General features: G+C 39.2%; 4 protein-coding genes and 1 pseudogene across 4 annotated transcripts; 1 reads left to right on the top strand and 4 right to left on the bottom strand.

Annotated features, from left to right (window-relative positions):
* Positions 1 to 3190: 3190 nt before the first annotated feature.
* On the bottom strand, positions 3191 to 4135 carry LOC128565289 (olfactory receptor 51I2-like). Its single transcript, XM_053561644.1, has one exon. It carries the CDS (start codon positions 4133 to 4135, stop codon positions 3191 to 3193), a length of 945 nt encoding a protein of 314 aa, XP_053417619.1.
* A 7434-nt stretch (positions 4136 to 11569) lies between these two features.
* Positions 11570 to 12511, bottom strand: LOC128564447 (olfactory receptor 51I2-like). The gene has a single exon (XM_053559923.1). It carries the CDS (start codon positions 12509 to 12511, stop codon positions 11570 to 11572), a length of 942 nt encoding a protein of 313 aa, XP_053415898.1.
* Positions 12512 to 40523: 28012 nt separating this feature from the next.
* Positions 40524 to 41507, bottom strand: LOC128565288 (olfactory receptor 51I1). Its single transcript, XM_053561643.1, has one exon. It carries the CDS (start codon positions 41466 to 41468, stop codon positions 40524 to 40526), a length of 945 nt encoding a protein of 314 aa, XP_053417618.1. The 5' UTR covers positions 41469 to 41507.
* A 14094-nt stretch (positions 41508 to 55601) lies between these two features.
* Positions 55602 to 56552, top strand: LOC128565290 (olfactory receptor 51I2-like; annotated as a pseudogene).
* A 3610-nt stretch (positions 56553 to 60162) lies between these two features.
* Positions 60163 to 61107, bottom strand: LOC128565845 (olfactory receptor 51I2-like). The gene has a single exon (XM_053562577.1). The coding sequence runs from the start codon at positions 61105 to 61107 to the stop codon at positions 60163 to 60165; it is 945 nt and encodes a 314-aa protein (XP_053418552.1).
* Positions 61108 to 72089: the final 10982 nt, after the last annotated feature.

The following is a 72089-nucleotide window of genomic DNA, read 5'->3' as shown; positions in this document are numbered from 1 at the left end:
ACTTGGAGATTATGGGATTTAGTCATTAGGGTTTGTGAGCAAAAACTACCTGATGAGATATGGCTATGTCAGACCTCCTGGGATTTGTTTAGTAACTACATATTCCTTTTAAATTCCTGCTTACAAAGTTTCACCATGCTTCTAGAGGTAGCATGATGAGGGAAGGGTGTTAGTGGTGGACATGTAATAAATGGCGATATGAACTGTAAGAGGACAGCATAAAGGTTGAGAAGCACAGAGCTTTGTATTTAAGGCAAACATCTCATGATGATAGGCTAGAAGAAATCAGCATTCTGGGAAACAATTTATATTTTTACAATGAAAAACAAGCAATAAACAACCATGGTTGAGAGTCAACATTCTTTTTTTATTAAACCATAGCTCTGTACATTAATGTAATCATGGGGTACCATGCACTGGTTTTATATACAATTTGAAATATTTTCATCACACAGGTTAACATAGTCTTTCTGGATTTTTCTCAGTTATTGTGTTAAAACATTTATATTCTACATTTAGTAAGTTTCACATGTACCCTTGTAAGATGCACCATAGGTGTGGTCCCACCAATTACCTTCCCTCCACCCATCATCCCCCTCCCGTCATTTCCCTTTCCCCATATTCTTAGGCTATAGTTGGGTTATAATTTTCATAAAGCTGTAAGTTTCATAGTATGACTGTGTACTTTGGATACTTTTTCTTCCATTCTTGAGATACTTTGCTAAGAAGAATATAATATCCAAATTCAGTGTCTCCAAGTGAGACAGACTTTTCTGTAAATGTTGAACCAGCTAAAAATTGATAGAGTTACAAGTGGCCTTTTCTGTATTTGAAATAATATTGTGAAAATAAAATCCACTGTGTGATTTTAACACAAATATTAGAGTCATAAACTTAATAAACATTTTTTTACTAGATGTGCAAGTGGCAAGAAAATTAAATCTGAAACTCAAAGAAATTCCTACTGAACAAATTCAAAACTTTACATACTGCATTATAGGCATTAGTTGAACATCTTCCTTATTGTCAATTATTCAGCAAGGTATGTTTGCATTCAACAAGAAGTGTGATTCAACATTTAGAATTTAAGTACCTGTAAGAATATTTTTACAAATAATGTAGAAATAAAAATTTGTGATTATGAAAAGAAAAAGATTTCTTAGACATTATTCATGTAAACTGGACAATTTGGTTCTATTTTTAAACAGATCTATATTTTTTTTCAAAATAACTTTTTTTTTTTTTTTTGAGACAGACTGTCAAGCTGTCGCCCTGGGTAGAATGCCCTAGAGTCATACATAACTCACAGCAATCTCCAACTCTTGGGCTCAAGTGATTCTCTTGTCTCAGTTTTTCTATTTTTAGTAGAGATGGAGGTCTTGTTTTTGCTCAGACTGGTCTTGAACTCATGAGCTTAAACTATCCACCCACCTCAGCCTCCCAAAATGCTAGAGTTACAGACATGAGCCACTGCACCCAGCAAAAAATAATTTCTTAATTAAACATTTCAGCCTTAATTCCATACACAAATATTATAAACAGGTGTATAACTTATCATTTACTTAAATGACAATACACTATGTAAAATATTTATTTTACCAGATTAAACAAATATATTTCATTTCACAAATAAAAAATTCATTTTGCACGTTTGATAATTATAGAATTCATTAATATTTATTAGGCAGTAATAAAACAGACCATAAATATGTATTTGATGACATCCATATATATTTATAAATTTAAAAATATTTTCTGTACTAGAGAAGTACTCATTTTTCCTAGGCATATGCAATATTAATATTTATAGTTGAGATTAAGATCCTTTTATTAAGAACCTATCAAATACTGAAGTCCATAGTGTAGTTTCTAATATTCATAGATAGATACTGAAATATTAGTATATAAAAGAGAGATGACCCCTATGTCAACATGACTCTAAGGACTATAGCTTAATCTTTGTTTTCAATGTTTTTCTTTCATTTCTGTTCATAACTGTGCAGTGTGGGCTCATACGCTTTTGTGTCCATGTATTAAAAAATATGGTTTTCAGCATGGCAGGAAGATCCACTGGAAACAGAAGTGATGACAGAGTAGCTTCTCTAGCTTCATGAAAGTTGATAGCTGTACCTTCTCTTTCATGATTTGTATGCCCTTCATTTCTTTCTTTTGTCTGATTGTTCTGATGAGGGCATTCAGTACTATGTTGAATAGCAGTAATGAGAGTGGGCATCCTAGTCTTGATCCCGTTCTTAAGGGTAATGTTTTCAACCTTTCTCCGTTCACTACTGTGTACAATGTTGGCTGTGGGCTTGTCATGTATGGCTTTTATAATTCTGAACTATGTATGAGGGCTTGTGGCAGGATAGTAGGCCCTAGGATTCTTTGTTTAAACCATCCCATGTGGATGGGTCTCCCACAGGTACCTTCCAGTCTTAGCAAATGGAACTCCCCATCCCATCTCCTTTACTTTGAGTGCCTCTTTTCGGTTCCCTGAAGATTTACAGTGCTCTCTCCAAAAGGGTCCATCTGAAGAAGGCTTCTACTTGGCAGTTTTTGATTCTCTTCTACAATGTGACATGAGCAGACTGCTTGTAGTATGCTTTCTTCCTATATTTTTAAAGTTTAAGGATACTCAAAATGATTTTTTTAAGTTAAAATTTATTCAAAGTGACTATTCCTTTAAAATTTCACAGATAACACTGTTTTCATCTCTTAGATCATAGATATTTATTGGCACAAAAATGGAGACATAGACATATGGAACTGATTCAGTTCCATATGTCTATGTCTCCATTTTTGTGCCAATAATTATCTATGATCTCAAGTAACATAATCCCCAATTATAACATAACATAACCAGTTTATACATTAATTTTTGTCTGTTTCTGAAATTTACTTCAATGCATAGATGTTATTAGTATATTGGGGGGGGAAGGATTAAATTTAAGACCTTCTTCTTGATAGAACCTGAGAGAACTCATTTGTGGCAACTTGTTACATGATTAGTTATAATTTAGCAGAGTATTATATGCTGGGTTAGAGGTTGTAGCCAGCCAATTCCACAATGGCGATATCCAATGGTAGATTCTCATCTGAAAAGAGATTGAAAGGCTCCAATGCATAGCCCAACATATGCAATACCAAAAATCTCCTAAGGCACTTGGATTTCTAGGAGGTTATTCCCTAATCAGAGCTTAGGTATCACTAACATCTTGTGTAGCCTCCTGCAAATCTCCTTCGTCTTGATAGAATAGATAATTGGGTTGAGCATTGGAGGCACTAAGAGATAGACCAGGGATATAAACTTGTGCACATACTCAGGGGCATGCTTTCCAAATCGATGGACCATCGATACACTAACCATGGGCACGTAGAAGATAAGCACAGCACAGATATGTGACACACATGTGTTGAGTGTCTTAAGCCTCTCTTTCTGGGAGGCGATGGCCAGCACAGAGTGCAGAATCAGCACATAGGAGAGGAAGATGAGCACTAAATCTATACCAAAGGTAGAGATGCCAACACACAAACCATACATGCTGTTGATGGTTGTGTCTCCACAGGGCAGACGGATCAGGTCAGGGTGCAGGCAATACGAATGGGTCAAGACATTGCCCTTGCAGAAAGGCAGCCTCTTCAGGAGGACAGGAAATGGGAAGACCATGCAGAAGCTGCGGATGATGATGGATGTGCCAATATAGGCCACACGAGTGTCAGTGAGCACTGTGGAATAGCGCAAGGGGTTGCAGATGGCCACATAGCGGTCAAAACTCATGGCCAGCAGGATCCCAGACTCTGTCCAAGAGAAAAAGTGGTTGAAGAACATCTGGGCCAGGCAGGCATCAAGAGCAATTGCTGGGGCATGAAAACACACAGCAGCCAGTATGGTAGGCAATGTACAAAAGGAAACACCCAGGTCATTAACAGACAGAATAGACAGGAAATAGTACATTGGTTGGTGCAAGCTCTGCTCTTCCTTTATGATGAAGAGGATGAGGGTGTTGCCAAGGATGGAGATAGCATAAAGCAGCAGGAGGAGGGCAGCCAGCCAGTGCTCCAGGCCCTTCATCTCTGGAAACCCTGTTAATGTGAAGCTGGTGGCACTTGAGATGTTGGTCCCAAAGCTCCCCATCAGGGTTTCTGGGTGATCTTTGGGAAAATGCAACCAGAGTGAATGGAGGTCAGACAGTGAAAGAAAGGAAGACCATGGGTTTATGGTGTTTCAGGATAGGAGAGACATGATGCTTAGATTCCAATGCAAAGATCATTACAGTAAAAAATAAGCAGCTCACATTTCAGAACCTTTACAACATGGCAGTAGATCTGTCATGGGCTCCAGATCCTTCCCCTTTGAAATCTCTTGACACATTTATGGACATTATCCCCTGTTCTTTTTGTGTTTACATTTTATATAGATTCAAATATTTCACTCATGATGAAAAATCTTTTTCCCTTTTTCCTTTCTCTCTACCCGTTTTTAGCCATGAAATTATTCAATAAGTGAGGAATGATATGTCCTCTGTGAAGTTTTACTTAATTTTCTGCCTACTGATGTATACCCTGTCGTGTAAGTGATGAAACATTTGTTCATGTTCTATGCTGCCTCTCCTTTCTTGCCTACACTTGAGCATCACTCCAGTTCCTCATCTTCTCTTTGTTGCTTGGGCCCTTCCTTTGGGCACTGGGCATCCACAATCTCACTTTCCCCCACAGAGAATTGTTTTTGCTTCTTTCCTAAATGTTCACATGTTTTAGTCTTGGTTTAAACTGAGCACTCTCAATTGCTTTGTGTTAAACTCCCTGGAAGAGCTTTTAAAAACATCTTTGCTGAGACCAAACTCATACCAATTAAATAGAAATTTCTGCAGGCGAAACTCAGGAATCTGCATTTGTTTTAATTCCCAGGCATTTGTAATAGATAGGCAAGTTTGAGAATCAGGGATATAGATCAGTTCTAGCAGCATTCAAATATGTTCCTTCCCTACCACATCCTCCTCTCTGAGGATCAATTTCAGGAGTTACTATCAGAGTAAACAAAAGAACAACAGCAGCAAATGTCTATATTGCCCCCTAATGTCCTTGTAGTAATTACCCACTTCTTTGCTCCTTTTTGTACCTAATATTCTCAAATAAACTTTCTACTCATAATGTCCTACTTGTCTCCCACCCCGCTTCACATTAATGATCCCAAATTTATGTCTGCTGGCTGAAGGGGCACGGTTTTCAGCACCCCAGAATGGTGGCTTTGTCTCATATGTGCTTCTTGAGGTACGAGGCCCTGAGAAGGGAAAATTCCATTCTCAGCTAGGAGCAAGACTCTGGGGTTAATTCCTCCGTGCTTGCTAAAACAGCAGAGACTCAGGGGTTAACTCCTCCCTGCTTGCTGAAACAGCCTTGAGAAAGAATCCCTGAGGTCCCTGCCAAGTCGTAGCTGGAAATTTAGCACCTGTCTGGAGCTGAAATGTTGCTCTTTATTCCCTCACTTGGAGTTACACACAAGTTTCATGTAACCTTTTAGGGAGGTGGGTGAACAGAACAGACAGCCTGGTGTCCTTGTGATTTATCTTTAAGTTAAATGCTCCAGACTTAGAAATGACGTGTATGTGCTTTGTAACATTTATGCTGAGGAGAAATTTTTTATGACAGTTTCAACTAGTGCTTTTATTCTTTATTCTTGGTTATTCTTATCTGATGAATTTAGATATATAATACAATGAATAAAGATGGGCAATCACTGTGGGCCTGAGCAAGCCCCAGTATTCCCTTAATAAATAAATCATTCCATCTGCAGTGCTACCTCTGTGTCGTTAATTGGGCTAGCGGACAGCAACAGCTGCCCAGGCTTCTCCTCTTGCTATAGATTCATGCAATGAATTCCTGGCATTTCAAGTGTAATGTATGCAAGGTTGAACTCTTTGTCAATTACCAGGTTTGGTCATCATCTCGTTATCTATCTGGGTGTTCATGCCAGAAAAATAAGGGAGACACTCTTGCCATCACTCATCCTGTCCCATTCGCAAGTCTATTAATCTGCTGTCACCTGTTCATTATACTCTCAACCCTGATTTCTCCTCTCTATCTCACTTTCAACTGAAGCCTGCAGCTGTAATCAGGATATCTTCAGTACCTTTCTGACTAATTGCCCAGTTTACTCAGGCTTCTCTCTAATCCATTCTCCATGAACCAGTCAAATTATGTGTTTATTATATATATATATATATATACATAGACATTACAGTTCCACTGAAAATCTCCGAATGGTGCCCATTACCTTTTGAAATCAGAGTTTAAATAACAATTTAAGCCCTTACCAAGAATCATCTTCCAATGATTCTAATCATTCTTTCATCACCTTTCTGTTCCTAATGTTCCCTATTGCACAGCCTCGTGAATATTTCCTTCATAGCTCTTCTTATCACGCTTTAGATTACAATGCATTATTATCTATTTATTCGCTTATTTGATTGGTATGTTTCTCTTCTAATAAGTTATAAGCTCCCATGATTTTCTGTTTCTTCTCATTTTATGCTCAAGGTTTAAGCAAGGGATTAAGCATACAGAGCCCTAGACCAGGACTCAGAGATTACTAGTTCTGATTTTAATTTTTAAAATTAAAATATTAGGAAAAAAGATACTAAAAGAAGAGCTACATTTTTAATTATAAAATAATTCAGATAACTAAAACAACTCCTCTTAGCATCTAATAACTCAGTTTAGTTGTAATTTGCCACATGCCAGCTATGAATTTGGTTACCTTCCTTTCACATCTATAGAATATAAAAGGAATGGAGTGTAAAACATCAATGTTTATTCAGCTCCCAGGTTCAAGGCATGTACTAAATAAATGGTAAACATGAAAGCTGTGATGATTAGGGATATTTAGGGGCTGAGAGTTCCTGGTCCTGTCCCAAAATTGTCTTTACATTTTCTGTTTCCCAGCCAAAAAGAAGCTCTCTTCTTTTGTCTCACCTTTTTATTCACTCTCTAACAACGTCTGGAGTACAGGTTAATCACATTGAAACATCTACACCAAACAAGAGCATCTGAGGCACCCTCTGAGTCAGGTATTTGCGTGCTGGGAACCAGAGTAAAACTCTGACACTGAGGCCAGGATAATGAGATTTTAGGCACCAATAGTTATAGATGGGGAAAATGAGAACAGAAGTGGGGTGCAGGGGATAAAAAATCTCCAAAATTACATCACAAATGACCTCTACTTTCTCAAAAGCTTGTACACAATCCCTGTAGGATTTTGAAGCAATGAATGAGGTTCCTGAGGGCCTTTGTGTAGGAAGAGCTAAGATCCCCACTTACCTCCACAGGGTAGCTTTGGAGGATGGGAGAAGAAGTAGGTGAACAGTCCACTGAGTGGAGAAATGTCATGGGCACCCACACTCTGCACTTGGGCTCCCTGCTAGCCTCCACCCACTCTGTGCTCCGAGCTCTATAAAGCTTGATCTTAAGAGTCCCCTGGAGAGGTAGCTGGGAAGCAGGGAATGTGAGAAATCTCAGGTGGAAATCTACTCTGTGTCTTCTTACTTGTCCCCCTTTGAGGTTTCAAAGAAATTAAGAGTGAGAACTTGGTTGTCCCAGAATGAGCAACATATTGAACTCCTTTTTTTAAATAGAAAAATTTAAGCCCAGTAAGTCAACAACAGAGCTAGATTAGATCCCAGACACACTGATTATCACTGATTTTAAGATTAGGGCTCTTTCCACTAACTATGCCACAACTCACATGGATTTCAAGGTATAAAATGACATAACTAACAAAAGCCTAATTACTTAGTTTGGCATATCAGGTGATCAACCTGGTTTTCCCAGAACTGTCCTGGTGTTAACACTGAAGGTCCTGCATGGAGGGAGGCCCCTCAATTTTGTCAAACGTGGACAATTTGTCACCCACAGCTAGACTTGGATTCAAAACCACCTCCTTCCCTGTCTAAATGAATGTCATTAAGAAAATTATTTGATTAGTTCAAGTTTTAAATTTCCCATTTGTAAAATGAGGTATAAATTTCTATAGATCTGGACGGTTTTACAACGTATGTGCTGATTAAACAAGAACTACCCTAAGGACTTGCCAGTTTTTCATCTGTCAGAAAAGAACTTCAACAAAAAGTGAAAGTTCCAGGAGCTCTGAGGGCAGGATGACGTCCTAGACACTAATGTACTGGCCTTAAAACTGGAGCATTTTTAGGCCATCTCTTATCACACCCACACATTTAGAATGTGTAAATTGAGACTCTTAGGGGTAATAAGCTTGCTGGTATGCACAGAGGAATTATTTACAGAATCAGAACTTGGATATATGTGTCCTGATGCAGACCCACATTATCCCCAATGATCATGCTGTCCCTTATTGCCAGGGCTCAATAACAAAGAGAACGAGTTCTGTTTATTTCCTGAGCATCAGCTAAGTGTTTAAGACTCTACTAGGTTCTTTGCTGTAAGTTAGTTCATTTAATTGTCAGAGAAAACCTTGTTAATGCATTTTATTATGCCTAAAATGACTACTACATTATTTAATAGTCAGAGCAAGCATGTATTTAGAACATCAGAAAAGTAAAACCTACAAAGACTTCACATATGTTTTAGACATTTTGATTATCAGATAGTTAAATAAATAAAATGTGAGGGTTTTTTTAAATATAAAAGTTTCTCCAAGTAAAACTAAAACTTTGTTGAACTTCTACATTAGGGTTTAAACTTCACCTACTTTAGGGTTTAAATTATGAATCATTTTAAAATGTATGTAGAAGAATACCAAGCCTGATGAGAATTTAGTGCCTCTGAAGACTTTTGTTACTGATTAATTCTAAGAAACCAGACATCTTTTTCTCCTTTCCATGTAATAAAAAGACTTTACCTTGAATACCCTCTCCTTATTCCTGCACGTGCATTTATACATGCTCACACACAAATTCATACACACACAAACCCAGACACTACAAGAAAATAGTAACAAAAGTCGTCAGAGGCACTAAATTCTCATCAGGCTTGGTAATGAGTAATTCTTTTATTCTTAGGAGGCGCGCACACACACACACACACACACGTATATATACAGGGTCTCCATAGAGTATATATATGCATATATAAAGAGAGTTTATACACATGAAAATTCTCTTTTTCATAATTGTGTTCACAAAATTTAATATTTACACATATTTTTCATTAATGTGTTTATAAGTTTTTTTGCTTACTGTTTTCTATATCATTAATCAAGATTATATTTGCCCTATTTATAGCATTCAATCTTTTTGTGTGATTTAAGAAATATAAGAATAATCTGTTTCTTAAAATTTGGGGGAAAGTAATGAAAAGGTTCATGTACTATCATGTTTAGGATGTGGGTGGAATATAATATTTTGATAATTTAAAATTCTTCATTGATTCCAATTGTCACTTAATTTTTCATTTGTTTACATCTTATAATTGTCCCCTCAATACAAATTTAATCAAGATTTAAAATGACTTATAGAACATTCTACTGTAATTCATAAAATAGTTCAAATCTGTTTCCCACAGTAGCTTCTCCTGCGGGTTGCTGAGGACACTGAGGAGATAACGAGTCCCAGGTCCACAGCTTGTGCCACCATGAACACGAACAAGGAGTTGTTTCTGGCCAAAAGGATCTGGTTACCTTATTCCTAACTTCAGTTTGGTTAGGATCCACCTCACGTGGGGCCAGAGAGACCTGCGGCTTTTTAGGCCTGGTTTGCCAGTGGAAAGGTCAATATGATTGGATGGCAATTGACCTGAAATAGAGAGAAAGGTCACTTTCTTCCTCCAGAGTGGACAGATGTAGAAAAGTTGGAAAAGATGAGGGATCATAAACAAAAGGAAGAAACTTTCACCCCAGGGCCTAGCCCTCAATACATGGAACTTAACCATACTCCTATTAAACCATGCTTCAGAAAACTTCCTGAAAGCAGATGAGATCCAGACCCAGTCAAGGACATGTGGGACGCTGGCAGTAGCGAAACTCTGAGTGTCCAGTGACAGCTTTGTGAGAGAGCAGGAGCCCCACGCTTAGCTGGATAACTCCACCTTGATGGACATAAATACCACACAAAAGCTCAATCACATCTACAAACTGGCCACAAACCTCCAACCTTCTGAGAGTGCCCAGACTCAGGACCCTTAGAGAAAGGCTTGTGACATGTAAATGTCTGGCAGCAGGGAGCTTGCTGGGGACAAGGGAGTGCTTGGGCCTTGCTGACCTGCTTCTGCTTCTCAGCTCAACAGTTTTGACAGAAAAACTTGTGAAATGATGCAGGGAATGGATTTGTGATTAGTCCTCAACTCACCTCCCTGGAATGTTCTTTAATTCCACATCTATTTCTGGAAGCCAGCTTTTCTCTAATGGGATAAAGAAAAAAAGGGATAGACAAGTAAGTTATTCTCCCTAGAAGAACTATCAGGCACGGGTGAGTGCTCAGTGACTGTTAGGTGTGGTTATAGTAGGAGCTGTGATGTTCCTGACAACTCGCCCTGCCTTCTTCATCCTGATTTCTTGGGCTAAATTTAGACTCCTTACAGAGCTTGGTCACAGAGGAAGGCAGGTGGAGCAGCTGGTGATGCTGACCAAAGCTTCTCCTCTGTTCTCCAATCCATAATGAAAATGGGATCAACACAATTTAAAAAAAAAATCAACTCTAGTAACATATATGATTTTTTAATTTTATTTTCCATTTGTTTATTTTACCAGAGGAAGGTTTATTTTGAAAGTTTATGAAAGGATTAAATATTATTAACTTAGTTTTTATCTGAACTATTTTTAACTATTTTGTAAAGTATAACATTCCATTATAATGTTTTAAATAGAGTGTTTATTTCTTAAGTTTCTCCTTTTTTTTTCAAAAGAAATCCCACAAATCTTAAGAGTATAAATTTAGGGACACTAAATTTTAGCATATGTTTGAAATATTTTACTAGTACTCTTCCAATTTTATTATGTCCAAAATCATTACTATACATAAATACATAAACAATCTAGAGAATAATATATTTATTACATTTTAATATTTCTTAAGATTAAGTCATTTAACACAATTTATATGCAATTGCATTTATCTAATTTTAAGTGTCAGTCAAGTGGATAGTATGTGTTATTTGAAATAAAGATTGGTAACATAGCTATTATGCGTCTGTGACTGTGTATATTATTTCAAATAACATTTCTTTGACATAATATTTACAGAAATAATCTCTTTCCCATTATAACCATGTCTCCGGGGTAATAAGTACTTTGCTTTGTGATGATTCAACTTAAACAAGCATAATGGTAACACATAAAATGAGAAATTGATTATAAGGATGAATATTTCTGAGTTTAACAACCACCAAAAAAATAAGCACATACCTAAATTAGTGATCAATTTACGTTGCCAAAACATGCTAGCTTCAATCTTTGCTATTGCCAGGCTGTCATGTAACTTCTGATGACAGGAATCCTAATAGTAGGTCAGTTCCCAAAAGGTTAGTAAAAATGCCTTGGCAAAGTAGGTCTTGAAAACTTAAATTGGTGAAGAAAAGGTAAACATCCCCTGAATGTTGGTTTTTAATATGTGTGCTTGGTTCCCAGAGGTATTTTGTGAAGCCTCCGATGGATCTCTTTGGTTTTAATGGAATAGATGATGGGATTGAACATTGGAGGCACAAAGAGATAGATAAGGGACAAGAGGGTGTGCACGTACCGTGGGCCACGCCTCCCATAGCGAGCAGCCATGGACACACCAACCATAGGCACAAAAAAGATGAGCACAGCACAGATGTGTAACACGCAGGTGTTAAGTGTCTTTAGCCGTTCTTCCCGGGAGGCAATGGCCAGCACAGAGCGAAGTATGAGCACATAGGAGAGCAGAATGAGCACAGAATCCAGGCCAAAAGTGGCAATGACAAGGAACAGGCCTAAGGTATTATTGATGGTGGTGTCACCACAGGGCAGGCGGATCAGATCTGGATGCAGGCAGTATGCATGGGAGAGGATGTTCGCCTTGCAGAAGGGTAATCTCCTTAGAAGCAAAGGCAGTGGACAAGCCGTACAGACACTGCGGATGATAACAGACACGCCCAGATGCACCACACGGGCATCAGTGAGCACTGTGGCATAGAACAATGGGTTACAGATGGCCACATAGCGGTCGAAGCTCATAGCCAACAGGATGCCAGACTCTGTGAAGGAGAAGAGATGGATAAAGAACATTTGGAACATGCAAGAATCAAAACTGACCTCCCTTAAGTAGAAGCAATATGTGGCCAATACTGTGGGCAGTGTGGACAAAGACACAGCCATGTCATTTACTGATAGCAGAGACAGGAAATAGAACATAGGCTGGTGCAAGCTCTGTTCCTCTTTGACAATGAAAAGGATGAGGACATTTCTCACAAGGGAGATGGCGTAAAAGACACCAAGGAGCAGAAACATCCAGTGTTGGGAGTTTGTCAGCCCTGGGAGTCCTGTCAAGGTAAAAGGAGGTCTCTCTGAGCTATTTCCTCCCATGCCAGGACTCCTGGTTAGATGCTAAGACCACACTCTTATAAAGAAGACAGACACACAGTTACATTCATGGACTTTGATCAGTATTTTAAGGTTCTTATAAACTTTTCATCATATAGCATTAACCAATTTTGTTCAATAAACCTTTCATCTTCACCTCTCATTGTAACCAAGGTTTCTGAAATGGTCCATTTATCTGGCTGGCAAATCTGTTCCCCTTGCCTTCATTTACACCTGTGTCTTTTGCAACCATGCCCTTTCTAACTTTGAAAGCTATGAACTGCTTTCCTTATCAAACTGTATAACTTTGGTTAAGAACTAAGTAAAAACTCTTCTCAACAATACTTCAACTATTATTCTCACTTCCTAAGCAAACCACTTACTCAGTGAACCATTCTCTCCTCTGTTTTTCACTCTTCCACGTTACTGAACTTTTGCTACTCCCAGTTTCCTTGCTCCTATATAGTCTCTCAATTCTTTCATCCATTCATCTGGACAGAAGATAAATGGACAGAAATGTGTCCGTTCATGGAAATAAAGTGTCAGATGTTCATGCAGCTGCACTTGAATTTCATACCTCCAACCACCTTTTCACTCTTCTATTCATATAGCTAAGGTTTCACTTTTCATTCCTGAGTAATTTAACTTACTGAAAGTAACTCTGTTCAGTGGAACCTGTGGCTCAGGGGGTAGGGTGCAGGCCCCATATACTGAGAGTGGTGGGTTCAAACCTAGCCCCGACCAACTTGCAACAAAAAATATCCGGCATTGTGGCTGGCACCTGTACTCCCAGCTGCTTGGGAGGCTGAGGCATAAGAATCGCCTAAGCCCAGGAATTGGAGGTTGTTGTGAGCTGTGAGGCCATGGCACCCTACCAAGACTCTGTCTCTAAAAAAAAAAAAAAAAAGAAAGAAAGAAAGTAACTCTATAATAATTTTTTCAGAACCAAACTGTACTGGGCTGATTAGTGATCATTTGCTATGCCACAGAATTGCCTCTCATCTGCATTGTATATCTCTTTGAAAAAAATCCATATTATGCCCAACACTGACACTCCCAATTCAAATATCATTTTGGTTTCTTTTTCATTTGTTTGTTTTTTTCCCTGCTACATTAATCCAGGTTAACAGCCAGTAACAGTATGTTTGGCTCCATCAACACCTTTTCCCAATTCACTCCTCCTGCAGTGTCACACATTAGATATAAGATTTTCACATTTATTCACCAGAATAACACACTCCTAGTAAGTATTCTGCTTTTCACTATTCAGCTCTAATATGAGGTAGAAATAATATTTTTAAGGCAAATCTGAGAATGCGTTCTTCTCATCAGAATCCTTAAATAGTTCCTCATTATCAAATGTACCAAACCCAAACTCATTAGTACAAAGCCCTCTATTGTCAGTACTAAATTAGAATATTTAACTTCAGTTCTCAAAATTCTCTTGCTTATACCTCAGGACACCCAGATAAGTCTACTTACTGTGACCAAAACTTGACCTGAAGCTCCCAGTTCCCAGAGGTTGCCCTGACTGTATGAACATCACATTCATCTTCCAGGGCTGAGGGCCGAAGATGCCTCCTCCATGAATGTCTGGCTAGTCATCCCCAGCAGAGGTATTTTCCCTTACTCCTCACAGATCAGAGACATCCATTTCTGAGTTCATTCCTCGTATCTTTTCTATCATATCACTAGCTCTAAGAAGTCAGCTCTGACTCCTAGTCATAGTTTCAGTGCCTGCAATGCTTGCATCGTGCAAAGCCTTAATCAGGAGAAGTACTCAGTAAGTCACTCATCCTTTCTGAGTTGTGATCTCTTTGTTGTAAATGGCAGATGCTAAGAAACTTGCCACATGAGAGTTGAGAAAAGCCAACAAGTGAACAGTTGTAAAAACCATAGGACCAAACATTTTACAACTCTAAGGTGTTTGCTGGCTGTTTTGGTTGTTTCATTTTGTGAGAGTCTCCCTCTATTGACTATGATAGAGGGCAATGGTGTCATCATTGTTCATTGCAATCTCAAATTCATGGGCTCAAGTAATCCTCCTGTCTTTGCTTCCCAACTAGCTGTGACTACTATCTAGCATCAAGTGATCCACCTGCCTGAACCTCCCAGAGTGCTAAGATCACAGGTGTGAGACACCACACCTGGCTCAACTCTGACTTGTAAAGCTGCTCTCCAACCTCACTGCCAGCCTTTCAGCTGAGGTGCTCCTCCATCCCCACTCAACACTCCTCTACTCTTTCTTCTCAGGATACAATTTTTTCTTCATTCCATATTCTTAGGACCCTTTCTTTGCCTCAACATGCAAGCTCTCCCTATATACTTATATTTACATCTGTATACAGATGTTTCTAATATATAGAAACCTTGGAATTGGAGTTTTTAAACATTAGTAGGGTCGTTCAAGTGAGGGTATTTTGACATACTATCTGATTCCAGATTCTTTTGAAAAAGGATGAAGGTGTTAATTCACACAATGCCATCTACATCCCAAGTATAGTCTGGTGGAATGTCCCTTCTGAGAAGGTAATGTGTGAAGGAAACCATCCTTGAATTTCAGGAACCAAGAACAGCAGATAGACAATATAGTGCTACAAAGCTGATAATATTGAAAGCATCCAGGGGAAAAAAATTTTCATTCAGATTAGGTACAACCTTTACCCCTTTAGATTGCCATACAGTAACACACAGAAATTTTCAGGCTAGGAATCAAGCACCTTGGGGCACCAATTTGGAGTGTCCGACACTCCAGCATTCCTACCTGAGAGAGTCCTATGCATGGAAGGTGCAGAGGAAGGAAGAGCAGTACTGGCAGTGCTGCACGCCCTGCCCATACCCCCCAGGTACCTCTACCAACTCCTGGCCTGAGCAATGTATGGCTGCATCCAGGAAGTCCCTTAAGTTGTTAGCACAGGTGCTTGGGGACTTCTGGGAATATGGAGCCTCTATGGTGCTCCACACCTCCCTCACTATTTCATTGTTCTGAAGGTATATGCCAGAGTTGGAATGATCAGAACTCCAAGATAGCTGCGAGGACATCATGTCTAAACCCTCATTTTACAGAAGTAATTGGAGCCTAGAAAGAAAGAGACACCTCAAATTTACACAGCTTGTTAGTGGCAGAAAAATACTTCAACCTAGGTCTTCTAAAGCAGCTTATGGCCTTTATACTACACAACTATGAAAAAATAGCATTTTAATTTATTAGGACATGTGAAATTCTCACATGGGTCCACCATGAAATTGACCCCAAGAATGATAAGAATCCCTGGTTCACTGTAGCTGACCACACATATACTGAATATATAGATAAAATTATAGTATATAATTTGCATTGATCAATAAGCTGCTGAGACGTTGCATTGTGCTGCTTTCTTTGCAAATTTCCCTTGCTAGGAGACAACAAAGTCAGTAGGAATTAACTGATAAAATTGAAGTTAGATGGACCTCAGTTTGAGTCTAGGCTTGCCTGGAAAAAGTTACTATCCTACATACAATTTTTTCAGCAATAAAACAGATAATAATCATCCTTACATCATAGTATAATTATAATTACTAAACAAGATAATGCATGAAAACCATGAAGCCTATGGATTGCCAAAGAGCAATCAGTGACATTAATAGGTATGTTTGAGATCCAAACATTAAGTTCTGAAACTAAAACAATATGAGTAAATACTTAGAATAGCTGGAACAACTTATTTCTAGGAAAATGCTAGTAGATTCACCTAGAGGAAATGGGGCTTTCATATTAACAGGAGTTTCTCACTTAAACCTGATTAGAGAAGACAGACAGTGAGGAAGTTGGCTTTACTTCCCTTGCATACTTAATGATTGTCTGAGACTAACCAGGATCAAAATACATTCACTCTTCGAAATAATACTCACATATAAATCAGACCAAAGGATTCAGTGCATCACCTAGTAAATGACTATATTTTCCCACAGTTAAATTGATTCTCATGGGAAAAGGTCAGGAAATCAACTGAGCACTGATCAATACAAAAGAATTGTCAGAATTCTGTGCCTATTGTTTCTCTCTCATTTGTCTTTCTTTTAAATTCTCCCATATGAATGAATAAAATGTCTGTTCATCTATGAAAAGGCCACAATCCTTACCTTCAAGCTTTATGCTATAAGGTATATGTTAGCACAAGTGAGTATAAATTGAAACATTCATTTTATGTTAGGCATAATTTCAGCCATCCAAATATATAAAAGAGTAAGTATACCAATTCATTTTCTAGTTTGGGAAGCTCCTAAGGAAACATAACAATTAAATGAGTACAAAAATAAAAAATACAGCGATCATTTTAGGGGAGAGCAAAGAGGAATTTGTAATATGCTAGTGCAATCTGAGATTGCCAGGTACATATGATAGCTTTCTCTCTCTCTCTCTCTCTCTAGAATTTCTCTCTGTTACCCAATCTAGGGTGCTGTGGCATCAGTCTAGCTCACAGCAACCTCAAACTCCTGGGTTCAAGTGATCCTCCTGCCTCATCTCCTCAAGTAGCAGAGATTACAAACACCCACCACAATCCCCAGCTAATTTTTCTACTTTTGCTGGAGATCCATTTTTCCCTTCTCAGGCTGGTCTTGAACACCTGAGCTCAAGTAATCTTCCTGCCTTTGCCTCCCAGAGTGCGAGGATTACAGGTGTGAGCCATCATGACCAGCTAGCTCTCTTGACTGTTTTAAAGAATGAGCAAATATGATTGAGGTGAGTATAGTCCACAGCATGCCTCTCAAAAGATGCCCATACTTAGAACCTATGAATTTGTTATGTTTTATTGAAAAAGGATCATTGCTAGTATGATTAAGATTATGGACCTAGATAGGGATTTGTTTTTCCTTTTAATAGTCCAGGTAAACCTAGTTACATGACTAGGTGTTTTTTTTTTTTCCTTTCTTGAGCTGGCGAGAGAAAGATGCAACAGGTAAGTAAGAAATGAAAGCATAAAACACACTCAATCCACATTACTTATAGAGGTCAAATAAAAAGCATGAGAAATAATGTGGCAGCTTTAGTACTGTGGTTAGGAGAAAAGACCAACTACTAGCTAAAACTCAGCAAGGAAATGGAAACCTTACATCTATAAACAGACAATGGGAACCTCCCTTTAACCAAAGAGAAGTGGAATGAGACAAAAGACTCATTATTTCTCAGCTTATTTATGAGCATGTTTTGAATGAAAATGAGACGATTTAGAAAGCTGAAAAAGGGTGATACAGGAAAATGAGTGATAAAAAATATGAACAGTCCAGGTGAAAACCATACTAATATATACTAATACACAAGTTACCTCTGAGTTTAAAACAGATTTCAGAAAGACTACCAGAGATATGAAAGCCTCAAAAGGAGCAGATTTAACCTAGAATCCACTGACACAAAGACAGTCAGTTTCATCAGTGGTCAAGACATCAGACAGAAACAGCTACATCTCAAGCAGAAGGTGAAAATAATATAATATCATGTAATGTAATCCAATGTAATGAAACAGTGTAAAATAATTATTGGAATTAACAAAATAAATTATGTTTATAAAATAAATTTTAAAATATCAGGGAAGTAGGAAGGTGCATTCCAATAATCAATTCATCCATTCACCCAATAGGTTAAATGTATCAAAGATTTAGCATTAATTTTTTACCCTGTGTTTACTCACTCTTGAGATGAAAAGGTTTATACATCTAAAGAGTTTAATGAGAATGCTCCACTAGAATGGATGAACACATAGGGGAATTTCCAGCTGAGGGAATATTAAGAGCTATGATTGTAGAGACAAGTACAATGTAATACCAAGGATGACCTAGAACAGCAGTGTCTCACTCTCTTTATTCTTCATCCACCAGTCCTGTTGAAACCCTGTACATTCTATCTGTGTGCTTCCCTGAAAATTAACAAGTTCCCTGACACATGAAATATGCTTTCTTATGCCTCTTACTCGTAAATTTCCCTTGGGTCTACCTTAAAGATCAGAAGTGCTCAACGTACACTATGCATTAGAATCACCTGGGGAAAGATGAAAATTACAGTGCTCAGGTAATGCCCCATACCAATTAAATTATTAGAGAAACTCTGGATATACGTAGAATATCCAGTTACCAATAAGCTTTTAAAAACGAGATGAGGTATATATTAACCAGTGTGATGTAAGCATTCCTAATTCTATATGGAATCAGCACATGGTATCCCATAAATGCATTAATGTACACATGATATATGTGTTGTTTATGATTTAATAATAATAATAAAGATTAGTAGGGGAAACCATGAAAAAAATAATAATAATAAAATAAATCACTTCAGGTGAATGCAATATTGAGAATCTCCAGTCTCATTATGTAACATTCCATTCCCTTTACACTGACAGTCATTTCATCTAAAACAAAAATTTCAAGCATTGCCTAACTACCCCCCACTTTTTTTTTATTGTGGAGGATTCATTGAGGGTACAAAGAACCAGGTTACATTGATTGCGTTTGTTAGGTAAAGTCCCTAATAATTGGTGTCCCTCCCTCAAAAGGTGTGTCACACACTGTGACCACCCACCCCCCCACCCTCCTTCACTCCCTCTGTTATCTCCTTCTCCCCCCCCCACTATGTACTGGTCATTAATTGTCCTCATATGAGAATTGTACATAGGATTCTGCTTCTTCATTCTTGTGATGCTTTACTAAGGATAACGGGGTCCTCGCTTGGCACCCATAGTTCAGTGGTTAGGGTGCTGGCCACATACACTGGGCCTGGCAGGTTAGAACCAGGCCTGGGCCTGCTAAACAATAACAACTGCAAGAACAACAAAAAAATAGCCTGGCATTGTGGCCGGCACCTGTAGTCCAAGCTACATGAGAGTTTGAGGCAAGAGAATTGCTTAAGCCCAACAGTTTAAGGTAGCAGTGAGCTGTCATGCCATGGCACTCTACCCAAGGTAATAGCTAAGACTCTGTCTCAAAAAATATATAAATAAATAATATGTTCCACTCCCATTCATGTTAATACAAGAGATGTAAAGTCTCCTTCTTTTATAGTGGCTGAATAATATTCCATGGTATACATATACCACAGTTTGTTAATCCATTCCTGGGTTGGTGGGCATTTAGGCTATTTCCACCTTTTGGCAATAGTAAATGGAGCTGCATAAACAGTCCAGTGCAAGTATCCTTAAGGTAAAAGTGTTTTTTTTCTTCTGGGTTGATGCCTAGTAATGAGATTGCAGGATCAAATGCTCTACCCAACTTTTTAGCAGAAAGATGTCCCACTCCACTCCCAACCTGAAACTTAAACATTTCTCTGTGTTTTATCATTTGGCTGGACTCTTCAACATCCTCAAATCCTATAAATAAAAGTGGCTTTGCTCATAGTAGTCCAGGGTAATGAGCACAGATGCAGCCCAGGGTAGGGGCTACCATTGCATATCACCTCCTTGGAGGCAAAACTAGAAGACAGGATGGCTTGGTAGGGATATTTGGTGTCTAGTCATCCCTCCTGAGGATGCTGACTTACCCCAATGGAGGCTGCATGCCACTCCTAAAACCTCATCTTTGGCAAGAAATAATAATGAAATGAAGCCCAGCTATGACCCATGTGAGGAAGCACATCCAGGAGAGGGAAAGAGATGGGTAGTGCCCAGGAGACGATAGTTTCAGGAAAGTCCCTCAGTCTTAAAAAATAAAAATGATACCCTTGGGGCAGAGACAAGATGGCTGACTGAAACGAGCTTTCCACAGAGGCTTCCATCCAGAAGGAGAGTTAAAGGACAGAAATTTAGCAAGTAACCAGGCGGATTAGAGTTGTGCCAAGAGACAACATTGAAGAACGCACATCAACCCTGCTGAGGTGAGCTACAACCCCAAGGATACAAACAAATGTACAAAATCCATCACCAAGCAGACGAGAGTCTCTTCCCCCATGAGAATGGCTCAAGGTACACTATAAACAAATGAGCAGTGTTCAAAAGTCCTCCCATTACTCCATGGGAGATACCCTCTAAAAACTGAATCTACTTCCCCTACTAAGGTGCCATGGTGCTCTCCTGCCAGGCATAAAACTGTGTAAAACTGTATATATTCTCTACCTGCAATTCTGAGCTCCCAGCACTCCCCTCCACTCTCACTATGAGGTCTGGAGGCCTATCCCCCAGGAGTCCATATTCTTGGGTGATTTCTCCAGGGGTGTGGACAGGGCCTGAACAGCTGCTGGTCAGTGTTGATTCTGCACCATGGGAGTGAGGAGAGGATGGTCGGCTGAGAGGGAACCACACTGGAGCGTGTTGCCCCAGGAGCCAGAGCCGTGCTGCCCCAGCAGCTAGTTTTTGGCAAAAATAGTGCTCACGCCTGGATATTCTAGAGTCACAACCCTGTCTCTATGGGCAACCAGAGGAGGTGGGGCACCTTCTCAGGTGACAACCACCGGCAGAACAGATGTGGGATGGAAACACAGGCCACATGAGTAAAGAGTTTGCCTGAGGTGGTACTGGCATGGGGGGAACACGGGGACTAGAAAACGCATGCACAGTGCCGGCTAACTCCCAAGGCGGGACTGACCCAGAGGACTGCTTTACTGAGCCTAAGATGCATCCAGCACTCAGGGGATCATCAGCCTAGACAAAGGAGGGCAGGAGGCTAGAACTGACAGATAACCATGCTGCAAATACAAACCTGCAGCAAAGACAGGGTCTGAGGTACAGGTTCTATGAACTCTAAACAGCTTCTCTTCTGCAGGGGAATTTAGCCAGGACAGAAACAAATTCCACAAGGTTGTTCTGTTCCATCAGAAAAATCAATCATCAATCACTGGAACTGAGTGAACACCCCTAGCCTTCATCAAGGCCTCACCTCCCCCTGCCAGATAGAAGCAGAAAGCAGTGGCCTGGCTGAGGAAACATAGATTGCCTTGTGATTCAGGCAGGTGCAAACCCCTAGAGTATCTGCTAATTGAAGGCAACTGGGTCACAGCCCTGCAGGGTTATTAGTGACTGGGTGTGACAGAGGTGAAAGGTGGGGAAGGAGGCATCAACCTTCCCAGACTAATCTATTTGCTGGGTGGGTCCACCTGACTTCACGGAGCACCAGAGCAAGTCATATTTGAGTTATCAGCATACCCCTGCAATCTAGTTGCCAGAGACCTTTTAAAATCTTCCACCTGAAACAGGTGCTGACTGAGACAATTGATTTGGACCTTATGAACTGAGCCAATCGCCCGAGAACTATCCAAGAGGTACCCTGGGTGTGTGGTTGTAGGAAGGTTTGATTTTCCTTTTCCAATTGTTGCCTGTGGGGGACGGTGTCACTTAATTGCTGATATTTCTCCACAGCTGAGACTTCAACCCAGAGTAACTGTTTCACTAGGGTCGGACAGAGACAAGCTGAAAACAAGACAGACCAACTTAGCCCCACCACACCAAACATGTCCCCAGATTCTTAGGCCATACCACTGTACAGGTCCACGGCAAAGCTCCAGGGGAAAAGGAAAATGGTGTAAACTAATCATGGGGCACAATCAGCGGAAAACATCTGATAACATGAACAACCAGTCGAGGGACGGAGGGGAGACAAGATGGCGGACTGAAGCCAGCTTTCAACAGAGGCTCCCGTCCAGAAGGAGAGTTAAGGGACAGGAATTTAGTAAGTATCCTGGTGGACTTGAGCCTCACCAAGAGAGAAGGTTGAAGAACACACATCAACACCGCTGAGGCAAGCTGTGATCACAAGGACGCAAACAAAAGGTACAAAATCCACCACCAAGTGGATGGGAGTCCCCCTCCCCCATGAGACCAGCTCAAGAGCCCCACAATTAAACAAGCGGGCAGAAATTAAAGGCCCTCCCACTACACTCCACGGGAGAGACCTTCTAAAAACTGACCTACCTCCCCTACTGGGGTGTCGTGGCGTTCTCCTGCCAGGCATAAAACTGAATAAAACTTGGGAATCCTCCCGGCGCTCCCCTCCCACCCACTGAGGTCTGGAGGCCTGTCCCCCAGGACTTTGGATCCTTGGGTGATTTCTCAAGGGGAGTGGACAGTCCCTGAGTTGCGACTGGTCAGCATTGACTCTGAGGGGCGCGAGTGAGGAGAGGGCACAGGGCTGAGGGGGAGTCACGCCTCGTGGCACTTCCCTGCAGTGCAGTGAAGCAACCCTCCCCGGGCAACATTACGGGGCAGGCACAAGACTGAATAAGAGCTTCCCCGCTGAGAGCTGAGAGCCCCTACTCTCACTCGGGGTCTGAGGGCCTATCCCCCAGGAGTTTGGATCCTTGGGTGATTTCTCGAGGGGAGTGCACAGTGCCTGAGCTGCGTCAGGTCAGCACTGACTCTGGGACACGTGAGCGAGGAGAGGGCACTCTGCTGAGGGGAAATCAAGCCTTGGCGGCACTTCCCTGCGGTGCAGTGCAGGAGCCCTCCCCAGGCCGTAGTGTTGCGTAAAACTGAATGAAACTCTAGCTTCCCCCCCCCACTCCCAATCGGGGTATGGGGGCCCATCCCCCAAGAGTTCTGATTCTTGGGGGATCTCTTGAGGGGTGTGGACCCAGCACAAACTGCGGCCGCTCAGTGCTGACTCTGGGGCACGGGACACAGGACAAAAGGGTCGCCTGAGTGCCCACACCAGAGCAGCAGTTCCCTGGAGGTAGATCAACAGCTGTTTTTTCTTTAACGGCAGAACGCTCACTTCTGGATATTCTGAGGCCACACCCCCTGTCTCCCTGGGCAACCAGAGGAGGCCACCGGTGAGCAGGGGATTTCCTGACACGGCTCACAAACCCGGGAAGCTTCCAGGGCGGGGCCAACCCAGAGAGGTGTTCGGACACATATCTCCAGCAGCAAAGACGTTTCAACTCAAAACAGCCCGTCTTCTGTAGGCGATTTCGACAGTTACAGAGACAGAACCCTGCAAAGTTGTCTATTCTGTTCTGTTCTGTTAGCAGCATCCATCAGGGACGAGGCTAAGCCTGAGTGAACACCTCCTTCCCATCACCTGCATCAAACACTCAAAGATGTCAGGCCCCATCTCCTCATGCTAGATAGCGGCAGTCTGCGGGGGCCTGGCAGACTTCCTTGCGATTCAGACAGGTGCAAACCCCTGGAGTGTCTGTTCACTGCAGGCAACTGGGTTAGCCATCTGCAGAGATACCAGTGACTGGGTCCGACGGAGGGGCAAAGTGGGGAAGGAGACGTCAACCTTCCCAGACTGCTCTGTTTGCTGGGTGGCTCCTCCTGACTCCACGCTGCACTGGGGTGAGCCGTGTCAGAGGAGTCACCAGGCCCCTGTGATCCAGTTCCCAGAGACCTCTTGAACTCTCCCACCCGAGACAAGTGCCGATTGAGACAGTTGATTTGGACCTTTTGAACTGGGCTAATAGACAGAGGACTTTTCAGGCGGTGCCCTGAGTGTGCGATTGTAGGAAGGTTTGATTCTCCTTTTCCAACTGGGGCCAGAGGTGGGCGGGTAGGGTGACTTAATTGCTGATTTTTCCACACAGCTGAGACTTCAAGCGAGAGTAGAAGTTGCAATAGGATCGAACAGAAACCAGCTGAAAACAAGACAGAACCACTATGCTCCACCACACCAGACAGGGCCCCAGTATCTCAGGCCACAACACTGTACAGGCCCTCGATAAAGCCCCAGGGGAAAAACCAAAGGGAGTAAAATAACCATGGGGCGGAATCAGCAGAAAAACTCTGGTAACATGAATAACCAGAATAGATCAACCCCCCCAAGAAAAGATACGGCAGATGTGATTGAAGATCCCATTCATAAACAAATGGCTGAGATGTCAGAAATCGAATTCAGAATTTGGATTGCAGACAAGATTAATAAAATGGAATTAGGAATTCGAGGAGAAATTCAAAAATTGTCTCAAGAATTTAACGAATTTAAAGACAAAACCACCAAAGACTTAGACACTCTGAAGCAAGAACTTACAGCCCTCAAAGATATGAAAAATACAGTAGAATCCCTCAGTAACAGAATGGAGCAAGCAGAAGAAAGGATTTCTGACATTAAAGATAAAGTCTTCGAACGCTCCCAATCTCTCAAAGAGGAAGAGAAATGGAGAGCAAAAATGGATCACTCACTCAGAGAACTCTCAGATAATTCGAAAAAAAGCAACATAAGGATTATAGGGATTTCTGAGAACGATGAAGTGGCCTCCGAGGGCACAGAGGCCCTTATGCATGAAATTATGAAAGAAAATTTTCCAGACATGCCTAGAGAATCTGAAATTCAGATAGCAGACAGCTTCAGAACCCCAGCACGATTCAACCCCAATAAGTCATCCCCCAGACATATCATAATTAGCTTCACTAAAGTTAACATGAAAGAGAAGATTCTCAAAGCAGCCCGGCGAAAGAAAACTATAACGTACAAAGGTAAGAATATTAGAATAACTGCAGATCTCTCTGCTGAAACTTTTCAAGCCAGAAGAGGCTGGTCATCAACTTTTAATCTCCTAAAGCAAAAAATCTTTCAACCCAGGATCTTGTATCCAGCTAAACTGAGTTTCATCTATGATGGAGAAATTAAATACTTCAATGACATTCACATGTTGAAAAAATTTGCCATAAGTAAACCAGCTCTTCAGGATGTTCTCAGACCTATCCTCCACAATGACCAACCCAATCCTATACCACAAAAGTAAACTCACTCAGAAACTTCGGATCAAACTCCAACTTCCACACTGGCGAAAGGATTAAAAATGTCCACTGGACCTTTGAAAAACTCGATACCCAAAATTCCACCAGACTTATCAATACTATCCATCAATGTGAATGGCTTAAACTGTCCTCTAAAGAGGCATAGGTTAGCTGACTGGATACAAAAACTCAAGCCAGATATTTGTTGCATACAAGAGTCACATCTCAACTTAAAAGACAAATACAGACTCAGGGTGAAAGGATGGTCATCCATATTTCAGGCAAATGGTAATCAGAAAAAAGCAGGTGTTGCAATTTTATTTGCAGATACAGTAGGCTTTAAACCATCAAAAGTAAGGAAGGACAAGAATGGTCACTTCATATTTGTTAAGGGTAATACTCAATATGATGAGATCTCAATTATTAATATCTATGCACCCAACCAGAATGCACCTCAATTTATAAGAGAAACTCTAACAGATATGAGTAACTTGATTTCCTCCAGCTCCATAATCATCGGAGATTTCAACACTCCTTTGGCAGTGTTGGATCGATCCTCCAGCAAGAAGCTGAGCAAAGAAATCTTAGATTTAAACCTAACCATCCAATATTTAGATTTAGCAGACATCTACAGAACATTTCATCCCAACAAAACTGAATACACATACTTCTCATCAGCCCACGGAACTTACTCCAAAATTGACCACATTTTAGGTCACAAGTCTAACCTCAGTAAATTTAAAGGACTAGAAATTATTCCATGCATCTTCTCGGACCATCATGGAATAAAACTTGAATTGAGTAACAACAGGAATCTGCATACCCATACAAAAACATGGAAGTTAAATAACCTTATGCTGAATGATAGCTGGGTCAGAGATGAGATTAAGAAAGAAATCGCCAATTTTTTGGAACAAAACGACAATGAAGACACAAACTATCAGAACCTCTGGGACACTGCAAAGGCAGTTGTAAGAGGGCAATTTATAGCACTGCAAGCCTTCCTCAAGAGAACGGAAAGAGAGGAAGTTAACAACTTAATGGGACATCTCACGCAACTGGAAAAGGAAGAACATTCCAACCCCAAACCCAGTAGAAGAAAAGAAATAACCAAAATTAGAGCAGAATTAAATGAAATTGAAAACAAAAGAATAATACAACAGATCAATAAATCAAAAAGCTGGTTTTTTGAAAAGGTCAATAAAATAGATAAACCTCTGGCCAACCTAATCAGGAAAAAGAGAGTAAAATCTCTAATATCATCAATCAGAAACAACAAAGACGAAATAACCACAGACTCATCAGAAATCCAAAAAATCCTTAATGAATATTACAAGAAACTTTATTCTCAGAAATATGAAAATCTGAAGGAAATAGACTGATACTTGGAAGCACGCCACCTTCCAAGACTTAACCAGAATCAAGTGGAAATGTTGAACAGACCCATATCAAGTTCAGAAATAGCATCAACTATACAAAACCTCCCTAAAAAGAAAAACCTGGGACCAGATGGTTTCACGTCAGAATTCTACCAAACCTTTATAGAGGAATTAGGACCTATATTACTCAACCTGTTCCAAAATGTAGAAAAAGAAGGAAGACTACCCAACACGTTCTATGAAGCAAACATCACCCTGATCCCAAAACCAGGAAAAGACCCAACAAGAAAAGAAAATTATAGACCAATATCACTAATGAATATAGATGCAAAAATATTCAACAAGATCCTAACAAACAGAATCCAGCAACACATCAAACAAATTATACATCATGACCAAGTTGGTTTTATCCCAGGGTCTCAAGGCTGGTTCAATATATGTAAATCTATAAATGTAATTCAGCACAGAAACAAATTAAAAAACAAAGACCATATGATTCTCTCAATTGATGCAGAAAAAGCTTTTGATAATATCCAGCATCTCTTCATGATCAGAACACTCAAGAAAATTGGTCTAGAAGGGACATTTCTTAAACTGATAGAGGCTATCTACAGCAAACCCACAGCCAATATCATATTGAATGGAGTTAAATTGGAATCATTTCCACTCAGATCAGGAACCAGACAAGGCTGCCCATTGTCTCCATTGCTTTTCAACATTGTAATGGAAGTTTCCGCCACCGCAATTAGGGAAGAAAAGGCGATCAAGGGTATCCATATAGGGTCAGAAGAGATCAAACTCTCGCTCTTCGCAGATGATATGATTGTGTATCTGGAAAACACTAGGGACTCTACTACAAAACTCCTAGAAGTGATCAAGGAATACAGCAGCGTCTCAGGTTACAAAATCAACATTCATAAATCGGTAGCCTTTATATACACCAACAACAGTCAAATTGAAAAAGCAGTTAAGGACTCTATCCCATTCACAGTAGTGCCAAAGAAGATGAAATATTTGGGAATTTACCTAACAAAAGACGTGAAAGATCTCTATACAGAGAACTATGAAACTCTAAGAAAAGAAATAGCTGAAAATGTTAACAAATGGAAAAACATACCATGCTCATGGCTGGGAAGAATCAACATTATCAAAATGTCCATACTACCCAAAGCAATATATAATTTCAACGCACTCCCTATTAAAGCTCCACTGTCATATTTTAAAGATCTTGAAAAAACATTACTTCGTTTTATATGGAATCAGAAAAAACCTCGAATAGCCAAAACATTACTCAGAAATAAAAACAAAACAGGAGGAATCACACTACCAGACCTCAGACTTTACTACAAATCGATAGTGATCAAAACAGCATGGTATTGGCACAAAAACAGAGAAGTAGATATCTGGAACAGAATAGAGAACCAAGAGATGAATCCAGCTACTTACCGCTATTTGATTTTTGACAAGCCAATTAAAAACACTCAGTGGGGAAAAGATTCCCTATTTAACAAATGGTGCTGGGTGAACTGGCTGGCAACCTGCAGAAGACTGAAATTGGACCCACACCTTTCACCATTAACTAAGATAGACTCTCATTGGATTAAAGATTTAAACTTAAGACATGAAACTATAAAAATACTAGAGGAGAATGCAGGGAAAACCCTTGAAGAAATTGGTCTTGGTGAGTATTTCATGAGGAGAACCCCCCCGGGCAATTGAAGCAGCTTCAAAAATACACTACTGGGACTTGATCAAACTAAAAAGCTTCTGCACAGCTAAGAACACAGTAAGCAGAGCAAGCAGACAGCCCTCAGAATGGGAGAAGATATTTGCAGGGTATATCTCTGACAAATGTTTAATAACCAGAATCCACAGAGAACTCAAACGCATCAGCAAGAAAAAAAAAAGGGATCCCATCGAGGCTGGGTAAGGGATTTGAAGAGAAATCGAAGAAGAAGAAGAAGACAGGCACACGGCCTTCAGACATATGAAAAAATGCTCATCATCTTTAATCATCAGAGAAAGGCAAATCAAAACTACTTTGAGATATCATCTAACTCCACTGAGACTAGCCTATATCACAAAATCTCAAGACCAGAGATGTTGGCGTGGATGCGGAGAAAAGGGAACACTTCTGCACTGCTGGTGGGAATGCAAATTAATACATTCCTTTTGGAAAGATGTATGGAGAACACTCAGAGATCTAAAAATAGATCTGCCATTCAATCCTGTAATTCCTCTGCTGGGCATATACCCAGAAGACCAAAAATCACAACATAACAGAGATATTTGTACCAGAATGTTTATTGCAGCCCAATTCATAATAGCTAAGTCATGGAAAAAGCCGAAGTGCCCATCGATCCACGAATGGATTAATAAATTGTGGTATATGTATACCATGGAATACTATGCAGCCTTAAAGACAGATAGAGACTTTACCTCTTTCATGTTTACATGGATGGAGATGGAACATATTCTTCTTAGTAAAGTATCCCAAGAATGGAAAAAAAGTACCCAATGTACACAGCCCTACTATGAAACTAATTTGGGACTCTCACATGAAAGCTATAACCCAGCTACAACTTAACAGTAGGGGGAAGAGGGAAAGGAGGGTGTGGGTAGAGGGAGGGGGATCGGTGGGATCACACCTGTGGTGCATATTACAGGGGTATTTGCGAAACTTGGTAAATGCAGAATGTAAATGTTTTGGCACAGTAACTGAGATAACGCCAGAAAGGCTATGTTAACCACTGTGAAAAAAATGTGTCAAATGGTTTATGAAGCGAGTGTATGATGCCCCATGATCATATCAATGTATACAGTTATGATTTAATAATACAAAATATATATATATAAAAAAAAAAAACATGAACAACCAGAGTAGATCAACTCCCCCAAAGAAAGATATGGCAGATGTAAGTGAAGATCCCATTCATAAACAGATAGATGAGATGTTAGAAATTGAAATCAGAATTTAGATTGCAAACAAGATTAATAGAATGGAGGAAAATTTGGAATTAGAAATTCGAGGAGCAATTCAAAAGTTGGGATTAGAAATTCAAGGAGAAATTCAAAAGTTGGGATTAGAAATTCAAGGAGAAATTCAAAAGTTGTCTCAAGAAATCAACAAATTTAAAAAAACAAACAAAAAAACCAAAGATTTTGACACATTGAAGCAAGAATTTGCAGTCCTGATAGACCTGAAAAATACAGTAAAATACCTCAGTAACAGAGTGGAACAAGCAGAAGAAAGGATTTCTAACATTGAAGACAAAGCTTTTGAACGCTCCCAAACTCTCAAAGAGGAAGAGAAATGGAGAGGGAAAATGGATTATTCTCTCAGAGAGCTCTGGGATAATTCGAAGAAGGCTATTATCCGTGTCATTGGAATCCCTGAAAGCGATGAAGTGGCTTTACAAGGCACTGAGGTCCTTCTCCATGAAATTATGAAAGTGAATTTTCCAGACATGCCAAGAGATTCTGAAATTCAGATAGCAGAGAGTTTCACAACCCCAGCATGATTCAACAGGAATAAGACATCCCCTTGCACATTGTAATTAACTTCACTAAAGTTAATATGAAGGAGAAAATTCTGAAAGGAGCCAGACATATGAAATCCATTACCTACAAAGGGAAGAATATTAGAATGACTGCAGATCTCTCTGCTGAAAATTTTCAAGCCAGGAGAGGGTGGTCATCAACTTTTAACCACCTAAAGCAAAATAACTTTCAACCCTGAATCCTGTATACAGCTAAACTGAGTTTCATTTATGATGGAGAAATTAAATACTTTAATGACATTCACATGTTGAAGAAATTTGCCATAACCAAACCAGCTCTTCAGGATATTCTCAGACCTATCCTCCATAGTAACCAGCCCAATCCTCTACCAGAAAAGTAAACTTACTCAGAAACTTTTCATGAAACTCGAACTTCCACAGTGGCGAAAGGATTAAAAATGTCCACTGGAATCTTGAAAAACTCAATGCCCAATATTTTACCAAACTTATCTATATTCTCCATTAATGTGAATGGCTTAAACTGTCCTCTAAAGAGGCAAGGTTGGCTGACTGGATACAAAAACTCAGGCTAGATATTTGCTGCATACAAGATAAATATAGACTCAGGGTAAAAGGATAATAATCCATATTTCAGGAAAATGGTAATCAGAAAAAAGCAGGTGTTGCAATTCTATTTGCAGATACAATAGGCTTTAAACCAACAATACTAAGGAAGGATAAGAATGGTCACTTCATATTTGTTCAGGGTAATACTCAATATGATGAGATTTCAATTATTAATATCTATGCACCCAACCAGAACGCACCTCAAATTATAAGAGAAACTCTAACAGACATGAGCAACTTGATTTCCTCCAGCTCCATAATAGTCAGAGATTTCAACACTCCTTTGGCACTGCTGGATAGATCCTCCAATAAGAAGATGAGCGAAGAAATTTTAGATGTAAACCTAACCATCCAACTTTCGGATTTAGCAGACATCTACAGAACATTTCATCCCAACAAAACTCAATACACATACCTTTCATCAGCCCACAGAACATACTACAAAATCGATCACATCTTAGGTCACAAGTCTAACCTCAGTAAATTTAAAGGAATAGAAATCTGCATGGACCACCATGGAATAAAAGTTGAACTCAGTAACAACAGGAATCTGCATACTCATACAAAAACATGTAAGTTAAATAACCTTAAGCTGAATGATAGCTGGGTCATAGTTGAGATTAAGAAGGAAATTGCCAAATTTTTGGAACAAAATGACCATGAAGACATTAATTATGAGAACCTCTGGGATACTGCAAAGGCAGTCCTAAGAGGGAAATTTATAGCACTGCAAGCCTTCCTCAAGAGAAAGGAAAGAGAGGAAGTTAACAACATAATGGGACATCTCAAGAAACTGGAAAAGGAAGAACATTGCAACCCCAAACCCAGTAGAAGAAAAGAAATAACCAAAATTAGAGGAGAATTAAATGAAATTGAATACAACAGAATTACACAATAAATCAAAAAATTGTTTTTTTGAAAGTCAATAAAATAGATAAACCTTTGGCTAACCTAACCAGGAAAACAAGAGTAAAATCTCTAATTTCATCAATAAGAAATTACAAAGATGAAATAACAACAGACTCCTCAGAAATTCAAAAATTCCTTAATGAATATTATAAGAAACTTTATTCTCAGAAATATGAAAATCTGAAGGAAATTGACCAATACTTGGAAGCACATCACCTTCCAAGACTTAGCCAGAATCAAGTGGACATGTTGAACAAGCCTTTATCAAGTTCTGAAATAGCATCAACCATACAAAATCTCCCTAAAAAGAAAAGCCCGGGACCAGATGGCTTCAGGTCAGAATTCTACCAAACCTTAAAAGAGGAACTAGTACCTATATTACTCAACCTGTTCCAAAGTATAGAAAAAGAAGGAAGACTAAGCAACATGTTCTATGAACATCACCCTGATCCCAAAACCAGGAAAAGACCCAACAAGAAAAGAAAATTATAAAACAATATCACCCATGAATATAGATGCAAAAATATTCAACAAGATCCTAACAAACAGAATCCAGCAACACATCAAACAAATTATACATCATGACCAAATCGGTTTTATCCCAGGGTCTCAAGGCTGGTTCCATATACGTAAATCTATAAATATAATTCAGCACATAAACAAATTAAAAAACAAAGACCATATGATTCTCTCAATTGATGCAGAAAAACCTTTTGATAATATCCAGCTCCCTTCATGATCAGAACACTTAAGAAAATTGGTATAGAAGGGACATTTCTTAAACTGATAGAGGCTATCTACAGCAAACCCACAGCCAATATCGTATTGAATGGAGTTAAATTGAAATCATTACCACTCAAATCAGGAACCAGACAAGGTTGTCCATTGTCTCCACTGCTCTTTAACATTGTAATGGAAGTTTTAGCCATCGCAATTAGAGAAGAAAAGATGATCAAGGGTACCCATATAGGGTCAGAAGAGATCAAACTTTCACTCTTTGCAGATGATATGATTGTATATCTGGAAAACACCAGGGATTCTACTACAAAACTCTTAGAAGTGATCAAGGAATACAGCAGCATCTCAGGTTACAAAATCAACATTCATAAATCGGTAGCCTTTATATATACCAACAATAGTCAAGCTGAAAAAACAGTTAAGAACTCTATTCCATTCACAGTAGTGCCAAAGAAGATGAATTATTTGGGATTTTATCTAACAAAGGACGTGAAAGATCTCTATAAAGAGAACTATGATACTCTAAGAAACAAATAGCTGAAAATGTTAACAAAAGGAAAAACATACCATGCTCATGGCTGGGAAGAATCAACATTGTTAAAATGCCCATACTACCCAAAGCAATATACAATTTTAATCAATTCCTATTAAAGCTCCACTGTCATACTTTAAAGATCTTGAAAAAATAATACTTCGTGTAATGTGGAATAAGAAAAAAACCTCAAATAGCCAAGACGTTACTCAGAATTAAAAACAAAGCAGGAGGAATCATGCTACCGGACCTCAGACTATATATACTATGAATCAATAGTGATCAAAACAGCATGGTACTGGCACAAAAACAGAGAGTTAGATATATGGAACAGAATAGAGAACCAAGACATGAACCCAGCTACTTACCATTATTTGATCTTTGACAAGCCAATTAAAAACATTCAGTGGGGAAAAGATTCCCTATTTAACAAATGGTGCTGGGTGAACTGGCTGGCAACCTGTAGAAGACTGAAACTGGAGCCACATCTTTTACCATTAACTAACATAGACTCTCACTGGATTAAAGATTTAAACTTAAGGCATAAAACTATAAAAATACTAAAAGAGAGTGCAGGGAAAACTCTTAAAGAAATCGGTCTGGGCGAGTATTTTATGAGGAGGACCTCCTGGGTAATTGAAGCAGCTTCAAAAATACACTACTGGGATCTGATCAAACTAAAAAGCTTCTGCAAAGCCAAGAACACAGTAAGTAAAGCAAGCAGACAGCCCTCAGAATGGGAGAAGATATTTGCTGGTTATGTCTCTGAGAAAGGTTTAATAACCAGAATCCACAGAGAACTCAAACGTATGAGCACGAAAGGAGCAAGTGATCCCATCGCAGGCTGGGCAAAGGACTTGAAGAGAAACTTCTTTGAAGAAGACAGGTGCACGGCCTACACACATATGAAAAAATGCTCATCATCCTTAATCATCAGAGAAATGCAAATCAAAACTACTTTGAGATATCATTTAACTACAGTAAGATTAGCCCGTATCACAAAATCCCAAGACCAGAGATGTTGGCGTAAATGTGGAGAAAAGGAAACACTTCTACTCTGCTGGTGGGAATGCAAATTAATACATTCCTTGTGGAAAGATGTTTGGAGAACACTTATAGATCAAAAAATAGATCTGCCATTCAATCCTATAATTCCTTAGGAATTATACCCAGAAGACCAAAAATCACATTATAACGAAGATATTTGTATCAGAATGTTTATTGCAGCCCAATTCATAATTGCTAAGTCATGGGAAAAGCCCAAGTGCCAATCAATCCACGAATGGATTAATAAATTGTGGTATATGTATTCCATGGAATATTATGCAGTCTTAAAGTAAGATGGAGACTTTACCTCTTTCATGTTTACATGGATGGAGCTGGAACATATTCTTCTTAGTAAAGTATCTCAAGAATGGAAGAAAAAGTATCCAATGTACTCAGCCCTACTATGAAACTAATTTATGGCTTTCACATGAAAGGTATAACCCAATTATAACCCAAGAATAGGGGGAAGGGGGAGAGCGAGGAGAGGGAGGGGGAAGGATGGGCAGAGGGAGAGTGATTGGTGGGATTACCCCTACGGTGCATCTTACAAAGGTACATGTGAAACTTAGTAAATGTAGACTATAAATGTCTTAAAACAATAACTAAGAAAATGCCAGGAAGGCTATGTAAACCAGTGTGATGAAAATATGTCAAATGGTCTATAAAACCAGTGCATGGTGCCCCATTATTGCATTAATGTACACAGCTATGATTTAATAACAATAATAATAATAATAATAATAAATTCACTCAATCTTTGGGTAGTGAAAGTGACCAGAAGAATAATTGCCTCACTACCAAGTTGCCTCATTGGAGTGTCATAATAATCACATCAAGTGACTTGCCTGAAACCAGTGCTTGTCTGATCTGAGACTAGAGTACAGTTCTTTCAATGGTAAGTCACATGCTCTTCCCTATCAGGCCAGCAGCCAGCCTTCTGAGGCTGAATCCACCTAAATCAGAAGAATGAGAAGGGGCCAGAGAAAGTGGGCATCATTACTTTCCCAGTGAGAGAAAAAGACTGAGTGGCAGATGTTATTTCCAACCTGCTATACAAACTGTGGGTCAGGTGGTAAGGACCAGAAGTTATTGACTTTTGTAAATGGCCCCTTCTCAGAACTCTATTGATTCAGTGGACAACCTGACCAACTCTCTAGAACCTGAAAGCAGAGTTCAATTTTGCACCTATTGAAAGAACCTCTCTCCATGTCATCCTCATCAAATTATCACCCACATGCAGCTGTTGCACCTCTGGTGATAAGAAGTTCATTGCATCCTGAACCCATGATGTCTACAAGATCTCCCTGACGTATAAGGTCCTCCCTTACATTACCTTTTAACCTGCCTTTGCCACAGTATACGTATAGGTAATGTTGCAGACATAGAGACACATCAATCTTTTATTTTTTCTTATTTTCATTCCAGATTAATATGAGGGTACGTATAATTAGTTGTAGTTGAGTCCTTCACTCAGGAAGGAGTGCCATATACCCTCACATTGTGCCATTAAGGTAGGAACTTACCAAACCTCCTCCACCCTCCCCTCTTCTTGAATTTAATTGTGTTTTTCTCTCATATGGGCCAGTACTTGTTAATCCACTAGTTTCAACTTAGTTTTGAGTACATACGGTGATTTGATTTTCCATTCTTGAGATATTTTACTAAGGATAATAATCTCAGATGCCTCCAGATAAATATAAAAGATGCAAAGCCTTCATCTTTTATGAGGCTGAATACTATTCCATGGCATATTATAGCACAGTTTACTGCACATTGTGCATGGTATGGTTTATTTTCTTATGGAACACTTTTCTTAGTTTGTAACTATGCATTTAATTTTGTATTTGTTTAATGTCTATATCCCTTACTAGATTGTAAACTTCAAGGACAGAAGGTCTGATGTTGACTTTTTGTGTTTATTTCTTTGCTTTTATTTCACTACCCGATCCTAGCCCCTAGTTAAACATACAGCAAATGCTTAGTTAATATTTTAATTAGATGAATGTTTAACTGTATGGATATCTAGTACTGGAAGTTTCAATCATTATATCCTGAAATCTTCCCTTCTATACTTACCCTATACTGAGTTCTTTTAGTTAATGCCCAAAGTGCCTGACCTTTAGTGTACATGCCACATAAGTCCTCCTCTCAGCGAGGGTAGTAAATCTAATATGGACTAACAGTGACATATGTAGTTTACACGAATCTGCAACTTTTCCCGATACTAAGCATAAACAATAACTTTCTCATCTGTAACTTCATATTATTTTGTCCATACTTTTCTTACTTTATTATAATTAGATCTATACCTCTGTCTTCCTTGTCATACACGGAGCTCATATGCCTGGATCATCCTTGCCTCCCCCACACATCCCATAATTCTGACACAAAGGCATCTCAAACCATCATTAATACATAAAAGCAAGGGTAGACTGCTCAGGCCATGACTGACATACGTGCAGTTCTGGGTTCCATACTCCAGACATAGTTACTACAAAACATACAAAGGTAAAGGGAATTAAGTCACATAAAGGACGTTGCAGAAACAAGTGATGCTTCTCTTTGACAAGAGGAGACTGCAATAGAGATGGGTGGGGTTGAGTGGTGAGAGGCAGAGATCTATGGAGAAAATCTGTGACTCATGTAAGGATATTTCCCTAGGAGCCAAAGCTGCATGTAAACTATTAAGCTTCTGGCCAGTGGAGGTAATGTCAGAAACAGAATGATAGCATCTGTGAACTGCAGATTAAGGCTCTCTCAACATTTCTGAGGTCCAGACTGGCTATGTCTCTCCTATTCTACGACAAATGGTATGGCTGTGTGTCATGTCAGACCCATCCCTGCTGTGTGACCATCTACTTGTTTTCATGTGTTTGTGTCTGGCAGCCCTATCTGAAAGTGCCTCGGTGAACATGAGGGCATGGAAATGAACATGGCTTTTTGTCTAGACAACCTCTGTAAAAATGAGACCTAAAGATTTTTTATTTGTATCCAACTATACAAACACTTATAGGCTTTGACAGAGATCTCTCACAGATAGAGACATGATGAGGGAGTCGGGGAGAACTGCAAAGTGGCACAAAGAGAATGGTGGACGGAGACACGCTTCCCCTGTGCACACCTAGAAGACACGGGCAAGTACAAGATCACCTGAGAAAGCCGTGGGAGGTGAGCCTTGGATGGACAGATAGAGAGGCAGAATGGGCCTCAGACAGTCACTAGCCAAGACCTGAGATCAACTTGATATGTCTGAGTGGGAGTTCCCCTGGGCAGAGCCTCTGGGGTCCTGCTGGGCCTGAGTGTTATGTCTTGCTCCTGGTGGGGAAGGAGTGGGCTTAGGTAGGGAATAGGAAAATGAGAAGAAGGAAAAACACCTCCCTTAGAGTTACTGCACTCTCCACACAGACAAAATGGAATGCCGACTGCTTTCTTATAGTGAAGAAGATGGAGACAAATTCCTCTAAGTTTCACAGCAACACCCTCCCGTGATAATCCAGTCTCAAATGTGGAATTGCATGACTGGAACCTGGAGTCCAGATCCCTTAATTCTAAGCTTAAAGCCCAAATCCCAGGCAGAACCCAGATCTCAATGGACAGATTTCAGAGCTGAGATCGCAGAAACCAGGGTTTGGAACCCAGAGATAACCCAGGGATTTAAACAATAGAGGATATGACTTTGGCTTTCTTGATCCATTTATCTCTACTGTTCTCTATTCCTTTTTCACCCAACCCTCCCCAAACTTCCACAAGTCGGGGGTTTCCTCCAGATGACACCTTCCAGGATAATGCAGATTCACAGTTTTCAAAATCTCACATACCCAGGTTTAAGTCCTGGCTTTGCCACATATTAGCTTAAGGTTTTTATGGGATTAACATTCCTTCAACCTAGACCCTGATGTGACAAAAGTGGCTTCTATCTATAGGTAATAGGAATCCAAATGAAAAAGAAGAAATTACTTAGGATATTTGTTTGTAACTGAGCACATTGTAATTATCCTTATTATAATTCTGCTTCAGGTTCTAATTTCAGATCCTCCAAACAGGCTCTTTTACTCAGCACCTGAATTTCCCATTAAATATTTCATTTTACCTCTTCTTTCTTTCTGTTTCAAATAGAACAAGGGTGTTTTGAGGGAAGGAATGGCAGGAGGGCTGTCTTCCTTTGCTATCAATCAAGTGGTGGGATGGGTGTAGGGAGACCCACAAATGACAAAGGTTTCCTTCCCTGTATGGAGCTCTGAAGTATCAGAGGAGCAGTTTGCAAAGAAATCTTCCACTTTCCATTATTACTGTTTGGTGGAATTAGAAATGATGTGCTGGGAACCAAGAGATGGAGTCCAGGAGAATGCAGACAGCACCAATATGTGTTAGGACACAGAATCACAGTAAAGAAGGAGACTGGATGTCTCTGGCAAGTACAGGATGGGCTTTGGGAAAGGGTGAAGTGATGCTGCTCTGCCCTTGCAAGAGGCATGGAGGGAGCAAATATCTGTCTGGGTCCAATTCCCTCATACATTCTATTAGTCATTTGGTTGTTCATTTACTTCTCATGCACTGATGTGACTAACTGTGCTCCGGGGACAAGGCTTTAGCTATGACTATTATTACCTCCCTCTCTTTGACTTTTGAAAGTGTGTTCTTTTTTTCCCACCTGTTTCTGCCTCCATTAAATGAGGTGGTAAAGGAAACCCTAAATACTCACTCACTGAGAGTGATAGTGCTAAACAACATCTCTGAAAATCTCAACACAAAGCGTTTATTGTGTTAAATGCCATCTGCAAAGATATTATGAAGTTCTTCCCCTATTCAAAATTTATATAGAGAAATATATATGACCCATAGAGTATAAATAGAACTTTCCACTATTGAGCAAAGCAAGGACATCCCTGACATCCCTGCACAATCTACAGGGAAACGTTGGTCGATACAAATACAAAAAGATTAAACATATTCTATCAAAGAAGAAATTATTAATAGCATTAATAGACTTTCAGATAAGAAATTGAAAGCTCAGAGGAATTCCTGATGGGAGAGTTGGAGACTTACATATATTGAATTACCATTGACAAAATACTCTTGCCTAGCCCCTCCCCTCACTGTGTCTGTCAACTGATATTTTTCTTTCTAGGGTCTCTTTGCATAGATAGAAGCCCTAAAAGTGGAGTTTGCCTGAATTTGGAAAGTCAAATAAGTTGGGACGGCAGTGTGCAGAAATTAGGGGAATGGAAGAAAATTATGGGGCAATGACTGTGCAGTGGCTGACATCTCCTGTGAAGCTCTCTCTATGTCCCGCCTGCCCTGCCTTGTGGTATAATAAGGCTACAGCTGTGCAAGTCCCCTCACCCATGATATCATATACTCAGTAGTGATGCACTCAGCTTCCCCCAACTTTCAAAGTGATTGTCAGATTCTTAGGCAATCTCTCAAGACCTTGCTTCCTAAATCCCTCAGTGAGAAACTTTCTCTTTGTCTAAACAAATTATTTGCAATATTCACATATATTCTAGACCAACATTCTAGATTAAAGGTTCTCAATATTAAACATGTATCAGAATAACTTGGAGTAGTCACAAAAACATAAACTTCTTGGTCCTATCCATCAGAGTTTCTGGTTCAGGAGGTCTGAGGAAAGTTCTCAGCATTTTATCCCTAACAAGTGATACTAATGTTGCTAGTCTGAGAATCACATATTGAGAAGAAGTTTTCCAAACTCTTGTTACTCATGAGTCTTGTTATTGCTGTTAGCAGATTGGGATCAACCTAATACCGAAGAGGAGTTATAAAAGAGAAACTCTGTACTTCTCAACTTTAGTCATCCATGCTTCTTATTAAATGCTGTCTCATTACGTAGGTCTGGTGGGGAGCTGAAGCTCCAGGAAGGCTATGTTAACCAGTGTGATGAAAATATGGTCAAATGGTCTATAAAACCAGTGTATGTTGTCCCATGATCACATTATTGTACACAGCTATGATTTAATAATAAAATAAAATTTAAAAAAAGAAGGTATCAGCTACCAGATATGCCAAAGTTATTGTTCATTTAACCATACCCGGAAGAGTAAGGATCTAAACATTTGTGCATAAATCTTTCTTCTCAGGCAGTCTGTCTGCCAAAAATCAGTACCTCCCCTTCTCCCTACCATCTTGTATCAAGTGCTCTAGCCTCCCTAACCTTTCACAAGCTACTTCATAATCACTCAGAATAGCATATCTTTATTTTCACAAACCAAATCTGTCTCTCTTGCATGAAACTCCAAACCTCCCCTGTATTTTACCTATCTTTCATGTTTCTCACTCCCTCACTCTGGACAGTAGTAGAATCCTTTGTGTTCTTGTTTGTTTGCCCTACTGAACTTCAGATTTCTCAGCTAAACTTCAGTTTTCCCATATACCACAGATGCCAAATAAACATTTTTTTGAAGGCATGCTGTTACAATATTGTCAGCAACAAGCACACGTATTTTTCACACGATCAATATTCAATAAATATGTAAACCATTTTATTAAGTCAGATATTCTTGTATTAGTACCACATTCGCACCTATCAAGATTGTGGGTCCTCTTCCTTCCTATTCTACCATCGCTAACATTGGCAAATAAGTTCCAGTCCTTCCTCCACAGGTGCTGTCTTTCAGGGTTTGCGATCTTTCAGGCCTGGGATTTACAGAAAATCTTGAGAATCCCTCTGCGGATCTCCTTGGTCTTCACACTGTAGATGATGGGGTTGAGCATGGGGGGTACAAAGAGGTAGACATTGGACATCATGACGTGAACAGTAGGTGGGGCACTTTTCCAGAAGCGGTGGATCATGGAGACAGCAATAATAGGCACATAAAAGGCCAGCACTGCACAGATGTGTGACATACATGTGTTAAGGGCTTTGAGCCGCTGCTTCCTGGACGCAATGGCCAGCACAGCTCTCAAGATCAATGCATAGGAAAGCAGGATGAAAGTTGAGTCCACACCATAGGTGAAAATTACCACAAAGAGTCCATAGATATTGTTGACATGGATGTCTCCACATGCCACTTTCATGAGATCTGGATGGAGGCAGTAGGAGTGATGCAAAACATTGCCTTTACAGAAGGGCAGCCTTTTCACCAGAAAGGGAAAAGGGAACAGAGTGGTGAAACTCTTGGTGAGAATGCCCAGTCCCATAGCCAAGATGCGAGGGTTGGTGAGCACCGTGGCATAGTGTAGTGGGTTACAGATAGCCACAAAGCGATCAAAGCTCATGGCTAGCAGTATGCCTGATTCCATGAAAGAGAAAGTATGAATAAAGAACATCTGGACCAAGCAGCCATTGAAGCTAATTTGGTGGTGGTTGAAGCAGAAGGTGGCCAGCACAGTGGGGAGTGTAGAGAGGGACACGCCCAGGTCATTGAGGGAAAGCATGGAGAGGAAGTAGTACATGGGCTGGTGCAGAGCAGGTTCCTGTAGCACCAGAGCGAGGATGGTGAGGTTGCCTGTGATGGAGATCAGGTAGAGGATGCAGAAAATCAGAGCGATCCAGATGAGGTCTCTCTGTGCCCCAGGAATGCCTGTCAGCTGGAATGTGGCCGGCTGGAAGGGGGTGACATTGAGGCCCAGCATGGCAGGCAGGTGGGAGATTAGAGAGAGAATGGACCCAGGAGGATGTGTTGGGGCAGACCTTCCCTTTCGTTCCTTCAGTTGTCCTGTCTCCAACAAAAGGTCAGAGATTAAAAATATTTGCCTAGGCTGAGTGTGGTGGCTCATGCTGGTAATCCTATTATGGTGGGAGGCCAAGGCAGGAGAATCACTTGAAACTTGAACTCAGGATTTCAAGACCAGCAGAGCAAAACCAAGATCCCATCTCTACTAAAAACAGAAATATTACTCAGTTGTCATGACAGGCGCCCGTAGTCCCACCTATCTGGAGGCTGAGGAAGGAGGATTACTTGAACTCAAGAGTTTGAGGTTGCTGTGAGCTAGGCTAATTCCAGAGTGAGACTCTGTCTCAATAAAGAAAAGAGAAAAAAGAAAGGAAAGAAAATGAAAGAAGAGGAGAAGAGGAATTGGAGGGGAGCAGAGGGAAGGGGACTAGAGGCGTGGGAAGGGAAAGGAAGGGAAGGGAAGAAGAGGTTTGCCTACCTGTGTTCCTGCCTCTCCAGTTAGAGTCTGAGCTCTTTAATGGAACAATAGGATTCTACTCATTTTGCCACTAGGTTCCTGCACATCAGTGTGGTTAAAGATCCAACGAGCACAGCACCATGGTGAGGCTTTATCAGAGATAACATGAACAAAACCCTTTAGCCTTCACCAGAGACTGCAGTACCCTTTCACTGCCTTGTATTACCCCACAAGTCATATTATGGGAATTTTGTGAAAAAAATTAGAAATTAGAATAGACTGGAAAGGGGAGACACCATCCAGACCTGTGGGGCCTTTATGAAAGAGAGCATAAATAGAACAAGTACCTCCATTAAATGGGAGCTTCAGTTATACTTATTCAGACCTTACCTCAGGCTCCCAATCCCAGTGGCTGCCCCTGAACTTGTCATCATGATAAACTATGCCATCACTGAAATCTTGAATTTCCATCTTTCACATTCTGACCATAGGTTCTGCCTTGCAGCTTCCTTACCTTCTCAGCTCTCAAGGCCACACGCTTGCTCTTCACTCTCCAGGACTCCTCCATTTCTTTCTGGTCTATCTATCTATTAATGCTTTCTTCCTCACAGTTTTTCTGCCTCATTTTCCTCCTCAGATGGGCATCTTCATCTCCTTTTTGTCTTTCACATATACTTAGTAAATCTCAGCCCTTGGTAAAGTCTATAGTCAAACTTGGTGTGCAGCTGGATAAAATCAAAGAAGCAAATATTTTATTGAAATCAAAAAAAGAGAGAATGATTACTTTCCATGGCCCACATTTTAAACTTACTCACACTTCAATTCTTTCTTAGACCCTGTTTTCTAAGAAACATTGTTCACCTTAATCAAGAACAGGCCCTCCACCTTCTGGATTCCATTCCTTGTCACCTTCAGAGAACTTTCATACACATATTAATCCAGTGTATCTTCAATCTCTTTGTTTTTGCCTCTTTTTCTTTAGGCAATAAATATATGCAAGACTGGACCATCATAAAAGCACAATAACCTTCCCCTCTAGCTACCACTCTATGACCCTTTCCTAATTCTTTGTCAAATTCCTTGAAACATTGTTTTCTGGATCGCAAGAGATGGGAGGCTCTAATCTGTTGGTTGTGTAACTCCTTCTGTAATTTGGTTCTGGGATGCCCCCCTTCAGAGATTCAGTCTTACTGACCTTACTTATCTCATTGCTCATTTCATTATATTGTGGTTTCCACATGATTGCCCTCAAAACTGAAGCAAATTTCTCTGCAATTACGATTACTGCTTTGTCCCTACATCTAATGAAAATATCCTCTCTTGTAATTTCTTTGACATCCTTGCCACAGTTAATACTACTGGTAAACTCATCTTTTTGTAACTACCCTCATCCTTCCAGGGGACCACGTCTCAACAATTTTATTTCTACCTGACTTCTCCTTCTCTACCTTCTTTACTCAAATCATCTCTTTTCTGTCCTTCTTTTTAATCATATCTGCATATATTCAGACAAATTAAATAATAATCAGAATGGTGCAAGTTGAGAAATCCATTATATAAAACTCCTTCTCATCCTTTATTTTAAAAAACTATCCCATTATGTTTCTTGATATCCAGAATCTCACAATTAAAGCTCCATTCACAATTTAGGCATAATTGTTCCTTCATTCCTTTGCTCTTTCTAGAATTTCCATTCTATTTTAGCACTTTTGGGAAACATAGTGAAGTTAGACGGTGGCGATAAGCTGAAAAAAACCCAGATATCAGTTATAACCTTGAAAGTATATAAGCAGTGAGAAGGCATTTATCTCTTCCTCTGATATCTCTCTCTTCAAGAAGTCAAAGCACCCCTTTAGTCTGTGGGATTTCTTTTTTTGTTTGTTTGTATACTCATTATTTCTTCTTTTCATTTTTTTATTAAATCATAACTGTGTACATTAATGCATTTATGGGGTATAATGTGCTGATTTTTCTTGTTTCTTACTCTCCTCTCTAAAACTCTCCTTTTAGATGAATCCTTACCCAAGTTTAAAGTCATGTCTCTATGAAGTCTTTTTATATCAAGCCTGTCCAGATCTCATTATCATTTTCTTCAAGATTGTCCTGAGTCCTGAAGAAATTAAAAGACTCTTGGTGGTATCAGCAAGTTCTAAGATCTCTTTTACAGAATAGGAATCCCCCACTGTCTCCAATCCTGCCATACAAATATAAGTATCCCAGAATGGTAATATTTCACATATACTCCAGATTTTTCTTAGTCTGGAAAAAAACTTCTCCCCCATGGAAAACAATGCCACCCACCACCCAACAGTCAATTTTCCTCCTTTTTCCACAGGAACATGATTTAAACCTTCACATAACCAATCTTGGAAGAAAGGTCAAAAAGAGAGAGACAGACACAGGCAATACACAGCATATGTGTGAGCATAGGCACACAGTCACTCAGAGTTACCAGAAAATAAACATTGCCACACTCTTATACACATTAAAACACCCAGATGTTCCTAAGTACCATTTCACACCCACACATGCACAGAAATTGGCACGTCTTCCCTTGCCCACATAACACTCTATCACACCACAGAACTTAGGAAGACTCACAGCCACCTACTGTTATTACAGAAAATATTTCAAATATTCTCCCCAGTTTAAACCCTCCTAAACATGTATTTATAAACAACCACATGTACAAATGAATTAGCATTAAGGAACTCACAGTAGTATCCACACCCATTATATTCCGCACCCATTATATTTCAATGGGATAAACAACTCTGAAAACTCAGCTAAAACTGAAGCCTGTGTTGTTGAATAACCAGTTAATTTGACTCAGTGATCTTTCTCCAGCTGCACACTCCAGAACTAGGTATAGGAAATGATAATTCAGATTGTAGAAGTTAAAACAAGAAGTGTAAAATATCCTACAGACAAAAATCTACAAATTGTGCATCAGCCCTTTAACCTAGTGGTATGTGGTTTGCTATTAGGGTCTTGCATGGAAACCCGGCACCAGGGTTCTCTAATCATGGACTTTGAAAGAAGTCAGTTTTGGCTCACATTTTGAGAGAGGATGTAAGGGTCAGAATCTTCCTGGAGTTTCAGTAAAAATTGGAGTAAGGACTATATAAGGATCCCAAATGGGCAGTCTGAAGGGGGAGCACTCACTTGGTGGAAGAGGTGTCCTTGTAGCTGGAGGTGCTGGGCTGTGGGTACATCAGGCAAAGCAATATTAGCTCATTCTCCTATGACTCATAAATTAATGAACAACTTCTCATCCCAAGACATCTGTATGTGTTAGGAGAGGTGGGAACAGAAATAATTGGAAGGGTGGCCACATGGTCTCTGGATCACAGGAGAATTAATCCCAGAAGAATCTCATTCTTGAACTCATAATCCCTGATGCCACCTCTCATATTCCTTGTATTATAATTCTTCTTTGCTCAGAAAATGTGTGTGTTTGTGTGTGTGCGTGAGAGAGAGAGAGACAGAGACAGAGAGAGACATTGCATACCTGTACGCACACATATGCAGTCACCAACATCCTAAGACAACCCCCACATCTATAACCTTAGATGCATTCAGTTATTATTCACTAACATTTGCATTGTTTTCAGATTCATATACACACAAACAAATCCAAATATACTCATGCAACTGCCCAGTGCTCTACTTACTAGTCACACAACTTGATACATCAAACACACACTATAATTCATGCATTCTTTTTTTTTATTAAATCATAGCTGTGTACAATAATGCAATCATGATGTACAATGTGCTGGTTCTATATACAGTCTGAAATATTTTCACCAAGGCTGGTTAACATAGCCTTCATTGCATTTTTTTAATTACTGTGTTCAAACCCTTATACTCTGCACTTAGTAAACTTCACTTGCACCCTTCCTAGATGCCCAACTATACCTCTTTCATGTTTATATGGATGGAGCTGGAAAATATTCTTCTTAGCAAGGTATCCCATGAATGGAAGAAAAAGTACCCAAGGTACTCAACCCTAATATGAAACTAATTTATAGCTTTCATACGAAGGCTATAACCCAATCACAGTACAAGAATATGGGGAAGGGGGCAAGGGAGGGAAAGAGAGTGGGAGGAAGGATGGAGGGAGAATGATTGGTGGGTCCACACCTAGGGGGCATCTTGGAAGGGTGCAGGTGAAGTTTATAATTAATATATTCTTTTTTTGTTTGTTTGTTTTGGCCGGGGCTAGGTTTGAACCCACCACCTCCGGCATATGAGACCAGCGCCCTACTCCTTGAGCTACAGGCGCTGCCCAGTTAATGTATTCTTACCCTGCTTTTAGAGACTCATTTTAATTGTCAGCATAATTTTAGAAATAGACAGATATGTAATAGATTCTTAAGATACTTGAAAAATGATCAAATTTAGTTCAAATATACTCTCTGTTTACATACCTAAAAGTATACATTTCAAACATGTACCCACAGTGTCAATAACAGACCATACATATCCAACAAATTCAGATCTCCATATTTATTCACAGATTTGTACATAGGGATTTTGATGTGCTATGCTTTATTTTGTACAAATGCATGCCAGCATCCTCATAGCATGCTTCTTATGCAAACATTCCTTTTGTTCCTTCAGTGTATGAACCTAAAATTTATAAACAATTTATTTCAAATAAAAGTAAAGAAACAAGTGGAAACAAAACATACTTTTAAGCAATATTTTGCTCCAGATATTATTCTCAGCACTGATGATATACATAACAATAAAGACTCAGCACTTATTCTGACAAAGAAGATGAATTTTGAGAAACTAATGCACCACATAGAGGAGAAAAATATGGTTCCACATCTACCTAGAAATATGTCATGAACAGATTTCACAACAAAGCCAATGCATTTGTCAAAACTTAATCTAATGTTCTCATGAGATTTGTGTGCCTTGCATATTTGAATAAAATCAAAGAACTATACAAAATATTGCCCTCCACAAAATGATAGGAATGCTAAAATATGTAGGTGGAAATGTATTGACTCTGCAATTTACTTGCAATGCATCAAATGGTAAAATCGATTGATGGATAAAAATAAGATTAATATATGAGTAGATATAGAAGAAATCAAGTATAATACAATATTAATAATGGTAATCACTGTGAAATTCTTTCAAGTTCCTGTCTTTGATTTTTTTCATGATAAAATGTGGGGGAAATGTTTTTAATGAAAAACAGTGGAGAAAGACATAGATCATTATACAAACCATTTTTCAGTTGCAGCTTATTTTTTTCCAAGGTCATCTGCTTATGTCCAACCAGTAAACACTCTTTGCCATACCTATGTGTCTTCTAGGGACAGCTGGTTCTTCCCCACAGAGTTTGTTCCAGTGGAAGCCACAGAAGCATACAGAGCCATCTATAATAGAGCATGCTCACTGCTTTCATGCAGAAATCAACAGTGCTATGAAGAAAGAGGCATCAATTCTTCCTGAGTGGGGAAGGTTCTAGGGATATGAGTAGGCTTTGATAGTGCACCAATACTGAAGTCATTTCCAGAGAATTATGGTCGTCTGACTTTGGAAATGAAACTAAACATCTTACAGCCACCTAACCTTTGATAAAGCAAACAAGAACATACGCTGGGGGAAAGAATCCCTATTCGATAAATGGTGCTGGGAGAACTGGATATTCACATGCAAAAGATTGAAACTAGACCCTCCACCTTTCTCCACTCACAAAAATTGATTCAAGATGGATAAAAGACCTAAATTTAAGGCATAAAATGATAAAAATCCTCAAGGAAAGCTTAAGAAAAACACTTGAAGATATCAGCCTGGGGAAAAACTTTATGAAGAAAACTTCCATGGCAATTGAAACATTTTACCATATAAAATAATTTTACCATCTAAAATAATTTTACCATCTAAAATAAACAATTGAGTTATACAGAGAACTGAAATTAATCCACATGAAAAAAGCCTACAATCCCATCTATCAGTGGGCAAGAGAGATGAATAGAACCTTCTCTAAGGAAAACAGACACATGGCTAACAAATATATGACAAAATGCTCACCATCCCTAATTATTAGAGACATGCATATCAAAACCACCCTGAGATACCATCTAACCCCAGCAAGAACGGTCCACATCACAAAATCTCAAAATTGCTGATGCTGCCATGGATATGGAAAGAAGGGAACACTTTTACACTGCTGATGGGACTACAAACTAATACAACCTTTTTGGAAGGAAGTATGGAAAAACCTCAAAGAACTCAAGCTAGACCTCCCATTTAATCCTGCAATCCCATTACTGGGCATCTACCCAGAAGGAAAAAAATCCTTTTATCATAAGGACACTTGTACTAGACTGTTCATTGCAGCTCAATTTACAATCGCCAAAATGTGGAAACAGCCTAAATGCCCACCAACCCAGGAATGGATTAACAAGCTGTGGTATATGTATACCATGGAATACTATTCAGCTATTTAAAAAAATGGAGACTTTACATCCTTTATATTAACCTGGATAGAAGTGGCACACATTATTGTTATTAAAGCATCACAAGAATGGAGAAGCAAGAATTCTAAGTACTCAATTCTCATATGAGGGCAGTTGATGACCTAGTACATGGTGGGGAAGTGATGGAAGGGAGAGCAGAGAGAGGGAAGGAGGTAGGGGGTGTGGGAAGAGAAGAGCAGAGAGAGGGAAAGAAGAAGGGTGGTGTGGGGTGAAGGTATGTTACACATCTTATAGGGGAGGGACACAATTATAAGAGAGACTTTAATAAACGCAATCAATGCAATCAAGTTCTTTGTACCCTCAATGAATCCCAAACAATAAAAATAAATAAACAAATAAATAAATATATTAAAAAAGAGATGCTTTAATGTAACAAAAATCTATGCCCCAGAGCTCAAGTTCAATTACTCTCATTTCACATGGACTCCAGTGAGTTGGTACTTTCCACAGTCCTGACTGTGAAGATGAAAGTCCAGGGGAGTTCACGTATCTTACAATGATGAATTACAATAAGGATAAAGCAAATGAATTGTGCTTTGGTTCTGCACCAAGCCTAGGCCTGTTTACCCTCAAGCACTACTCTTAATTTTCTGAGACTCTTTGTATCACAGCAGTCCAATCTTAAGGGAATAATATTCCAAACACCTGTTAAAGCTGGGTTCTAAGGGATTCAGCTGACAGGAAGCATTGACAGATGCAGGCATGTCTGTCATTCCACTCCCCCCACCGGGGGCACAGTTTCTAGCACAGTTTGCTTATTTTCCAAGGTTTCGGCTTCTACTGCTTGAGCTCACCTTGACTGCAGCTCTGGTCAGCCCATCTTAACTCTCCAGTTTTTGGGTGGTAGGAGCTTTTGCTGTTTCAAATCTCTAAGCTATGTCACCATCTGCTGGTCACTTTTCAAGTTCTTTTGAAAACTGTGTAAACAGTTTTCAGAATTAAATTCTTTCTGTGTTATTGCACTAGTTTTGCACTCTCTCAACCCCAAGATCTATACCATTTTTAGTGACATTAGGGCTGAGACTCTGCAAACTGCATTTATTCTTTGCCAGACAGCTCCCAAGATATTGAAATGGGAGTGAGGGGGTACTAGGAAGCTAGGGCAGGTGGAAGGACACTTCACCCTCCTATTTGCATTCTGCTGCTATATTACCTCAGAAGCACTCAAGCACCTGGGTCAGGTTCATTCCAGTGACATTAGCTGCCTCCAGTTTGCAGTGTCCCAATACTCCCAGAACCGGTCTTACCAAGTTCCCTTAAAGCCCTCACAACAAGCTAGAAAAGCCTTCCTCTCCACCCCCAGCTCAGAAAAACAAGTCTCAGTCCTAGTCACCCTTCCCTCTGAATTCTCTACTCTTCAAAAGTCTGAATATCAGCTTTGGAGCACGCCTCTTTAAAACTTGTAAGGTTTAATAATTCAAGATTCTTCCTTTTGTTCTTTTATCCCTAGAGCTAGAAGCTACTTTCTGAAGTTTCTACCCTACAAAAAAACACCTTCACACTCTCCTTTTAGAGTCATGTGTTCTCTAATATTTTGTTCACAATTCTTTATTTTTTCTCAGTAGAAGAAGTTGATGTGTTTCTTATATGAGTATTCTCATTGGACTATAACTGAACCCTAGTTTTCTTTCCCAGGTTAGAATGCGATTTATATGTATGAATTCAACAGTCAGTAAATATGAGGCATACCAAATACACATTCTAAGTGAATAAAATCCAAAATTGGTGAATGTGCCTTCTTCCTCTGATAGCAGAATTGAAAGAAATAGTCTTATTGCATTCAGGTAGGCATTTGATATTTTAGAAGAAGGCTGACCACTTCCCACTGGGCTACAGACTAGAGAGAGAAAGCATGGTGTTGTCTTAGAGTTTGTCCAAAAGAGAGTGTGGCTCCATAGGGGTGGTCTGGTTTGAGGCTAGTTCTAAGCCACCATAGAGAGTAAAGACATGTTAATTTAAATCAAGTGCAAAAGAGTAAAATATGAAGAGATGCTTCTTTGAATAATTTATGAAAGTAGCAAATGCAAGAAAGAGTCAGCTTTAAGCAGTTAATGGGGACAGTTAACACAATAGCAGTTAACAGCAGCACCAGGGAATTGTAAAGTTCCCATTTTCCCACAACTCACTTCTCTGGAGGAGAAGCCAGAAACCAGGGTTAGCAATTGAAGGATAGGAGAAGAAAGGCTGGAACTCTGACTGCTAGAAAGTGTGACTATCACTATCTATTCACTAGTAGATATTGCAGTATCTGAATGCAACCAGAAAATGCAGGGAATTGAGTTTTACTCCAGGAATAGAAAAAGAACTAGTTCCACTCAATACATTTACAGAACCAAGAAGAATCACCTAACAGGCACAATGTAAGGGTATATGATATATGTCACATCTCCCAGGTGAGAGGTATAACTACAACTTGGACTCTACCTAACAAACCTAACAGTGTAACCTAATCATCTGTGCTCTCACATAAATCTGAAATGTAAAACAAAAGAAATTAGAGAAATATTTATTTTCTAATTTCACTTCCACTGTTAAACAGTCAACATACAATACACACCGAGAATCTCTCAGAAGGAAATGGACTCTTCTCTTCCAGTGCCAGCCCATCCACCACCAGGTGGTGTCTTGGTTGGGAAGAGAATTGATCTGGCAAATGGTTGAGGAGTTCTTTTTCAGCTAACGGAGAGGAAATGCTTTATTCTCAGTAATCATTAAGGACCCCAGGAGTATAAAATCTCCCTGAAGAGTTTTCAGGTGCAAAACAGGGTCACTTCCCCGTTCCTCATCCTGAGGCTTAGAGTGAGATATAAAAGTGGCAGATGTGAATTCGCGTGAGCAGATAAACCAGAAGACTTTCCCGTGGTGGCTCTCATCTGTTTGTCTTTTGGTGAGTTCTGAAAACCTAGAGGTCTAAGCCAGCTAACTCTCCCTGAGCTTGCTCCAAGAAACAGTTGAACTGGGAAAGAGGAAGTGGGAGAGACTGGCTGGAGGTAATCTGATAGCAGCATCTTAGATGAGCAAGGCCTTGAGGTTCTTGTTCTGGCACAGCCAACAACTAATTGTATAATCCTGAGCAATTCATTTCATTTCTCTAGACTTTCCACTTACTGTTACAAATTTCCCTCTGTAGCAGACCATATAGCTCAGGGCATGGAGAAGAGAGAGCTAAGCTCAGAACACTATGTAATCATAAGAAACCCCGTAACATCTCAATGATATTAATACAGTGATAAGGACATGGGGAAGGGTTTTGGCTCTCAACACGAGAACATGAGAGCTTGATGGATGAGAGCAACAGAGATTGGCAGGCTCTACACCTGCGGTGCAAGAGGCACAGGATTATGTTTACAGGAAGCGGCAGGAGAAGGCAGTCGGGAGTGAGTGCGCATTTTTTCATGGAGCCGCTTACTCTGACTCTGTCCCTTCTCCTGCCCACAGAACGCCTGCTCTCGTATCTCCACCAAGACTGCTAGGATTCATTCTCCTAATAAGACTGCTTCTCTTCCTTAAATACTGTCTCCCTCTCTCTCCCTTCTGTTAAGGCAAATAGCCCTAAGGCACCTAAGGGTACTTGTTCCCAAGCAAGATAATAGCAAAGCGGTCTGCGCCAGGACCATAGATAAGCTGGGGCCAAAGACCTGGCCAGTCCCGGCTCCGACAGGTGGCACCCCAGATGGGATCCAACATCCTTCGAACTCCAAATTTAAAAAGTCAATGTCTCTATCATTTATTAATATTGCTCCAAATAGAGAGGGAAGCAAGACCCCAGGCATAGGAAAGTTTCAGAAATCTGGGAACAAAGTAGTGACAATTCATCCCGTGACATACCAACAGCTAAAGCACACATGGTCTAACTTTGCTCTTACCTGGAGAATTATGAGATAAGAAAATGTGTGAAAGATCCCAAAAGTTTAAAAGAAAGGGGAAAAATCACTTACCCATGAACTTTACATGAAGCCACAAACAGCTAATTATTTGTAGCCACTTACTATTCATGATATAGATGAAAAGGTATGGTCTGTAGAAAGCTTCTCTGTACATCCCTCCAGTCCTCTCTACTTCCCTTCTGCGATCTATCAGCACCCTCACAAACTCTCATGGCATTCTTTACTTAAGCAGAAATTAAAAAGTAAAAAAAAAAAGAACATCCAAGTCTTAAAGGACCCTAGAGAATTTCCTAAAAACAAACCAAAAGTACCCTTAAAGAAGATACAGGTCTTTTCATGTTTACATGGATGGAGCTGGAACATATTCTTCTTACTAAAGTGTCTCAAGAATGGAAGAAAAAGTACCCAATGTACTCACCCTTATTATGAAACTAATGTAGGACCTTCACATGAAAGCTATAACCCAGTTACAACCTAAGAATAGGGAGAAGGGGGAAAGGGAGGGGAGGGAGGGGGGAGGTAGGTGGAGGGAGGGGGATTAATGGGATTACACCTGCGGTGCATCTTACAAGGGTATATGTGAATCCTAGTAAATGTGGAATGTAAAGGTCTTAGCAAAATAACTAAGAAAATGCCACGAAAGCTATGTTAACCAGTGTGATGAAAATGTGTCAAACGGTCTAGTGTATGGTGCCCCACGATCATACTAATGTACACAGCTATGATTTAATAAAAAATAAATAAATAAATAAATAAAATAAAATAAAATAAAGAAGACACAGGTCTGGAAAGACAAATGAGTTTTTTTTTCTCCAAGCTTACAGAGCCATTACCTCTAGATCCAGGGTTAAATCCCAAGATTTGTGACACTCAGCCCAGGATCCTTTCCCCCAAATGACTCTGGTTCTTCTATAGTTTCCATAATATAATTGTTCTGGATTCCAGGAGCTGAAGAAATTGAGTCTGGCCTTGTAAATAGGTACTTTTTCATTCATTTACTTCATATGTTTCTGTCTTTAGCCATTCACTTCCTGTCAGAGGGTAACAGAAATCGTCATTCAGAAATGCACACCTCTATTTTTCTTTTCCGCTTTTTCCTCATTGTTTTAATGATGCCTCAAAGACCTTGGTAAGAGAATAGAGTCTCTTAAGTCTTCTTGTTTTTCAATTTTATCACCTTCTAACTGTTAACTACAAGACAAGCTAATCTCACTGGACCTGAGTATCCACATCTATCAAGGATGCAAAGTTTTTTGCAGGGTACCAAGAGCATTGCATATGTTCAGGAATGGATGTAATCAGTGGAATAACTCCCTGGAAACGATAATGCATCTGAGTCCTGTATTGCTGGGGAAAATTCCAGAAACTCCCTAGAGAGACAGTGCTGCATTGCACACCATTCCAGCATCTCTGTCACTTTAAGATAGCTAGGGCTTCCTTTCCTACTCCATTCTTTTTTTTTTTTCTAGCTTTCTTTTATTAGATCATAACTATGTACATTACCACATTTATGGGGTACATTGTGCGGATTTTATACACAATTTGGAATATTTACATCAAACTGGTTAACAAGCATTCATCTCACTTATTTAATTGTTTTGTTTAGACACTTGACACTACTCTATTTGACACGTACCCTTGCAATATCCATAGTAAGATGGATACACTTGACACTACTCTATTTGACATGTACCCTTGCAATATCCATAGTAGGTGACAGGAAGAGCTCTGAGAGTATTGTCTGACTTTGCTTTGTTAAAGACTGGAGAGGAAGGAAAAAGAAAACAATAGTATGCATGTCTATAGTCCTTCCAAAGGGGGGGTGCCCTATAAGCCTAAAACAAGTCTGCTAGATGAAAACCCTCCAGCCTTCTCTATCCGTATTTACCGTAGGACAGTACACATGAAAGCATTTCACAAGCATCTGAATGATAGGAGAATAGACACTTTAATCACTCTCGCAGGCATATGGCTGTTGGAATTAATATGTGAGTGCAAGTGTAAGAAAATCATGGTCAAATACAATATACGAGGGTTTAGAAAGGTATCTCAGTGGGAGAGTTGATGAATAACAGTGAGAAGTCTGCAAGCACATAAATGAAAATGTTATGTTATAAATGTTATGTGAATAAACAAATCTAGTGTGTACACCTGACAGTGTGTGCCTATGTAAATGCTGCATGGGTCAGTGCAGACTGAGTATGAGCAGATAAGACAAGCATGTGATAAAGAGCAGAAAGGTCAAGAAGGACCGTATAAATGTTTCTCTACATAAGGAGCAAAAATATGAGAGATGGAGACAGTGTTGTGGGTAAGTAATTTGTTGGAGCCTGAGTGAGATCCAGTATACAGTTGATATGAAGGTACATGGATATTTATACATGAATAATGAGTATTTTGAGAGTACGAAAGACTCTGTAAGGGTGTGAAAGAGTTATTTGGAAGAATGTTCTCCCACAGAATGAAGTCTAGGGTGCCTGTGTTATACATAGAACAATAAATATTCCTTTTACTAAATTTCCAAACTCAATATTCCAAAAACAAATAACTTTGTTTTATGTCTTTGCAAAATATATATATATTTACATGTATGTTTATGTAAATATTTACATATACATATATTTACACATACATATATGTATTTATATACACACATATATATAGATAGATACATTTTCAGAAACTCTGCCAACGGAAACCTATGTCCAGATACAACTAATTCCACACCCTCGGCCTTTTTCCCTCTCCAGACAAGTAAACTAGATCTGGAAAGTTCTCTCATTAACTAAAAACACACAATTAAAAACACTCTCAGGAAAATACTGAAGGGCTTCCAAAAGCCATTCGTGATTCAAACTTCTGATTTCCTCCAATCATGACTACCTAGGAATTATAGTTAATATATGTCTATTGAATGATACCTATAACATACATGAAAGTTGTAGATTATATAGTTTAAACACTTTCCTTCTACCCAATTTATATTATCAAAGTATTCATCAATGTCTTCCTTGTTTCATAAAATAATAGAGGGAAAACTCAACCTGTAACCTTATGATCAGAAAATATGAAGAAACATTTGCTAACGTCCTCCTCAAACCTGTAATTTAATGACTGCATTAGTTTCCAGCTGTGTAGACATTATTGCTGTGCCCCACTTCCTTATTTCTTATCCTCCACGTCAGAACCGCTCTCCACATCAGAAGCTCTGGCCCTGAGAGGCACCCTAAGTTATTCCTGCCATGGGATTGTTCAATGTTACTCACCCTTCTTTTTTCCTGCTGACTGGTATTCCTGGTCTAGAGAGCTCTCACCCCTGGCTAGCAAGTCCTCTCTGTGTGATGTATGCTGTGGCTCTCGGTGGAAACACAGTGATCCTGCAGGCTGTGTGGGTGGAGCCTAGACTCCATGAGCCCATGTACTACTTGCTGTCCATACTGTCCTTCAGACATGGTCGCACTGCCCACAGTTTTCAGAACCTTCTGCCTCAATGCCCAAACTATTGCTTTTGATGCCTGCCTAATCCAGATGTTTCTCATTCACTCCTTCTCCATGATGGAGTAGGGTATTTTGCTGGCCATGAGTTTTGACTGCTATGTGGCTATTTGTGATCCCTTGCGCTATGCTACTGTGCTCACCAAAATAGTCATTGCTGGATTGGGTTTAGCTGTGATTGCTCAGAGTTTCATCACCCCCTTCCCTCTTCCCTTCCTTATCAAAAGGCTGCCTATCTGCAGATCCAATGTTCTTTCCCACTCCTACTGCCTTTACCCAGACATAATGAAGCTTACTTGTTCCAATATTACTATCAACAGCATCTATGGACTCTTTGTGCTTATATCCACATTTGGCATGGACTTGTTCTTTATCTCCCTCTACTATGTGTTGATTCTGCGTTCGGTCATGGCCATTGCTTCCCGTGAGGAACGCCTCAAACCTCTGAACACATGTGTGTCACATATCCTAGCTGTACTTGCATTTTATGTACCAATGATTGGGGTCTCCACAGTGCCCTGTTTTCACTGTGTAGACATTATTGTCTATGATTACACATAGACATACGCTACATACATGTCCTTATGTGTAATGTCTACCTCTTTGTGCCTCCTGTGCTCAACCCTCTCATTTACAGTGCCAAGACCAAGGAGATCTGCCAAGCCATTGTCCTCATGTTTTGTTGCCTTAAAATATGACTTCGAGTTTGTTTTTAAGATCTGATGTTTACTGTGGCCATAGTCCCTCCTCATTATCATCATCATCATCATTATCATTATCATCATCAATAAGTGTAAGATAGATATATGTAATGGGGGGAAAGTAAAAGGCCAGCAAGTGGAGATGCAATACTTACAACACAAAATAAGGAGTTTGAAATACATAGTACTTTGAGTAATAACCAACGGAATTCATAGACAAACATTGGGTGCGACCGAGTGATAAGACAAGTTTTACAGAGGAAGATTACTTAATATTCATAACAATCCTACAAGGCACAGGAAATAAGCTAATTGTATAGGTTAACATAAATAATATGTGGTCCAGATGTCTCCCCTGTGTGCACCTAGCCACCACAAATACAGCTTCTCGGTCTAATGGGCATCTCGTACCATCATCGTGGCCATGTTTGCTTTCCCCACGCTGTCATTTGCAAACATACACACATTTCTTTAACTTCACAAACTGAAATCCAATGCACCATCAGAACTCACCACAAAATGTATGAACAAATATAACCCAGGAAAACTGATAATATCTCCAGATTCCTCTCTACTTCTTTATTTTTTTTTTTTTTTTGCACTTAACCACTAAATCTTTATTGAATTATTTTTATAACATCGATACAATATTAGTAAATAGAGAGAAATACAGAGTAAAGAGAATACAGCAATATAGTTTGAAGGGTCGGGGAGGGAGATGCAGGGGTCAGGAGAGGAGGCAGGGTGGGGGAGGGCTACTGACAGGGGGAAAGCAAGGGTGTTTATTCATCACTTTCCTAGAACTTCCATGAATATTTACCATCCATCATCTGACCACCCCTCAATCCTCTCTCAAGGAAAACAATTCAATATCTGTGATATCTGAGTTACAGACATTTTACAGAGAGGGGGGATTATGCTAGGAGCATGAATTCTCCTCTTTCCTTCTTGGGATTTTAACTTTCTCCCACACGATGACATGTTAAGATGTGTTAGAAATTATATCTTTCTAGGTTTTCCACCTCAAAAAAAAAAAAAAAACTAGGATAGACAGAACACTTATAATGTACATACTAGCAAATAACTCTTGCAAACTTGCTCTTAGATTTATTTTCTATAGGTATGCAATAAGAATTTCTTTGGCCTAATTTTAGTGATCTCAGACTAAGTTTAGTTTTATTTCTACACAAACAAACAAATAAACAAAAGAGATCTATTTAGTCTAACCTAGATCACCAGGGAAACTTATCTGGAGAACACATGGCAACAAAGCGTATTGTTATCTGGAGTTTTTTCTCTTTATACAAGTGTTGAAATGCTATCAGGAAATGACCATGGCAGAAAGAAGGAGTCATTTACAAATAGAGATAATGTAAGTATTTGTGATCCAGATTTTCAAAAAAAATCTATAACTGCAATAAAAGGCTCAGTATAAGTGTCCTAGCCCACTAAATAGATTATTTTTAGGAGAGTCAGTAAATAGTATAACTCAGTATGATTTCAGATGGAAAATAATTACGATATTTAGTAGTCTAGAGGACAATATGGTCTTCAGTCAACTTAAATAACTTCTTTGATTCATATAAGAAGCTTCTATTTCAACATCATATAAAAATAATAGGTTTAATGCCTTGATATTTTAGTTTCAAATGAATGCAAAACTATAGCTTAGGAAAACTGGTAAAGGAAAGTAAACAATCACTGATTTCCACCTCAGAGAGAGCGAGGGAGACAACTTTGACAAATGCCTGACTGAAATCTGTTGGTTTAACAGGAGAAAGGACAAGGATGGATGGAACAGCAGCTGCCAAAAGGGCCTCTGGTTCTTTTCCACCTGATTTACCTTTTCCTTTCTCTATCCTCAGTTGAAGAGCTATTGATTTTCAGGGGCTAAAGAAAAAAGAATTTCGAGATTTCTATTCCCCTTGTGAATCAGGTGCCATAAGAAAAAATTAGAGCCAGGTTACACTGATTGCATTTGTTAGGTAAAGTCCCTCTTATAATTGTGTCCTGCCTCAAAAAGGGGACCATAGGTTTTTGATGTTTTTCTTTCATTTCTGTTCATGACTATACAGTGTCTGTTCATGACTATACAGTGTAGGCTCATACCCCTTTTTTTATTTTTATTTTTTTTTTATTAAATCATAAACACATAGATGATGTATACATTAATGCATTTATGGGGTACAATGTGCTGATTTCACATAAAATTAGGAATGCTTACATTACACTTATTCACTTAATTATTGTGTTAAGACATTTATACTCTATACTTAATAAATTCGACACATACCTTTGCAATATGCACCATAGGTATGATCCCACCATTCACCCAAAACATATGGCCTGACATATAGTGTGCCAATCTGCTTGGGTATACATGAAAGGCATTGGGTGTGGCCCACTACAAGGCACAGGCCTGAAGGTTTGTGGGCCTTGATACAAAAGCACTAGGTGCCAGGTATTTTGCTCTACAGGCTAATGTACAGGGCTGTGGGGGTTGGGCTGCTGGATGGCTCAGGCTCTCTCCTCACACAAGAACAGTGGAAAACTGCTGAACCCACTCTGCAGTGCAGCTTTCCTGTACGGTCTCCATGCAGCTCTCTTATCAGTCTGGAGGCTTATAGTAATGACAATGGGCTCCTCCTCATATCTTGAATAACAGTTTCTTCACAAAGAGAATAGGGCACTGGAGTGATCTCTTTACCCTTTCCCCATGTGTAGGGGTTTCCCACACGTGCCTTCCAATCTTAGCAATTGGTGCTCCCCATCCCAACTCCTTCACTCTGATTGTCTCTTGTCAGTTCGCTGATGACTTACAGTGCTCTCTCCAAAAAGGTCTATCTGTACATGGGCCTCCACTTGCAGTTTTTGATCTGTCCTAGAGAATGGCATGAGCAGGCTGCTTACAGTTGATAATCTTGATGTTCCCCCACTATTTTTAAAAGTAAGGATACTCAAAATTTCGTGGCTCAGTGAGTAGGGCGCCGGCCCCATATGCTGAGGGTGGCGGGTTCGGACCCAGCCCCGGCCAAACTGCAACAGAAAAATAGCCGGGCGTTGTGGCGGGCGCCTGTAGTCCCAGCTGCTCGGGAGGCTGAGGCAAGAGAATCGCGTAAGCCCAAGAGTTAGAGGTTGCTGTGAGCCGTGTGACGCCACGGCACTCTACCCGCAGGCGGTACAGTGAGACTCTGTCTCTACAAAACAAAAAAAAAATTCTTAGATGATATTTATGCTCTCAAGTAACACAATCCCTAATAATAACATAACTAATTTCTACATAAGTTGTTGTCTATTTTTTTATGCATAAATGTTATTACTATATTGAGGCAAAAAAGATCTAATTCAAGACCCTCTTCCATGTAGAGGCTGATAAAAGTAATTTGTGACAACCTCTTATACATGATTAATTAAAATGTACTACAGCATGATATTTTGAGTTGTAGGTTATGGCCAACTAATTCCACATAACTTGTGCAGGTGTGCTATTGTAGGTTCCCATCTAGAAGAAGATTGAAAGGCTCCAGGGCATAGCCTGGTAAGCCTAAAAACATCTGCAAACAAAAAGCTCCTAAGGCACTTGGCTTTCCAGAAGGCTGTTTCCTAATCAGAGCTTAGGTCCCACTAACATCTTGTGTAGCCTCCTGTGAATCTCCTTCATCTTGATAGAATAGATAATGGGGTTGAGCATTGGAGGCACAAAGAGATAGACCAGGGATATAAACTTGTGCACATACTCAGGGGCATGCTTTCCAAATCGATGGACCATCGACACACTAACCATGGGCACGTAGAAGATAAGCACAGCACAGATATGTGACACACATATGTTGAGTGTCTTGAGTCTCTCCTCCTGGGAGGCGATGGCCAGCACAGAGTGCAGAATCAGCACATAGGAGAGGAGGATCAGCACTGAATCTACAGCAAAGGCAGAGATGACGATGAACAGGCCATACATGTTGTTGATGGTTGTGTCTACACAGGGCAGACCGATCAGGTCAGGGTGAAGGCAATAGGAATGTGTCAGGACATTGGCCTTGCAGAAAGGCAGCCTCTTCAGGAGGATAGGAAGTGGGAATACCATGCAGAAGCTGCGGATGATGATGGATGTGCCCATATGGGCCACGCGGGTGTCAGTGAGCACTGTGGAATAGCGCAAGGGGTTGCAGATGGCCACATAGCGGTCAAAACTCATGGCCAGCAGGATCCCAGACTCTGTCCAGGAGAAAAAGTGGATGAAGAACATCTGGACCAGGCAGGCATCAAAACCAATTGCTGGGGTATGAAAACACACAGCAGCCAGGACAGTAGGCAATGTAGAAAAGGACACACCCAGGTCATTAACAGACAAAAGAGACAGAAAGTAGTACATTGGCTGGTGCAAGCTCTGCTCTTCCTTTATGATGAAGAGGATGAGGGTGTTGCCAAGGATGGAGATAGCATAAAGCAGCAGGAGGAGGGCAGCCAGCCAGTGCTCCAGGCCCTTCATCTCTGGAAATCCTGTTAGTGTGAAGCTGGTGGCACTTGAAATGTTGGTCCCAAAGCTCCCCATCAGGGTTTCTGAGTGACCTTTGGGGAAATGCAACCAGAGTGAATGGAGCTCAGACAGTGGAAGAAAGGAAGACCAGGGGTAGATGGTGTCTTAGGGTAGAAGGGATAATGATGCTTAGATTCCAATACCAAAGACCATGAATAGTCAGAAAATAGCTGGTGATATTTCAGTCCATTTATAGTCTTGTCGTGGTCTCCAGATCCTTCCCCCTAGAAATCTGTTGACTCATTTTTGGGACATTATCCCTGGTTCTTTTTGTGTTTGTTTTTTATATAAGTTCAAATCTTTCACTCATGAGGGAAAATGCTTTTTCCTTTTCTTTCTACCAGTTTTTAGCCATAAGATTATTCAATGAGCGAGGTATGGTGTGTCCTCTGTGAAGTTTTTCCTTAATCTCTGCCTACTGATTTACTACCTCTCATGCAAGTTCATATTCTATGCTGCCTCTCCTTTCTTGTCTCCGCTTGAGCATCACTCCAGTTCCTCCTCTTCTCTTTGTTGCTTGGGCACCACTTTTGTGTACTGGGCATTGAGAATCTCAGTCTCCCCTGCAGAGGATCATTTTTGTTCCTTTCCTATACGTTCTTATCTTCCAATGATTCAGTTTAGACCAAGTGCTCTCAAAGTGCTTTGTGTTAGACATCCTTGAAGAGTTTTCAAAAATCTCTTTGCTCATGAGATGAAACTCATACCATTTAAATAGAAATTTCTTCAGGTGAAACTCAGGAGTCAGCGTTTGTTTAAATTGCCAGGCATTTCTAATAGATAGCCAAGTTTGAGAATCAGGGGTTTAGATCACTTCTAGCAGCATTCAAATATGTCCCTTCCCCACCACTTCCTCCACTCTGAGGATCAATTTCAGAAATTACCATTGTAGGAAAGAAACAAGCAAACAACAAAAGTAAACATCTTTATTGCCCCTTTATGTCCTTCTAGTAATCACCTACTTTTCTGCCCCTTTTTACACCTAATATTCTCAAACTCATAGTCATCATCTCATTATCTGTCCAGATGTTCATGCTAGAAAAACATGGGAGGCATCCTTTACATGGCTTATCCTGTCCTTTTCGCAAGTCTATTAATCTGCTGTCATCTGTTCCTTATACAATCAGCCCTTGTTTCTCCTCTCTATCTCACTTCCAACTGCAGCCTGCAGCTCAGCATTTGTAACCAGGATCTCTCCAGTCCCTTCCAGACTGATTGCCCAGCTTACTCAGGCTTCTGTCTAATCCATTCTCCATAAACCAGCCAAATTATGTGTTTATTATATAAATAAAAAGACATTGTATGCCTACTGAAAATCTTCAAATGGTACCCATTACCATTTGAAGCCAGAATTTAAGTAACAATTAAGCCCTTAGCAAGACATACAGAAGTAGTGTCATTACCTGGGAACTTCTTATCGTCCAATGATTCTGATCATTCTTTCATCACCTCTCTGTTCCTGCTGTTTCCTATTGTACAGCCTCATGCATGTTTTCCATTGTACCTCTTTTTATCACACTATAGATTACAATGTAGTATTATCTACTTGTTTGTTTATTTGATTAGTATGTTTCTCTCCCAATAAGTTATAAGCTCCCTTGATTCTCTGTGTTCCTTCTCATTTTATCCTCAATGCTTAAGCAAGGGACTGAACATACAGAGCTCTAGGCCAGAGCTCAGACATTACTAGTTCTGAATTTAATTTTTAAAGTTACACTACCTTAGGAAAAAGATACTAAAACAAGAGCTACATTTTTAAGTATAAAATAATTCAGATAACTAAAACAACTCCCCCTTTGCATGTAATAGCCCAGACTTAATCACTGCTTTGCCACATAGTAGCTGTGAATTCTGTTACCTTCTACATATCTTATTTTCACATATATGAATAGAAAAGGAATGGAGAGTAAAACACTAAAAATGTTTATTCCGATCCCAGGTTCAAGGCACGTACTGAATAAATAGTAACCAAGAAAGCCGTAATGATTAGGGATATTTAGGGCCTGAGAATTTGTGGTCCTATCCCAAAACTGTCTTTACATTTTGTGTTTCCCAGTTAAAATCTGTCTTCTTTTGACCTAGCTTTTTTTTTTTTTTTTTTTTTTTAGGGTTTCATAATTTTCTTTTATTTTTTTTTATTAAATCATAACTGTATACATTGATACGATCATGGGGCATCATACACTCGCTTCATTGACCTAGCTTTTTATTCACTCTCTAACGAGAATATTGGAGCATGAGCTAATCACACTGAAGCATCCACACCAAACAAGAATGTCTGAGGCGAGGCGCCCTCTGAGCCAGGTCTCTGCATGCTGGGAACCAAGAACAAAGCTCTGACAGTGAGGACAGGATAGTGGGATTTCAGGCACCAGCAGTTATAGGTGGGGAGTATGAGTATGAGAACAGAAGTGGGGTGTGGGTGAATAAAAAAAATCTCTAAAATTACATCACAAATGACCTCTACTTTCTCAAAAGTTTGTACACAATCACGTTAGGATTTTGAAGCAAAGGATGAGGTTCCTGGGGGCCTTTGTGAGGGAAGAGCTAAGAAACCCACTTACCTCCACAGGGTAGTTTTGGAGGATAGGACAAGAAGTAGGTGAAAAGTCCACTGAGGGGAGAAATACCATGGGCACCCACACTCTGTACTCGGCCTCACAGCCAGCCTCCACCCATTCCCTGCTCTGAGCTCTATAAAGCTCCATCTTAAGAGTCCCCTGGAGATGCAGCTGGGCAGCAGGGAATATGAGAAATCTCAGGTGGAAGGCTACTCTGTCGCCTCTTACTTGTCCCCTTAGAGGTTTCAAAGAAATTAAGACTGGGAATTTAGTTGTCCTAGAATGACCAACATATTGAACTCTTAAATTTTTTTAATAGAAAAACTGAAGCCCAGTAAAGTAACACCAGAGCTAGATAAGATCCCAGACCCACTGTTTCTCACTGATTTTCAGATTAAGGCTCTTTCCACCAACTATGCCACAACTCACATGGATTTCAAGTGTAAAATGGCATAACCAACAAAAGCCTAATGACTTAGGGTTGTATATAGGGTGATCATCCTGGTTTTCCCAGAACTGTCCTGGTGTTAATACTGCAAGTCGTGCATTCGGGGAGGCCTCTCAATTTTGTCAAATGTGGACAATTTGTCACCCCCAGCCAGATTTGGATTCAAAATTATCTCCTTCCCTGTCTAAGTGAATGTCATTAACAAAATTATTTGATTAGTTCACGTTTTAAATTTGTGTGTGCGTGCATAAATGCATGTGCAGAAATGAGGGGAGAATAGTCAGGGAGAAGTCCTTTTATTACTTGGAAATGAGAAAAAAATGTCTGGTTTCTTAGAATTAATCAGTAAATCAGTCATGAGATATCAGAAGTGGAACATTTAAAAAGATACCTTTATAAAACCTAATGATTCTTAGAGATTTGGCTGATTTAATCTAATTGCAAATATGGGATATGAAAAATAGTTACCATTCTCTATTCCATAAACTTACTAGAATCTTCATAAACATTATTTACTATTCACAGAAGCTATAAGTTAGTATCTTTATCCACCTTTAGTATATAAAATACGTGAGAGTTAGAGAGATTATGAAGCTTGTCGTGTCATAAAATTATTGGGTGACCCAAGATTCCAAACCACAATGGAAAAAAACACAATTATAAACAAATACACTCCTCACAGTCACAATGTCACCAAGTGAAAGAGGAGATGAAAGCAAAGAAAGAAAGAGACATGAAGGAGCCCCTGGCACACCCTCCCAAGGAGAAGACACAGGCTGCCCACCGAGCACCAGGGATTAAGACACGGACACCCTGGGCTTTTGGAGATTGATGTTTATCCATCTGAACCTAAGACACAAACACTTTAAATCATATAATCAGGTCCCTTTGCCTATTATTCCTTCTTTACACAGCAATAATTATAACATGTCTATCAGCAGGGAAAATGTGTTAGTGAACTTGACAGGATATTTTTGCCTAATATTTTTGCAATAATTCTTTTTCTCATCCTAAATAAGTAACATCACATCTCTATGTTATCATGTTCATTAGTGTGAATTCATCCTTGAGAGACACAATCACACTGAAGGAAGCACCAAGCCTCAACAGTGAGCAGGATAACCCCTCCTTCTGCTGTCACAGTGATGGGACAACAGGCTGAACAAATAACTTCATGGGTTAATGTACACGCACAACCTCTCTCAGAGAAGAGGTTTAGGGTGCTAGGAATAGAAACCACTTTAAAGGAGGAGACCTAAAATAGTACAGAAGATTAGTTTGGACACAGACCTGAAAGATAAATTAGAAATGACCAAAGGAAAAAAGGTGAGATCTCAATACATGAGGGAAGTAGACTTAGGAACTCTGCTTGCAGAAATACTGTCTTTTCAGTTCCCCCACCTGAATATCTTTCTATTTCATTGACGTCTTTCCAGTTCCACACTCATTAAATATCAACATTTGAACCACCATCGTAACTGATCACACCACATTACTCAGCATTCTCTGATTCATTTTCACATTACAGTAATTGTAAGTAAAAGTTCTTCACATTATTTCCATTTCTGCCATCATAAAGTCCAAACTTTCATACTTTATAGGACCCTGGTGCTATGGCTCCTGCCTTCCTTTTTAAGTCTATTGAGACATTCCCCTCTTGCTTTTATCTGTTCCAATTATAAAGGCCTTTCAGTTCCTTTAATATACAAGGTTCGCTTCTACATTAAGGCCTTCACAGTGCTACTTCCCATGACTTGAAGCCTTTTCTCCATGCATTTTTCCTAATTCTTTATCGTCTCTCATTTAAACATCGCTGCCCTATGGAAGATCCACCAACCTCCTATCGTGGGTAAGGCTCTACTAATAAATGCTTATATAGCATTCTCTGTCAGTCTTTTCTAGTATCTTCCAGAATTGTGATTAAATAATCTAATGTAAATGAAAAAAATATGTGTTTAAGATCTCTCTCTCCCCTATGTTATTATTTGAATTTCACAAAAGATGAGTCTACATCTATCTTATTTTTAATATATTCAAAGTACCTAGTATGATGTCTAGCAAATATTAGGCATGCAGCTAATATTTTTCCATAACCAGTTCTATCAGCATAACAGCACCAGTGTTCCTTCTTTGAGATTTTGGACAATTGGGTGGATCACCTAATGTGACTTGCACACACCTACTCAAGTGTGGCTTTTTGTCACTGTATCTAGATATGTACCAGCCTCAAAGTACCATCTTGCAGAATGGTCCACACTTGGGTCTTTTTAAATGAAACTAGACTTCTCTTCATTCCTGGTATAAAGTCTTTGTAAAGTGTCTGATTTATTTTTCTACCTTAATTAATCTAAGCCAATATGCACTAGAAAAAACTCTCTGGCCCGATAGTTTATGTTAGAGACACCTTTTCTGGAATGGCAAGACTGTGATCATAACTTTTAATCTCTCTGAATTATAACTATTTCTCCCCAGTATTATTGTACTTATTGAGAGCGTTATGTGTTGATTAACTCTACTAATTTATTTAAATTACCCAATCCCTTATGAAATAGATGCCATTATAATATCTATTTTGCATATTTAAAAACCCAGGCATAGTGAGTTAAATAACTTTTCCATAGTCACAAAATACACACATGACAGAACTAGCACACTTTTAGCTATTACTCTGTATGGCCACAACCGGGTGTTCAGAGGATAAGTCATTTTCTGCCTCCTCCAAGGATTCCTTTACTTCCTAATATGGGGTCTGGAGTGTTGTTGGTGTTCAATAAGCACTCACTAAAGGATCCTGGTTTTCAATAAGTTCTCACTAAAGGAATGATACTGCACTGTGATCTGGTATCTTGTCGATGTCTAGCTTAAACTATCATAAGATTATCGGTGTGTTAGCTAAAGAAGCCAAAAGACAAGTAACAAAAATTGCAAGAGTTTTCTCAGTGTTGTCACCAATTCAAAATCACATTAGTCTTGGACTTGAGAGTTAGACTGTGGGTTCACCTCCTGCTCCACCACTTCCTAGTTGGATATCGCTCAACAAGCGTACAAGTTACTCAATCTGTTCTGTGTGCCTCAGTCTCTTCGGCTGTAAAACAAGAATAGTATTTTTACCCATGTCATAGGTTTGCTGCTATGAGCTAAAGATATTTTTTAAATACTAAAATAAATAAAATAAAATTACCTTTGGACTTTACCTGACACAAAAGAAGCCATCCAAAATAGGAAGCTATTAGTTAAAATGTTCAAAGTTTTACTTATGCAAAATGGATAAATAATAGAGAACTACTATGTAACATAGTGAGTATAGTTAACAAGATCGTTATTGTATATTTAAAAAATTGCTGAGAAAGCAGATCTTAGGTTAAGTGTTCTTCTTGTCACAAAGAAAGAAGAGAAGGAATGGAGGAAGGAAGGGAGTTAAGGGAGAGAAGGGACATTTAGAGATGATCAATATGTTAATATGTTTATGGCATAGATTGAGGTGATATAGGCTTTATGCCTGCACGCTTAGCTCCAAACCAATTGTACACATTAAATTTGAAGAAATTTTTGTATATTCAACCACATGTCAATAAAGCAGTAAAAGAAAACCTAAATATTGTTATCTCTATTACTTTGAAGTTGGTAAAATGACCATCAAGAGATTTTAAATGACTGTTCTATTTAGCTCAGATAAATGAAGAGATCAGGTGGAATTAGCAGTATTGACACCAGGCCTATCATCCATAAAATGTTCTGTTGTTTCAAACTTATTATCTCATATTATTTTTCTGATTACAGAAAAAAACCAGTCTACTTAGCACACACTTTCGGTAAAGATTTATATGGGGATGAAAATATGTTGTTTTACCAATGTACATGGAACTCCATGAGTGTCAGAAGAGATGAGTCTCTGAGAACCCACACATAGTGATAGTGGGACCTCCACAGCCCAAGCCACATCCAGAGAGGAATGGTTCTGCTGGGAAAAGCAACACTTGTATCTTGAGATGAGCAGAGAGGAGCATTTGGAAAGCAGGATATTCACACTCAGAAGTCTCCCTTTGAGGCTCACCTCCTTAGAGCTCTCAGATTACTCTCAGTTGCCTGCTTTCCTCCCTCTCTCTCCTCACTTCATTATAAACGTAATGCATGTGTGTTATAATAACTAGCTACTAAGTGTAGAGTATAGATATCATAACACAATAATTAAGAGTGTGCAGTGAAGGCTATGTTAACCAGTTTGTTATAAGTATTTCAAATTGTGTATGAAACCAGCACCTTGTACCCCATAAATGCATTAATGTACATGGCTATGATTTAATAAAAAAAAATAAGAAAAGCATCTTCCAAATCTCACTAACCCAAGACTACTAATAAAATTTCTACTAATCTAAAATTATGAAATTTTTCCAAACATATACACAAATGATTGACAGTAAGATGATATGTTAACGTTTTTTACTCAAGAGAGTCAGCATCTCTGAGTGTTATTTGATAATATGTATTTTATTTGAAAATATTCCTTCACAGTGGTTTATATTCTCCCAAGTTAGCTTATGCTGGAAATCTATTGTGGCAGCATATTTTCTATTTTAATGAGTGCTGTTTTGCTTTTTTCCTTCTCATTTTAACATCTGGGAGGTCTACTACATCCCAGCTTCCATATTCTCCTCCCTTTTAAAACTTTGGAGAGAAATAAATCATGCTAGAATTATTTTGGAGAGTTACCAAAAATATTTAGGATCAACTAATTATGAAAAACAAAAAGTTTTATAATATTTGTTTAATATTTACACTTAGGCACATGCTTTTGTGTCCATTCATTCAATCTTTTTTTTTTTTTTTGGCATTAGAGGATAGTTTTTATTCTTTTTTTATTAAATCATAGCTGTGTACATTAATGCAATCATGGGGTATCATGCACTGATTTTATATACAATTTGAAATATTTTCATCAAACTGGTTAACATAGCCTTCCTGGCATTTTCTTAGTTATTGTGTTAAGACATTTATATTCTACATTTAGTAAATTTCACATGTACCCTTGTAAGATGCACCATATTTTTTTAAATATGCTATAGTGTCTAAAAATTTTCTTTTATAAAATTTCTCATTAAAATATTTCTCAGATAAATTAAATTTTAATTTTGAGAATTTAAACATTTATTAATTAAAATATTTGCTAGGGTTTTTTAAATTTCTAGTTTCATATTATTTATATTTTCTCATCTTTTAGCAATCATTTAATTGAAATTTTTGTGTTTTCTTGATCCGTAAATTGGTGAATAATTAGAAGGATTTGCGGCTTACAGGCATATGAACAGAGGGAAAGTATTATAAATAGAGGCTATTAGAGAACAATGCAGAGGCATAAATAAACCTGTTCATAATAGATGAACAAATTATTTCTGGGTAGGAAAAATGGTTAAGAATAATAAGATATACTTCAAGGGCACTTCGAGTGATGACATAATTAAGAGATATACTAAGGGTTTGGGGCTCAATCCTTAGGTATTAAGAAACAAAAAGCTATGAGACATTTTATAATCATAAAGATACTTTTAGACTATCATTATCGCTACAGAGTAGAAAAATGAGAGAAAAGAATGAAAAATAATGAGATTGTCTTTTGGAAGACAATGACAGGTGAACTGAGAAGTGATAATGAAGGCTCACAATAAGACAGCAGTAGAGGCAAAAACTAGATAAGGCAAAGGCTAACTAGAGCTGGCAGGATTTATCCGTAGTCAATCACAGCTAAAGAAAAAGGTAAAATAGCTCCTTTCTATTACAAGTTTTACTACATTAAAGTCAAAGATTCCTTGAAAAAAATGGTAAGTAATAGTGGATAAAAAAAAGGAAAAAATTTGATTTTCCTCTTATTTTAACTAGAAAGTATATAGTCTGAAAGCAAGAAAGTATACAGAAAAGGGATATGTACATTTTGTGTAGAATAGGTTTTTTGTGCTTTATTTTACTTTTCTGTAATCCACTTTTGTTTACATGTATTTTTTCATTATTTCACTCATTAAAGTGATAAATTATACAGAGAAATTTCTGATAAATGAGTAATTCTTTTATTCTTAGGAGATACACACACACACATACATGTGTATATGTATGTATATATATACAGGGTCTCCATAAAGTATATATATACATATATAAAGAGAGTATAACACACGAAAATTCTGTCATTTTCATAATTGTGTTCACAAATTTAATATTTACACATATTTTGCAGTAATATGTTTAATCTATAAGATTTTTGTGCTTATTGTTTTCTATATCATTAATCAAGATTATATTTGCCTTATTTATAGCATTCAATATTTTTGTGTGATTTAAGAAATATAAGAATAATCTGTTCCTTAAAATTTGGGGGAAAGTAATGAAAAGGTTCATGTACTATCATGTTTAGGATGTGGGTGGAATATAATATTTTGATAATTTTCAAATTCTTTCTCAATTCCAATTATCACTTAATTTTTCATTTGTTTACATCTTGTCATTTTCCCCTCAATACAAACTTAATCAAGATTTAAAATGACTTATAGAACATTCTACTATAATTTGTAAAATATTTCAAATCTCTTTTCCGTGGTAGCTTCTCCTCCGGTTTGCCGAGGACACTGAGGAGACAGTGAGTCAGTCCCTGGTCCACAGCTTGCACCACCATGAACACAAACAAGGAGTTGTTCCTGGGAAAAAGGAGCTGGTTACCATTATTCCTAACTTCAGTTTGGATAGGATCCACCTCACATGGGGCCAGGAAGACCTGCGGCCTTTTAGCCTGGTTTGCCAGTGGAAGCTACTCTGTGATTGGATTGGCAATTGACCCGAAACAGACAGAAAGGTCACTTGCTCCCTCCAGAGTAGAGGGACATAGAAAAGTTGGAAAAGATGAGGGATCCTAAACAAAAAAAAGAAACTTTCGCCCCAGTGCCTAGCCCTCGCTAACTGGACTTAACCAGACTCCTATTAAACCATGCTTCAGAAAACTTCCTGAAAGCAGATGAGCTCTAGACCTGGTCAAGGACATGTGGGACACTGGCATTAGCAAAACTCTGAGTGTCCAGTGACAGTTTTGTGAGAGAGCTGGGGACCCACTTGACCTTAATGGAGATGAATACCACACAAAAGCTCAATCACATCTGCAAACTGGCCTCAAACCTCCACCTTCTGAGAGAACTCCAGAGAAAAGCTTGTGACATGTAAAGGTCTGGCCGCAGAGGCCTTGGTGGGGACAGGGGAGTGCTTAGGACTTACAGATATGCTCCTGCTTCTCAGCTCAAGTAACAGTTTTAACTGAAAACCTTGTAAAATGGTGCAGGGAATGGACTGATAACATTGTTGCAGAAGCAACACGTTTGTGATCAGTCCTCAACTCAACTCCCTGGAATGTTCTTTAATTCCACATCTATTTCTGGAAGCCAGCTTTTCTCTAATTGAATAAAGTAAAAAAGGGACAGACAAGTTATTCTCCCAAGAAGAACTGTCAGGCACGGGCGAGTGCTCAGTGACTGTTAGGTGTGGTTACAGTAGGAGCTGTGATGTTCCTGACAACTCGCCCTGCCTTCTTCGTCCGGATTTCTTGGGCTAAATTTAGACTCCTTGCAGAGCTTGCTCACAGAGGAAGGCAGGTGGAGCAGCTAGTGATGCTGACCAAAGCTTCTCCTCCGTTCTCTAATCCACAATGAAAATGGGATCAGCACAATTAAGAAAAAAAAATCAACTCTAGTAACATATATGATTTCTAAATTTTATTTTCCATTTGGCTGTTTTCTCAAGAGGAAAGTTTATTTTGAAAGATTATGAAAGGATTAAATATTAGATTACTTTCATCCTTTTCCCATCACATTAACTTTTTTTATCTTAACTGTTTTTAACTATTTTGTAAAGTATTGCATTCCATTATAATGTCTTAAATAAAATGTTTATTTCTTAAGTTTCTCCCCTTTGTCAAAAGAAATCCCACAAATCTTAAGAGTATAAATTTAGGGAGA

This window comes from Nycticebus coucang, chromosome 14 (assembly GCF_027406575.1).
Source record: "Nycticebus coucang isolate mNycCou1 chromosome 14, mNycCou1.pri, whole genome shotgun sequence".
Taxonomy (NCBI): Eukaryota; Metazoa; Chordata; class Mammalia; order Primates; family Lorisidae; genus Nycticebus; species Nycticebus coucang.
Note: the sequence above shows the minus strand (reverse complement) of the source record. Positions and strands in the feature narration are given on the sequence as shown.

Coding starts and splice junctions, on each gene's coding strand:
- LOC128565289 (XM_053561644.1), bottom strand. CDS start 4,135: ATGGGGAGCTTTGGGACCAACATCTCAAGTGCCACCAGCTTCACATTA.
- LOC128564447 (XM_053559923.1), bottom strand. CDS start 12,511: ATGGGAGGAAATAGCTCAGAGAGACCTCCTTTTACCTTGACAGGACTC.
- LOC128565288 (XM_053561643.1), bottom strand. CDS start 41,468: ATGCTGGGCCTCAATGTCACCCCCTTCCAGCCGGCCACATTCCAGCTG.
- LOC128565845 (XM_053562577.1), bottom strand. CDS start 61,107: ATGGGGAGCTTTGGGACCAACATTTCAAGTGCCACCAGCTTCACACTA.